Source organism: Perna viridis, chromosome 8, assembly GCF_037379345.1.
Source record: "Perna viridis isolate PV_CMFRI_1.1 ecotype Kerala chromosome 8, ASM3737934v1, whole genome shotgun sequence".
In the NCBI taxonomy this organism is placed as follows: Eukaryota; Metazoa; Mollusca; class Bivalvia; order Mytilida; family Mytilidae; genus Perna; species Perna viridis.
In genome coordinates, this window is record NC_142452.1 from 47,808,999 (window position 1) to 47,881,087 (window position 72,089).

General features: G+C 33.0%; 1 protein-coding gene across 2 annotated transcripts; it reads left to right on the forward strand.

Moving 5' to 3' along the window:
- The first annotated feature begins 4,452 nt into the window (after positions 1–4,452).
- LOC148610791 (uncharacterized) lies at positions 4,453–49,112 on the forward strand. 2 transcript variants are annotated; one of them, XM_088596151.1, is made up of 7 exons: positions 4,453–4,926; positions 38,020–38,089; positions 41,155–41,350; positions 42,944–43,146; positions 44,295–44,534; positions 45,709–45,930; positions 48,435–49,112. In XM_088596151.1, the coding sequence occupies exons 2-7, from the start codon at positions 38,023–38,025 to the stop codon at positions 48,788–48,790; spliced, it is 1,284 nt and encodes a 427-aa protein (XP_088452277.1). In that variant the 5' UTR covers positions 4,453–4,926; positions 38,020–38,022; the 3' UTR covers positions 48,791–49,112. The 2 variants fall into 2 exon arrangements, with proteins under 2 accessions (XP_088452277.1, XP_088452278.1); XM_088596152.1 differs by lacking the exon at positions 4,453–4,926 and adding an exon at positions 37,781–37,799.
- Positions 49,113–72,089: the final 22,977 nt, after the last annotated feature.

Consider the following 72,089-nt stretch of genomic DNA (forward strand, 5'->3'; position numbering starts at 1 on the left):
TTAAGTAAATTTAGCTCTGTGCACCAATTGTCATTGTGGTGTTTAGCAATAAACTGTCAAATGACATTCATAAGTGCCGGAAATAAAGATGGAAACATCTATATTTATCACAAATGTATATTTAAGTATTCAATATTTTCAGTATAGAGTAAATCGAGAGTAACATTTAAACTTCTCCGAACAGTTTTTGCTATAATTGGCTGGGGCAACGGTGCCGTAATTATGTTTTGCGTTTTTTTTTTTGTTTTTTTTTTTTGTTTTTTGTTTTTGGTTTTGTTTTGTTTTGTTTTGTTTTTTTTTGTTTTGTTTTTTTGTTTTGTTTTTGTTTTTTGTTTATTATTATTATTTTTTTCTAATCAAGTGTCAGATATGATGTTAGGGGTTTATCAAATTATAGTTTTACTGATTGAAATATTTTGCATTACTCATTTCCTAGCTCCTCGCTTCGCGCCAGAATAAATATTTAACCATTTTTCTAGCGCCACCTGGTGGATAGAACTACTTTGAGCCGCGTATGACTAAAATGCCTGCAAATAGTTCGTGAAAAAATTCTCCTTTCTGCATCAGAGGTTATGTTTTAGTGTAGCGGAAATTGCCGGATATAGTTCCGATTGTGTCGCTCAATTGAAGACATCATTTTGGATTGGTATAAGTAAGCTACGATCATTCTTAACAAATGTATAAAACTGCATCTAAAAATTCAGCATACTTACACTTGAGGACTTTCGTAAAAGCAAATTTATTGAAGGTTTCGAAAAAGTAAAAAGTACGAAACTTCTATGACATTTACAAAAACCTCTTCCAGTTTAAGATATCATGATAAAACCTTGCGTTCTAAACCGAACCGGGAACCTGTTCAACCGATAATTTTACAAAATTTAGAATTTCCTTAACTAGTATTCGGAATTTGCACAATCCGATTTTAAAACGATAAACTGATTGATTTTTTTTTCATTTTTTAAAGCTTCTCTCTACGCTCTCTACTCTCTAGGAGTTAGTGCTCTTTATTTTAAGTCATATCTGACTAGAATTCTTCGCGTCATCTCGTGAATGGAACTACTTTTATCTGCGTGACCGAGAAGTGCAACTTGATCGCAGTATTTTATAACTACAACTATTAAGGTGGTCTTCCGCTTCCCTGCTACAAAAAAAAAAAAAAAAAAAAAAAAAAAAAAAAACATTCACTTATGAAAATATCACGACGTCTAATTTATTGAAAAGAGAACCTAGTACTTTATGCTTCGGACTTCGCTTGCATTTAAGGTCAATGACTTCCTTATATCAAAATATGTAACGACTGTTAATTCGGAAAACAATAAATTAATTATCCCTTGATACCAACTATATATTACTTTTAGCGTTGCTTCGGGAAATGGAAGCTACCTCAATGTACAATGTAAAAGGTACATGTACGGTGCGTCAGCGACAATGGCGAACTAAAAATCTTTCTGTCGGAAGTGACGTGAGCAGTTAGGATGTGATTGTTTATCCTGGTTCCCGTTTCATGTATTAGCTACTAGCCATACACTGTCACGAGGTCCCGGTTATATTTGTATATTTGTTTTATATACTGAATTCTGCGATTGGGAACCAGTCTATGATTGGTTTAACTTTTAACACAGACGTAAAGCGTGCGTTATTGAACGCCTCGCAGATTTCCGTTGGCCGAAATATCGGCGATGTAACAATATCGCGAAGAAGTTATCAACGAAATCATACGTTATTGAGTACAGTCAAATATATATAGGCACAGCCTATCAAGTCTTTATTCATAAATTTACTGAAATCCTCATGAGAATTCTACAACAATATAATAATTATGTAGATCAAAATCATCGTTCTAATACAAGAGAAAAACTCCGTGTGCAATATAAGAAACAGTTAATTATCCGGAATATGTACGATCCGAATCGAAAACTACAAAATTCTTTGCGCCACCTAGTGATTTGAACGACTTTGATACTACAATTTCGGCATCTAGATCAAGAAGTAATTACGTGTATCTTTATTGCATTCGATGCTTTTTTTTATGTTAAGCATTGTTGACCAAGAAGTGCCAATTGATCGCCGTTATTTATAACTACACTTGTTATGGTGGAATTCCTCTTCTGCCCGGTACAAAAACTTTCACGTTCAGATTATTACTTGCAGAATTAATTTTAGCCCATAGTACATCAGATCCGTAATTACATATATTTAATTTCATTTTAACCCATTTGGGTTTCTCTTCTTTCAGGAGCATATCAATGTATTTGTATATATCTTTGACTGTAAAATCAATTTAAGGTTTATGGTTTATAAACGGTAACTATTCTCGCCGAAATATTCTATTTGGACTATCATATTTATCATATCAAAATAAAATCATACAAATTTAGAAAGTTTTTTTTTTTTTGTTACAAAGAGAAATAAAAGAATTTATTGTTCAATTTTGTAACGCAGTACACTGACATTAAAGATGTCACTATTAAATAAATCAAATATTCTCAAGATAGGTCAAATATTATGATATTATAACAATTTGGCATTTAATTTTTTGCTGTGTTTAAAATATGTGTCGCCATAATATAAAAAAGAACGCCCGTTTGGCTTATGTGCTTTTGACTTATGTAAACTTCTCACGTGGTCGCCAGGTTTGTGGAGAAAGTTTAACGCTCGATATTAAGAGATGAAAATTGGGTGAAACCTAGACATATGTAGGATTCGAACCAACAGCAGTATCGACCTTGTTACTACAAGGTCGATGAGTTAATCACTCCACCTTTAAAACAAATTTAGGACCAAGACTTGGAATGGCGGATGTTTCAGATTTACTGTTTTCAGATTAATTCTCCAGTGTAGAGGTAAAAATTAGTATTTCAAATCTATTACAGAAGAATACTCCGTAAACAAAGAATTCAATTGTTATGAGTAGTTCTTAGATGTACTGTGATTTTTGTTCATATCCTGTATACATGGAGCGGGAGATTGATTCCGACCACTTCGCAAAAGTATAAGCTCAGTTGTCAAGGATGTGTAGCAATTTACATGTAATATAGCACCACTCATTTTTTACGACGTTGTTTCCGACCTGTAATATTGAATTACTTTACAGAACGATGCGTGGTTGTGCGCTGAGTGCGATTGACATACATGTATTTTGTCATAGGCGCAACAGAAAACCTTCCTCCGTGCAGGAAGAATGAAAACTATGACCTACTTACAATGATATGTGTCACGTGATGTCGATGTTTCATTTCAGATATTGATATAAAGGCTAAAAACCACTAATTCCACTTCCCATAGGCTTCTATGCTAATTTCACAATATTCAATGGCTTCTCTGGACTTAACCGTAACTTTAACCTACATAGGACTGTATATCAGCATGATTCTACATATGTCAGCTCACAATCCTCAGAATGGCATGTGGGGTTAGCAGACTTGCAGTGCAGTACTGGTCAACGGAAGTGAAGTGTCTATAAATAGCATGGGAAATCCCAGTGTTTTCGCAAGATAGAGGTATATTTAGAAATTATTATGGAGATTAGGCTTCACATCACAAGAAGCAAAATGCACCTATAAAATGTTTAGAAATGTTTTTCCTTTCAGAAACTGTTTAAATTTTTTAAATGAGATGAGAACTTTTTTCACAGCACTATGAGGAACAGGGGTAATTTCTGCGTAGGACTATTTTTGAGTACGTTCCAAATGCTCATTGGTTGAATTGTTGGTCTGTAACCTAAATGCATAAGTCATGTGGTTTGTTATATACATATAGATTGCAAAGATTTACGGAACGCTCAATTTGTAAATAAATTCGATATTTCACACTGGTAAATAAATTCTGTAATTTCATTCACGGACATTCTCCTGCCAAAACGTCACAAAACGTCACGATACGAATATCAATCCGCCGTTCAAAAATTTACGTTGAAAGTTACAAAGAATAAAGGAGGAAATCTATATAATAAATAGGATAATCAATCGGTTATCGTGAATAACCAAAGTTTGACCACTTGTGCCACGAACGCATTGAAATTTAACTCGTGCGCGGTACACTTTTTCCATTGATTTACATCATGTACCTCAAAACACAAATAATGCCAGAGCTGTACCGGCTAGTTGCAAAGAAGACATGCTTTTTTGCTTGTAAACTCAGTAGATAAATTATATGCATCTAACGTATTTCGTAATTTACTGTTCTTATTTGTAATTAATATCTAAGGTACACACTTCATAGACCTTATACACTACCCCAAATCCTCTATGTACAGACGCAGATTCATAGAGGATTAAGGAAAACTTATTTTGAACTGTATTTTATCTTATAAAATTATATCCCAATAAATTGACTGGTCTCGCTTTGCTGGGCCTTTATAATTTACAACCCTAACCCTAACATGAAATCCTAAATCAATCATACCCAGAACACACTGAAGCCTTAATTGTAGTTTACCAGAAGCGTCAACCACAAAACAGCGCGATCAATGTGTATTTGAGTTAGTATGTCGACTTTCGTTATGTATCGTTGACACGGGGTCAATACCCAAAATATGGGTCTTCTTCAGACGTAATTGAATTTTGCATCACTATAAATGGGAAGTGACGGTGAAAGTAACAAGCTTCATTAATTAAAATCGATCCCAGTGTACATTACCAGCGAGATATTGAATAATTTTGTATTTACTTTAAAATTCGTCCGTTGTTTAATCGGCATCGAGTAATCAAAATTATTTGAATGAGATACAAAAGGACAACGCGATTTGACAGTTTCCATTAGATAAATCCAATAAACTGGCACTAGATGGACATTTAGGATGAAAACACTTCAAGTTATATACATTGGTATTTATTTCTATGCGCCATGGAGAAAAGAACTTTTTAGTTTGATGTCGAGTTAGCCGTCCATCTATCTTTAATAAAGGGTGAATAACTGTAATACAAGGTAAGTGTTGTAATTATCAAAGTAAAACCTGTCTTAATTGAAACTTTGATAAATTGACTCCCGCTTTTCACATATAAAAGGAGAGAATTATGTTTTTCAGTATTTCATTATAACTGTCTTTTAAATCTGTGTTAAACAATCGAACAAACAATTCCCTGGCGCTTAAGACAGGTGTCGTTATGATAAATATATGAATATTTTTGTTCGTGTTACATGTTTATAGTAAAACATTACGGACTTCTAAAAATATAGAGCAAAACTGATTGAAAGTGGATATGAACACAATCTGAAATTATATGCAAGGAATAGTAAAACAAATATCTAGGGTACTAGATACTCCGCAGACCTAATAACCGTTCTCACTCCACTATACTAGTACTTAAGAATATCTAACATCATCTCTTAAATTTATTTGGCTCATTTACATTTTTTAAAATTTCATTCAGTGTTAAACGTTGGTAAAAAAAAAAAAGCAAAATATGTAAATTTTAAGACATTTTAAGCACAATTTATCATATGTTTCATCGGAATAATTTCAATCAATATACAGCACCTTCCTCTACAAAACTTTTGATCACTTAGATGCTTTAAGTTTGATATCAGAATGTCACAAAATAAAACGTTTTAAACAGCGTTATTTCCCTTAGCTGTCGTGTACCCGCTTAAGCTTTACATTACACAAAGCGAAACATTTCACGGCACGAAAATGCATGTATTCCATTCTGTGATGTTGCTTCCGATCTATTGTGTACGAATTTCCATAAATATCGGTTACTAGTACTGATAGTGTGACAGATGTGAAGTCTTTAGGCTAGAAACCACTAATTCCACTTCCCATAGGCTTCTATGCTAATTTCACAACATTCAATGGCTTCTCTGGACTTAACCGTAACTTTAACCTGCAGAGGACTATATATCAGCATGATTCTACATATGTCAGCTCACAATCCTCAGAATGGCATGTGGGGTTAGCAGACTTGCAGTGCAGTACTGGTCACCGGAAGTGAAGGGTCTATAAATAGCATGGGAAATCTCAGTGTTTTCACAAGATAGGGGTATATTAAGAAACCATTATGGAGATTAGGCTTCACATCACAAGAAACAAAATGCTCCTATAAAATGTACAGACATGTTTTTCCTTTCAGAAACTGTTTAATTTTTTTAAATAAGATGAGAACTTTTTTCACAGCACTATGAGGAACTGGTAATTTCTGCGTAGGACTATTTTTGCGTACGTTCCAAATGCTCATTGGTTGAATTGGTGGTCTGTAACCTTTATACATGTAATTTGCGGGGAATATTGAATGGTGAAGTATTCCTATCACTATAAGGTTAAAGGTCAGGACAGAATTTACATTAGAAATATCTCATTAAGGAAAGTTAATGCCTCCTCATCGTATACATGTACCCTTTCCTTAAGGAAAGTTAATGCCTCCTCATCGTATACATGTACCCTTTCCTTAAGGAAAGTTAATGCCTCCTCATCGTATACATGTACCCTTTCCATATCACATTAAGGAAAGTTAATGCCTCCTCATCGTATACATGTACCCTTTCCATATCACATTAAGGAAAGTTAATGCCTCCTCATCGTATACATGTACCCTTTCCATATCACATTAAGGAAAGTTAATGCCTCCTCATCGTATACATGTACCCTTTCCATATCATCTGAACAATTTTTTTACATAAGTTCACCAGTGATTTTTTGTCAAGTTGTCAGAACATGTTCCAGAAGCAGTTTTACAACGGAAACAGATATTGGTCAAATTAAATATAACATAATTTGCAAATGATTGTGAATCGTTATATGATGTATGTTAAAAATTTCAGAATTCCACTTTCTACTGTAACACCTTTTGATGGATATTCTAATGTAAATTCAATATGTTTTGAAAAAGCATTGAAAATGGCTCTTTTTCGAGTAAAGACTACAACCTCTTATTTGTAAATACTATTATAAAAGCAGGAGGCTTAAGTTTGATAATAACATAAAATGGAGAATGTTGTTACACTGTATAGTATCTATGCGTTACTTGTTGTTGCCGGAAGTAGCAACGAAATTGAAAATTGATATTCAGTTTTGAATGCCTTCAACAGTAAAATTTCAGATCAAAAATAAAAACGAAACTGAGAGGCATTTGTTCCCTGGATAGACTATGTCATGCTTTTTTAATGACTTCGAAGTAAATTTTTCTCTCTTTCATCCACTTTCATCGTATCATGTCGTGTTTTGTTTGTTTGTTTGTTTGTTTGTTTGTTTGTTTTTATGTGTGTTTCATTTCATTTCGTTTTATAGTATAAAATAATTGCGATGATAAACAAAAGAGTCTAGAACAGACCTTTTGTATTGTAGCTTCAAAGACAACAGATATTTCTATTATAAATATTTAAGATGCATTTTATAGAAAATCAGAAATCTAATAAAGGAAGAGGTATAACATGCTCAATAAACGTTTGAGTCTTGTACATGAATTTATTTGCGCACGAAGCAGACCGTTGCCAAAATTCTAATACGCATGCACTCCATTTTTTTTTTATTTTTTATTTATTTATTTTTTTTTTGGAGGGGGGGGGACTCACATGCCCTTTATTCTTGAGCTAAGAGAAAAGAGGTAAGTTACCCTCAGCTTATTTCTCAAAACCTTAATTCATGCGTGAATGCTGATACACGGAGAATCCATAAAAAAAACACATTCGGAATAATTTTTATATAACTGTAACTACGGAAACGCAATCTTACTGACATTTCATATTAAAATATTTTAAATTATACGGCACGTCTGAAAAAAAAACGAATGAGGCTGTGTGCATATGCATAATTCTTGATTCAAATTAAAGTAACAAAAATCAACATCAAACAACAACAAAGAACAACAAAAAATTTCACTGGCTTACGTACGGTCCTGTCCCCCGGAACCCTCGGCTAGCGAAGATGGAAAATGCCCAAATAAAATAAAAAGAATATTAAATAAAAAAAAAATAATAAGACATGAACAAACACAATGTAGCTTAAACCATCTCATTTTTTTTTTTTTTTTTTTTGGAATTCCCATAAAAAATCTCTGGACCCATCACTGGGATTGACATATCAGAAACTGTTTTAGAGTAGAATTTTCCACAATTATCGTTAAGGGTAGAACTGATAGAATTTTTCGTTAATTTGTTAATAGCTGTTTTGAGTCTTCACAACCTTTATCAGAAAGCTCTTGAATCGTTGTCAGTTGAACGTTTCTCTAAATATCTTGCTGACAATTGAATAGATATTAGTACATATCCAATCTACATCGTTTGTCTATAAGATCAAAAATATGCATTCTTGTTTCGATTTACCGGTACAACATATATAATAAACCTTTTGGAATGCCCATTTTATTTTGAGACACGAGAACAATTGAAAAATAATACTGCCTTTTTACCAGAATTAACAATAGAAACTTTGCTTATTGGAAATGAAACCTTATCTGATGATTTAAACAAAGATATTTTAAATCAGTTCAATTATTCATCAAACAATCAAAGCGTTTGGACATATGATGATCACAGCAAGCCATTTTAACTTCATCCTGTTAATATTTCCCATATTTTCTCTCTTTTTTACTGTTTTTTCAGTTCAGATAACTATTGCCACACATATTGAAATGACAAGTTTATTACATATGATAACATATATACTGTCCTTGATTCAGTTTTGTCACAATTAGTTGTTTAATTTATTGCTGACGTATGTTCACAAAATATTTGTAATCGATTATGTGGAAAGGACCTTTGTAAGTTGGTGTAACTTATGTCCAATGCAATTGCCTGTAAATTTTAGCAATTAATTATGTTTCAACTCAACTTTAGACTAAACTAACATATAGAATTTGCAAATTACGTCCAACTGCGCTATCCGTGCTTCATGTGCTCCTGTGTGGTTAAAAAATGTGACATATCTATCAGCATTTCATCGAATTTATCTTTAATGCAAATTCGAAACTGTTCTGCTGTTAAGATGTGTTGTATTACTTTGATTTCTCTTCTTTTAATCAATACTCTGCTTTATTCGATCCAGCAATTACGCATATACTTGCATAAGAATTGAATAAAACAATTTGGTTATTTTTTGTTTTTGTGTTGTTGTATTGAGTGTCTTACGAAATGTAGTAAAAAATATGATATCCCACCATGGAAACAATTTAGAAACAGCGGAAATTAATGGTCCGGTTTTCATTTTCATAAATCGCAGTCGGTGATGGCATCGATATTTTTCAGTAATATGAACTTTATCAGAGGTTGTGATCGTTTTATTAAAATAATATTCGCACTTGACCTTAGGGAGTAAGTCGTGATCAAATACAGGCGAATTAAAATACATAAAAAATATAATTCTTTAATGTCATGTCGTACAGAAATTATAACCCCACTCAATGTATGAGTGGAATATTAAAGACGCCTTGTCCGACCGTATGTCATTCCGTTGGTCCAAAACTCGTTTTAATAGCATTTATTTATATTCCAAATGGATAGATTTATTTCAAAATCTGGTATGTTACTTTGTATAGAAGGTGCTTACGTTATGATCACGCCAAAGTACTTTCACCCCGCCGCATTTTTGCCCCTGTCCAAAGTCAGAATGTTGTGGCCTGAGTATACATGTACTGTTTCATTTTTACTCACAGTTTACTTCTTGCCGCTGGATGTGTATAATGTTTTTAAAGGGCAAGCTGAAGTCTGTCCTGTGGTGTGAGGGTTCCTTCGTCGTTCATTAAAAACCAATGGTGGGGGTGAGGGCCTTGAGCTAGCATTTTCATTCTGGTTGGACTGTTGTCTCTTTGACATATTCACCATTTCCATTCTCGTTATATATAGTGCATACATGCACGTTGTATATTGTAGGCGATTTTTGGTTGTTGTTGATAGAATGAAGATAAATCTAGCATGACAACGCGTGTGAATTCATGTTATTTGTTTTTGTAATAAATAAAAACTGTGGAAATAGCACAATGTTGTATATAGAGATAGAGATAGAGATGTCAAGTATATTTTACCACAGTCATAAAGACATTTTAGAAACGGCTATTAGGCCGTCTGATTTGTATTCTAAAATTAACAGCTCATTTTTTCGACGGGTAGACAGAGGACCTTAAAAGCACGAAATTTTGGACTAAAAATATATTATATATCTGTTTTTTTGCTACGCTATCTATCCTAGTTTTTTGTCCCTACCCCAATAATTGTATGGCCATTTTGTTCAAGCACCATTACAGTCTAGATTGTTTCCCCGTCAATAGAAAATGTTATCAAAAAATGAAATAATTTCCCAACCTACCTAAGCTATTTTTTCTCATGCTGGTAGCAGGAAACAAGACTATTTTTTGATTCGCCTTATGACTTTAATACGAGCGAAGCATCTACAATTCGTCAACTTTACAACCAATTCCCCTTTTAATGTAAAACTATTAATTTTGATAATGAAGGACTGTCAAATAACAGTAATGTCAATAATAAGTTTTAATATAATTCAAAATATTTCGCTCAAAACAGATTAGATTCGGTTGACATCATGATCATGGATTACTAAGATAAGTGTAGTTTTACTGTTGAAAATAGGAAGATATCGATTTAATGTAAAAAAAAAAAAAAAAAAATTCTAAATACGTTGTTATGTAATGGCGGAATTTTTTTCGATGATTAGCGTTGAATAACAAAAATACGTATTACAGAAGCAGGAACTGATCAGTGTATGATGTTTCAGAAAAAAAGGGGTTCCTGGCTATAATTGGCTTATTTAAGAACATATTTCAATAAAATGGTAGGAGTCTCAATTCCGGAGCCGGCTACTTCATATGGATCCAACAAATAAATCCCTGAACTATGGTTAGTTACAACATTGTATAGTATTTCATTCATTCGCTTCGATTTACGCTTTCTTTATTATGCCAATTTTTGCTTGAATCCATTATGCCGTTAGTTTCCTTTTCTGCCTTTTTTATTTCGTTTTTTTTAATCGACGGTTCGATATTTAGCTGCGATACCATCTGTGACAAGGTCATGCACGATGATGACTTTTGATTCGAGCGTAATGCTTTCATGACAAAAAAAACTATATAAAGCTGTGCGAGACAGAGACAGAACACATGCGCTTTACAAAAATGGCACAACCGAATAACGAGTTAAGCACGATAACGTCTTACCGATATTTGTTTGAAAATTCTTTAAAATTATATTGTTTCGAGAATAATCGATAATTTCTTATGTCTACTGTTTGATGTGACCTATATTTACATCTGACCGTGGCGTATCACTTGACGCCACAATCAGTTCCTTTGAATACAATCGGCAAACCTCGGGTGACTCCGCTACTCTACGGATTCGGCCGAAGTTACGACGAGTGCTTTGAATAATATTTAATCGTGAGAAAAAGAATCAAACACCCGCTGTTTTCATGCAAGATTGGAAAGTCTTAGGCACCCTTTGGTAACATTTTATAACTCTCTTACTCGACGAAGTCTCGTTAGGGAACGATTACATCTTACCCTCGGATATACGAGATTTCCCTATTTTGCACTCGTTCAGGTTTAAGATTCTTAATTTCTTTTTTGTAAGACACAAGAGGACACAAGGACCCTGACATGAGAGGATACACATGTATAAGGAGTAATCAAGGGAACAAATATTCGAGCAAAAATCAGAATATATAATTGGCCTGACATCTTCGTTCCGGTGGAGTTATTGTCTTTGACATATTTCCCATACCTATTCTCATTATATTCCAAGGATTAAGACTGGACGAGGTACATGTAAACAGACACATATTCTAAACGAAAGTATAAATAAAGTAAATGAGCAATTCGGACTCCACTAAAAACAGGGCTCATGGACCCGATAAACCGTATCAATAGAAACTGTCGAAAATGACGTATGTTATTACGGACGTGATTGTTTGAAGTAAATAAGGTATACTCATGGCGGATATTTCTAGGAATACACGATTAGGGAACGACCATTTGAATTTTTTTTTTTGGGAGGAGGGCTAGTAGGATAAAGGCAAGACGAAGATGCATCATGGCTAAAAAAAACATTCCGGGATGAAGTATTGGACAAAATAAAAAGCCTGGATGCAAGTGTTAGGGGGAAAGCCAGGATCTGGATTGAAAAAAAATTCAGGACAGACTAGAGTAAAAAAAATAAAAGTTAGGTCAGAAAAAACCTCATATTACAAAATAACATCAAAGGATTGTTTCCGACAACTTCAATCGCGACAACTTCAATCACGACAACTTTCTTTCCATTCAGCGAAAATAGTTTTAAAAAAGTATTACAGACCACTGACAGTGAACCAGTCCAACCATTCCCATGTTTTCTTGGGTACACGTATGATGCAATTAACACCTGACTGACGTTTCTTTACTGAAAAGTACATCGCACGCTGTTCTATTTCCATGGAGGACGATGTCGTCTGCTGAATATCTCATCTCAAAATGTGTATTCATTTCATGGAACATGGAAAATTTACATTTTGAAAGCATTCGGTAATTAATATCCTGTTTAGAAACAGCATGAAAATAGAATCTTTATATCAGTTAAAATACAAATATTGCTGATTAGATAGCAGCTTATTACCCAATACAAGTTCTGAAAGCAACATCGCGTTTTCTTGTTTGAAGTACACATTCTTTGTATTTTTATCCACCCCAATATCATACCTTATTTTCTATTAGATTAATTGACCGTGACTTGATATGCTGATGATTGTGCGTGATTTTTTGATTTGCAGAGTTTTACATTTTCAGAAATTCGCAGTAAAGATCTGTATATTCCAAGACATCGATTAAAAGTTGAAGATTGTAGCTTGTCACGATTTGGACATACTGACTAAACGATCATTGATCTGGTTATCGATATATTTATTTTTGGGGTTTTTTTTATATACATTTCCCTCAAATTGTTTCGATTCGTTTGTTTGTTTGTTTTTGTTTTTGTTTTTGTTTTTGTTGTTTTGTTTTGTTTTGTTTTGTTTTGTTTTTATTTTTATTTAACAAAACATGGTGCCCGTTAAACAAACCCTTCGACTTATGTCCCACTGGCTAAGCCAATTGATTATGGCACGGTTTATAGATCTTGTAAATTGAGGGACAATTGTCTTCCCCTTATCATTTTATATGTTCAATATGTGGTTACTACAAATAATGGGATGTTCGATAACGTGTTATAATAAACGAATGGACCCTGTTTTGTCCTAGACTGACGCGCTATCTTCTACATTTTGTAGCTCCAATAAGTAAAACCACAACCCGACTACAACAAATGTTCTGATATATACAGTAGCCGGCTAGTTTCCAATATGTATGACCCCGTTCTTGGTGAAAGTGCAGTGACTACCAAAGATCTTTTTCTTATTCCCGACTTTGATTTTGATACATATAGACAGGTTTACTGTCCGAATGGAGCAATGGACAGCAGTATAATTCAGTATCAAATATTTGACTTATTGTAGCTGTGGTAAGGACTTTGATACTTTCAAATATTTTTTTTAAACATTTAGCTACTTACTGTAGTGTAAATAGTTCAGTTTCAAAGAAAAATGTCAACTGTTCATCCTTTCCCAAACGAGACCATTGTCGTGGTTGTTGGATTATGTCCCTTTTATGTTTTATCTATTAATATAAAAAAAAATGTATAAGTGTTGAAGAATTTAAAAAACATAAAATTCCATTTGATAAACTAAGTATTTGATAAAGAAATATGCCATGGGGATTCTATTGGGATGGGAATTTTTCTATGAGAATGAGAAATTTTAAATAGGGAAGGGAGGGACTGAATATGATGTAATTAAGAAGTAATTTACGGAAACTCCATTTTATCTTTGTTTTACCAATTATGTCGCATTGTTTTACTCCAAGCGACAGCGAGGGTTAAATAACAAAATGAATTGCCAGTCCGTGGTTAAACAATGATAAAATGGAGTTTCCATTATTTATTTCAATGCTAATAGAACTAGTTTCTTCATATTTTGGAATGAGTTGCACTAAATTAAGTCACGTGTTTATCACTTTGTTTTACCATGACTGTAGTCTAAAGAGCTTTGGAGCACGTCATATTAGAAATAGGAGATTTATACCATTCAATAGCTGCACTATATTCGAGATTAACATGCTACGCTGCCTTCCTGGTGACCAACTTGCACATGTATTATATCTACCCACCTCTCCCTATTTCCAGTGGCAATCAAAATTTGTCGACCCCATTGTCCTTGTGTCCCATCCCTTTTTCATTTTACGTTCATTTTATCATCCATATCATGTTCATCGTCTGAATATAGCTGAAATATTGCTGCTCGGACGTTAAACCCCAACAAACAAACAAACAAACTAATATGCGTTTCTAAATCAAATTTTAAAATCAAATAACTTGTCCTTGTGGATTGCAATTCTTTTTGAATTGACAGATATGTACTATTATTTTGTAAAGCAGTATATTTCATCCATAGAAAAAAGGTAAAAACTTTTAACTTCTATACTCACAGCCGTCGAAGAGGGTCTCCAGTCTTACTACAAAACTTGTTACTCTTGTAGTGGTATTAGTTCAATTTGAATCCTGAAAAATTCGGGAGACCTTTTGGAGACCCTGAATTTAAGATTATTATCAGAATATAATAGCATTAAAAAACCTATGATTTTTCAAGACTGTATACTTCTATTCCTCGTACTCAGTTAAAACCCCGACTCAAAACATCATACATCGCTGTTTCTCCAAAAAAGATGGTACACCTAGATACGATTATACAGTTCTTGGCAGAGATTCCTCATACTTAGTAAAAAAATAGTTCCAATTCGTCTTCCAAATATACAGAAGAAGATGTTTTCAAAATGCTAGAATGTTTTATCGACAACATATTTGTTGTGTGGTGGACGCGTTTTTCAACAATCGGTTGGCATTCCAATGCGAACATCTTATGCTCCTCTACTTATTGACTTAGTCCTACACTCTTATGAGGCTAACTTCATGCCTGATTTGATCCGAAAGAAAGACCATCGTTTAGCTAAATCCTTTAATCTTAGTTTCCCTATATGGATGACCTACTGTCGTTAAACAGTCCTAGTTTCGGGGACTTGACAAATCGCATCTATCCCGAAGAGATAAAGGATACTACAGACACTGTGAAGTCAGCCTCATATCTTGACCTACACTTAGAGATCGATGGTGAAGGAAAACTAATGACCAAACTTTACGACAAACGTGATGACTTTTCATTCACAAATTTCCACTTTCCTTTCATCTGTGGCCACATCCCTTCAGCACCTGCGTAATGAGTTTTCATATCACTACTCATACGATATGCCAGAGCTTGCTGTAACTACACAGACTTTTTGTATTGCGCTAGACTCCTTACAGTTAGGCTTTTGGAACAGGTTTATGTTGTTTCAAAATTGAAGTCATCACTACAAAAGTGGATCGTTACAATGTATCTATCTGCACCATGAAAACTGATTTGTTCAAGTGTCATCGTTTTCCTTTCCTCTTTTGTCTACCCCGGACTTGACTTTTTATGAGCAACTCGGCGGGTGTTATAGAAAAGCAGAGAACACTTACCCTACCAGTGTACCTGGTCCATGCTCCCAGTTTTTAGTGGAGTCTGAGTTGCTCATTTGCTTTTGTTACTTTGTATGTATCATTTTAGTTACTTAATGTTCTTTGTTGTGTATGTCTGTTTTCCATGTTTGGTCTTCGTCTTTGGATTGCTTTCTTTTGATTTCCGCTAGAGCCTTGGTTATTCTTACTTATTTCATGTCACATTCAAATGCATCCTTTCATCACGTTGAATGTTGGTTTTTGATCTACTGCTACGATTGAAGAGAAATAAATTACACAGAAAGCACTAAAATTCATCGACAAAAAGGATATAACTTTTTTATTATGTTCAAAATTTGGTTGTTTTTTATGGAACTATAAAATCATTTTTTGAGCCATTCATATTCGATTTTTAAAAAAATCTCAGTACTATTGAACATACATAACATGAAAGCGCCTGTTCATGATAAGCTTTCAGGTGCAGGTTATGTCACGAAAACACAACAATGTAAATGGATTTTTCAATGCAAAAAATTGTTTGTTACATGTACATTAGTCAATGTAGAATATCATTTTACCCTCCCTAATGTTAATATTTATCCAACTTTACAGTCACATCTCCATAATGCAGTGTATGTATGTAACAGATATAACCTTCGCATAGACTTGTGTAATTGAGCATCAAAAGTCGTCTATTATTTTCCATTTTTTGTTGAATTAAATTCATAACACTGCAAATGGGGAGATTAGCAACGGTAGAAAAGTACTTATTCCATTAATGGGAAACTGATACGAGCATTTTATTGTAAATTATTGCTGAGTTAGAATTTGTTTTACTTAAATTGCATCCCTTATGCGTTTTGTAAATCAAATGTTAAAATCAAATAACTCTTCCTTGTATTTTTTAATATATTACCCTTATTTACGAAGTTTTTTGCAATACTGCAAATTGCTTCATGAAGCAAAAACTATGTTTTTTTTCCATTTGAATTGACATATTTGCAATATATCATATTGTATTTCCCCCATAGTTAACACGCAATATCTTCCCATATACCTTAAAGGTATGACATCATCAACTACAAAAACATTTTGAACAAGTTTTTAGGTTCTGCCATACAATGCAAGTGTTATTGCATGAATATTTGGGAATATTATCCCTAGTACGCTCGTGCAATGTGAAATTTACCTCGGGACAATATTTCAAACATTCATCTATTTGTCTGATAGTATTTTGAGGCACGTTTCTATTTGAATATCAGCTCTGTCAAATTGCACCATACTGTTAAAGATTTTAGAAGATTCTAGTTGATTTCATGCTAACTTTTTGTGGAGGAAATATATTGCTATACTATAATATAGGGTTATTGCATGAATATTGGTTAATATTGACCTGATATTGTATTGCCCGAAAATTTGTCAGACTCATCTTAAATCTAGAATCTTCTTGGTTCCTTTGATAAATGTACTTATACTTTATGTAGATACACTCGTTGTAACCCCTCCGCTCCCCCCCTAAAAAAAGGAAAACGGAAATTTTTACAATAAATACGGCCAATTAACAGTCACGTTCCAATAAAGCATACGGCCTTCTTTTGTCTTATATGCATTGCAGATATTCTTTATTCTCCTTCAACCGGAAAACGGAAATGTTTCTGCAAGTAGCAGGAAACTTCTCATATTTCCGGAGCTGTGCGATTCTAAAATGGATATTTTGTTTTGCGTATGCCATGTTTCTTTTCTGTTTTCTTTTCAATGTTTTCGGTTCTGTATGATCCACAAATTTTTATGAATCTTTTTAGTATTCATACCTTTCCTCCTCACACTCGATTTGGTTATTATTCAAATTGTAAAATAATCAAATTGTGAAAATCAAACTCCCAGTAACATGGCCTGTAATCAAGCAGGATCGCTTTGAAATAGACTATTTTCTATAGCTTTTACAAAGAATAAACTTTATCTTAACGGCATAAACATTCACATTGTTTTATTTCCGTTATTCCCTATCTAAAATTCCATTTCCCATTGAAACCCCATACTAGAGTTTTAAATGGTATACATTTTTGTATTTTCACATTCTCCACTGACATTAGATCTATACTCTTCAATTGTTAAACTATAATTTGTAATTTTGTATTATTTTGATATAAATATAAACTTTAAATCCGATGTCTTTATTTTCCTCATAATTATTATATGAATTTTAGTTGTTCATGTAGCAAATAATAAATTCATTTTTAAATTGCCTGTATTTTATAACTGGAAAAAAAGTTCGAAATAAGCTGGTCGCCCGTTTTGTAACATCTTTTCAAAGAACATTTACTTACTGAAAAGGCAGAGAACGCTTACCCTACCTTAGCACCTGGTTCATGCTCCAAAATTGTAGTGGAGTCCGAGTTGCTCGTTCCCTTTGTTTATTTTGTACGTGTAATTTTGTTGAGTTCGTCTTCTTTGTTGTATGTGTCTATTTTTCCTATCTAGTCGTTATTCTTTTGAATATATTCCAAGGATTACATTACTGCTCGAATCGTGGTTCCCTTTTTACCTTTTCACTTGAACAAACTGACTCCTCAACAAATAAGGTGTCATTAAAAAAAATAATGTATATATATAGAAGGGTCTGAAAAATTCCCAACGATGTTAGAACTGTCAAATTTGCGAAGCAAATTTTTGGTCGTTCCCTCCGCGGGACTCGAACTCGTTCCGCTGTGACATCTTTGACAACACCGCCTGCACTAAGTCCAGCGCCCAAGACCACTCGGCCAGCTAGGCTATGACAACACCGCCTGAACTAAATCCAGCGCCCTAGACCACTCGGCCAGCTAGGCTATATCTTAGTGCAGGCGGTGTTGTCATAGATGTCACAGCGGAACGAGTTCGAGTCCCGCGGAGGGAACAACCAAAAATTTGCTTCGCAAATTTGACAGTTCTAACATCGTTGGGAATTTTTCAGACCCTTCTATAAGTTTACGTTATCTTCCCTGTATCAATTTGATCCAATGGAGCAGTGTAGCGAATAGAGTCGTCACATTCTGAGACGTTATTTGTTAAACAAAAAAAAACAATAAAACTGATACTATTTGTACAACAACATTATGTCACGACAAGGTCTATAACACGTATTTATCAATTAAGCCATCTCCGAGCAACAAATTCTTTTAAGAAGACATCTTGGTCTTGGAACAATACTTCTACATTGATATTTTAGCTGTTGAAAAGGACACATTGCAATATGCTTTGCTCAAATAGACAAATCTGTAATGTTGTATATACACATATTAGTCACACAATGAAAACTATTATTGTTAATTTTATGGTGTTTTCCGTGAAGGGGTACAAGCACGTGAAATGTAGTTCTGGTTCTATCAATATATGTTGCCACAAATGTACCAGACGAACCGGAAGTAGAATTAGTCGATGCGAACGTAAGTACTGGATAATGGAAAACGAATCTGGTTCGCTAGTTTATGGTTCTGGTTCTATTAACAATATTTGTCACAAATGTACTTGACGAACTGGAAGTAGAAAAAGTCAGTGCATACATTGAAAATTAACCTGGTTCTACAATGTTAAGCCAATTTGATAGATTCCCGACAAACAATTTGTTTAAACAATGGATTCATACTTAATGTATATTGAGTGGTAGAAATCTTTTTATTTTTTCCTTGAACCTGGAAATGTGACATCGTTGAGCATGCTGCACACATTTATAATGGGTTTCGAGCATGAGAGAAATAACGTCTTACATTATACCCAATAAATAGATGTTTATAGAATATATCAAATCGCTATATTTTCAAATCACGGCGATTTAAACCATTTTACAAACAGCTTTAACTTCAGCAATTCAACCATATCACGTAAGTGAAATATGGTGATGCGATAACAATGAGATAAGCAACATGATATATCTTATTAAATTTAGATCGATCAATCGTTCCATCCAGTCACAGCATGTAGGATCTAACAACACTGCACTAGAGTTTCTGTTCAGATAACCTTTTTAAACTCCTTGGTGTGACTCAATAATGATTTCAAAATCATAAATATGAAATCTGAATGGCTGATGAGAATGGTCACCAGAACAGAAAGTAGAGTTTGTAAACCATAAATACAGTGACAAGATGGAGCAGTTGATAGGTTTAATTTTGATAGGTCTAAGATTAATATATACATATTATATATATCAACCAAACCCTAAACTAACCCGATAAATAGTGAAACCATGTCATTAGGTCTCTTTTAAGTGTTCACATATTTCATATTTCATGACTTGTGTTATAATTGATGATTAAAGGACATCAAGGGAACTGGAATTAGAATTTTAGTTAAACAAACACAATTGGAGGACAACGACCAGACAAAAAACACAAAGTAGGGACAACTACTAAACAAAAAACATAATCTATGGGGAACGACCGGAATGAGAAAACAATCCATGGACAATGACCAGAGAAATAACACAATCCAGGCACAACGAGTAGACAAAGAATACAATGCAGAGACAATTACAAGACAAAGAACACAATCCATGGACAACGACCGGACAGAGAAAACAATCCAGGGGCAACAACTAGACAAAGAACACAATCCATGGACAACGACCAGACAGAGAAAACAATCAAGGGGCAATGACCAGACAAAGAACACAGTTCAGGGACAACGAAATGACAAAGAGTAGATTGCAGGGGCAATGTCCAAACAAAAAAAAACCAAAATCCATGGTCAATGACTAGAGAAATAACACCAACCAGGGACAACGACCAGACAAAGAATAGAATGCAGGGATAATGACAAGACATTAAACACAATCCAAGGACAACGACCAGACAAAAAAAACAATGCAGGGACAATGACCAGGCAAATAACACAATCCATGAACAACGACTGGACAGAGAAAACAATGCAGGGACCACGACCAGACAAAGAACACAATACAGGGACAACGACCGGACAGAGGAAACAATCCAGAGGCAACGACCAGACAAATGTAACGGGAGAGCATGATTTGACTCCCAAAATTATACTCCGCTACCGAGGATCGAACCCTAGACCGCTCGGGGACAACCCACCGACAAAGCGATTCGGCTGAAGAATTAATCCTTTAGCCAAGTCAATTTTCTGGCTATTTAAATCTCACTACCTACTACAAGGCAGGTAGACCGTCCTGCCACACACACACAGTATAATCCATGGACAACGACCGGGCAGAGAAAATAATCCAGGGGTTACGACCATACAAAGAACACAGTCCAGGGACAACGAAATGACAAAGAGTAGATTCTAGAGACAACGTCCAGACAAAAAAAAATCCAGAGACAATGACAGAGAAAAAAACACAATCCAGGGACAGCGACCAGACAAAGAATACAATGCAAGGACAATGTCAAGACAAAGAACACAATCCAGGGACAACGACCAGACAAAGAATACAATGCAGGGACAATGACCAGACATAGAACACAATCCGTGGGACAAATATCAAACAAAGAACACAATTTGGATACAACGACCAGACAAAAACCACAATCCAGTGACAAATACCAGAAAGAGAACACAATCTAGCGACAACGACCTGACAAAGAACAAAATCCAGGGACAAATCCCAATCAGAGAACACAATTCAGGAGACAATTACCGAACAAAGAACGAAATCCATGGACCAGCTAAAGAAAATACACATTCAAATCAATGATCATGAAGTACCTAAGATAACACGTATATACATTCTTATACAACGTTAAAAAGCTAATTCATTTTAATGGTAATTCAAGTGTTATTCAAACTTGGATGCCGACACTACTTGATGAATTTTACAATTAAAGTTTTTCTAACATCTATCAAAACGAGGCTTCTTTGTGAATGTTCACGATTGATTAGATTAACACTGTGCAGAAATCATAGACAGATTACTTTATCAAGAATAAGCCATTATGATCTGTTGCTCTTGTACCATTTAGTCTTATTTTAAATTAACTGTTGCAACCTGAAATAATTCATTTTAGCTGTCTAGAAGCGCTTGATTATGTCTGAGTAGAAAACTCGAATTAATTCTGAATTAAAAATTCTATTTTACTTCATCTTTTTTTATGCATTTTTACGCTTAACCCATGCAGGGATTTTAGTGATCAATTATAATTGTTTATTCTAAACATGTAGAGGTTTATGAAGGGATTTCGGGACGAATGTCTGAACTACGCCAGTCGGTTTGATTCGATACCCGTTCGTCCTACAGTTTGCTAAGTTTGTTTAGTAACTCATCATCTGAATTGGAACTTTCTCATTAAAGACTTAAAGTCTTTTAGATCTTTAAGGAGAAAATCAATAATTAATAAATAAAAAAGGCATGGCTGTCAATTCTACCCATGCATCTTGTTTGGGTAAATAAATTATACGCCGAAACGTTAACTGTACAATTTACAGTAGATGATCGCATTCATTGCTATTTGGCAACCACATCAATCACCGAAACGACGACCTGTCAATCAAAGCAAGATAAACTTCGAATTCTTTGAAATGTAAATTTTAAATTTCTTTTGACCAAAGCAGTCGTCAAATGCATTGGAATTCAATAATATTTTCTTTTGATACTAAATAATTTAAAAACAATAGTTTGTTATTTCAAACTTATGGAAACAGAATAAATAATGATTTATATGTATTGTCGTTGGGAATTTATCTGCAAAATGTGTGTATCTATAAATGTAAAGATGAATAATTTATACCTAAACGTAATGTTATATGATAATTTCCAACTCACTAACAATATTATATATGTACTTAGTATGAATATACAACTATTTTTATTCTCTGTCAATACCGGATGTTTTAGAGACTTATTTGTGAGATTTGTTTTAAATTTTCAAACTTAGTTATCACAGTGTACGATCCGTGAAATTAAATCAAACTAGTAAAGTTTTGGGTCAATACATTTTGATTTGGTTTTAAGTAGATATATTAGCGTTTAAAAGACTTCAAAACAAATTCACGAAAGACCGACAGTGCCTTCACATCTTTCACAGTTACCGATTGATGCGAGACGGTTCTCAGTTCCAAGTTGACATTTTCCACTTCCAAGTTGACATTTCGCGGTTCCAAGTTAGAAGTAAGAGACGTTAACTTTGAACTGAGAACTATTGTACAAATTCCATTTATATATAAAATCCGCTTTGTCTGATTTTGACCTGCTATTTTATAGAATTCATTTTTAGATACATAATTGCACTTTCGTTAACATGTCATTAGTCCATGCCACCGGGACTTACCAGTATCACATCTTCTTTCAGTTCCTGTATATGGAGTTTATATATCACAACTCATAAATTTTAGCAGAGCCAGCCAATGTAATGAGAATTTTTTGTACGTCCAATTCATCTTTGATGCGTAAACTATCCATCATTTTACTTTTTCGTTTGACTTTGAAGAATTGTCAGTGTTCAGTTACCGTTGATTTTGTTGCTTGATGTCGTGGCCTTCTAAGGCTTACTTAAGGAAGTAGATCTAGGGTAAGGAACACAACTCTTGCAAATCATTGGAATGTTTGTATTCAGCATTTTTCAACAATCTTATGTAAGCATCAAAGTAACTTGGATTCATTTCATTCTGTTTCATATGAAAGCTTGATAGACTTAGATAAAAATAAATATATATACAAAAATATCACTGACTTCAAGGGTTATGTCCCTTACCCTAGGTTTGTTCCCTTAAATGCGTTTTTTCAATTATCGAAGACCTTTTGGTGATCAAGGGAACCACAATTCTAGCGGAAATCAAAAGGATGTAGTCCAAGACAAAGACCAGACATGGAAGAGTAATCAAGGGAACCAAGGTTATAGCGGTAATCAAAGGAATGTAACCCAGGGAAAAAGACCACACATGGAAAACAGACATACACAACAAAGAACAAAGTAACTAAAATCATGATTTCACGAGTTCATGATGACGATCATAAAACTTTTGCCGAAACTATGCAGACTTTTTGTATCGCGCTAGAACTCTAACAAATAGGCTTCTGGAACAGGGTTATGTTGCTACAAGATTGAAGTCATCACTACAGAAGTTTTATTGTCGTCATTATGAACTCGTGGATCGTTATGGTGTATCCATCAGCAACATGAAAACTGATTTATTCAACGCGTCATAGTTTTCCTTTCTTCGTTTGTCTACCCCGAACTTGACTTTTTATGAGCAACTCGGCGGATGTTTCTACAAAAGCAGAGGACGCTTACCCTACCGGTGCACCTGGTCCATGCTCCCAGTTTTTAGTGGAGTCTGAGTCGCTCATTTACTTTTGTTACTTTGTATGTATGATTTTAGTTACTTTATTTTCTTTGTTGTGTATGTCTATTTTCCATGTCTGGTCTTTGTCACTGGATTACGTTTTTTTGATTACCGCAATAACCTTGGTTCCCTTGATTACTCTTTCAAACAATCACTTCCTAACTGCATACAAAACGTCACTTCCGACAGAATGATTTTGAAATATTCATGTTTCAGAGTATCTACATATATAAGACGTCGCTGACGCTACGTCCATATTCCATGTATTTTCGGGTTTTTCAGGGGTTTTTTTGTTTTGTTTTGTTTTTTGTTTTGTTTTGTTTCGTTTTTTTTTTTTTTTTTTTTTTTTGTTTTTTTTTTTGTTTATTTTTTTTGTTTTTGTTTTTCGTTTTTGTTTTTGCCTAGTCTTCCCTGGATCAAAATATCCCGTTCTTCCATTCTAATCCTATCCCGAATCCATTACTTTCTTCCAGTATGTATGTCTACATGTTTTATTCGTATGTTCTTATATGACATGCTTCAAAGCTATTCATAGGTAAAAAAGTGATAAACACATGACTAACATTTCGTGCAACTCATAGAACTACTCCAATTCGAATCGAAATAAATCACGGAAACTCAATGTTATCATTGTTTTACCGCGGGCTGACCATTTATTTAAGCCCTCGCTATCGCTCGGAGTAAAACAATGGCCTGCTCGTGGTACAACAATACTAAAGTGAAGTTTCCGTGATTTATTTCTTAATTTGTATTTCATTATAGTTTTCTTTTACTTTTTATACCAGTTGCAACTGTGCTAAATATATGACATGCTAGAGTTCATTCTTTGTTGTGTCATGTGGTTAACCAATTACAGAAAAGTAACTTTCAGTGAAATTTTGCCATTCTGTATTATTGTGAATATGGGACTGACTTCAATTTGTAATTATTAAGATTTACATAATGAAATATCTGACAGTATTGATGTGAAATACATGTATATCTCAAAATCTAATAGATTTTAGAGTAATTGTACTCCAAGTAATTCACGTGTAAATGTATTGAATTTAGGTAAAGATTTTACAATATTAAATAGAACATTCAAGCAAACAATTAAACAGAGTAAAACAGACAAATGATCATTAATAAGTTTTTTTATTAAAAAAGTAAAGGAAAAAAACAATCAAAAATACACAAAATAAAGAAAACAAAGAATAAACACAAAACAAAAAAAGTGCATTATAATTTTTTATTGTTATTGTCTCTGCGTCTTACAATAATTCTGAATAATCTACAGTTTGATTATAGGCCATTACAATAACTTATATAGATGCACCCAGACAAAAATAACATTTCCAAGCCTAATCACCTAATGCAATTACTGGTACATTAACGCTGTCTTACTCTTTCGTTTACCCCAGATTTCACATTTCTAGCAACTCTTCGAATGTTTCTTTAAAAGCACAGGACGCTTCCCCAACGGTGCACTTGGTCTTACGTGTTATTTTGATTATTTCTCGTTCTTTGCTGTGTACGTTTATCTTCCCTGTCTAGTCGTCATATTTAGGTAATATCATTTTGACTACCGAGGGAATCCTTGTTCCCTTCATATCCCGACATCCATCAAACGTCAAACTGAAGTTTATTAAGGATTTAGTTTGTCATTAGTTGGTCAAAATAAGGTTTCGTATCATTTTATATAGAATAACTCTTGGCAATGAATACATTTCATGTCACTGCAAAAACAGTCTTATAAAACTAAATTATAATCAATGCTTGTTTTTTCAATGCCTTTTAAAGTGAAAATTCTCGATTACAAAACAACCTTAATTAAGTACAGATCCATGTAAGAATTGGTCAGGTTGTGTTGCACCTCTCATTTTGTTGTCAAAGTTTAAGTTGATGATAAACACTCAATATACGAAAGCACGTTCGACTAGACAGGGAAAGCAGACACACACAAGTAATCAAATATAATAAATAGAACAACACCGGTAGTTTAAGCATCTTCTGCTTTTCTCAGAACACCCACCGAGTTGCTCATAAAATGTCAAGACCGGGGTAGACGAAAGAGGAGAAGAAAACTTTGACACGGTAAAGAAATCGGTTCTCGTGGTGCAGATGGATACACCGTATATGTAACTATCCAGAAGTTAATGATTGCGACCATAAAACCTCTCTGTAGTGATGACTTCAATGTTGTAGCAAAAAAAAAAAACCTTACACAGTTAGAAAATATTTTCTTACCGTCCAGGGACTACTGTATGACGTTTTTACCATGGTTGGTTTAAAAAAGGAACAATCATAATCACTTTCATTTGATCTATTTTTACTTGACCGCGCATGCGTCTTTTGTTCAGCTATATTTTATTTGTACATTGCTCAGCCATAACTTATCACAATACAACAAATTTATTATCATGCTTTTTTTTCGTAGTTTTTAACAGAAGGTTGGATTTGATATTTAAAATAAAAATCAATTGCTATTAAAGTGCTCATGTATTACGCCAGTCAATTTACAAACACAACAATTTTAGAATAATAACATTTTATATTCCAATGTGCAAAAAATCTGCAAAATATCTATTCAACTTTTCCTTTCAATTTAATGATAATTTTATGGGATGGATTTGGAATCTGATCCAGCAAGTCGATAATTCAGTTTTAATTCAAATTGGGTCGTTTTATCGGTTATTAAGACCGTATATGTTTGATGTAAATTAGTACCAAAACATATCTAAATAATTGATATACTTAATTTGGTGAATCTCATTTATTTTCAATTTGGATGTTTAAGGACACCATTAGGTTTTTAATGAAGGTTTTGCATTTTTCGAAAATGCTAACATTTGCATTGTTATTAGACTTGAGATTAAATCATATCAGTTGATGTATCTAGACGATTCTTACCATAAGCATGTGATCCTTCCTACCATTTAACTCTATATGGTTTTGTTGTTTTTTTTTAGGTTCTTTGCTTCCCAATGTTCCTAGAATTTTAATTTTTGTTTTGTTTTGTTTTGTTTTTTTGGTTTGGTGTTTGGGTTATCCGTAATTTGGCTTCCGTATACCGAATTTGGTTTAGTTTTACTTTGAACCTGTTTTAACTTGTCCTTGGGAATGATCAAAAAACAAGACTTAACGACAATATGTTCTGTATTCTATATATCACAAATAGGTGTCAAATGATGCAGTAGTATCAAAAATTAAATTTCCTTTTTCGTCTATCCCAGACTTGACTTTTTATGAGCAAGTCGCCGGGTGTTTCTAGAAAAGCAGAGGACGCTTACCTTAACGGTTCACCTGGTCCTTGCTCCCAGTTTTGAATGGAGTCCGAGTTGCTCCTTTGCGTTTCTTACTTTGTGTGTATTATTTTAGTTACTTAATGGTCTTTGTTTTGTATGTATGTTTTCCATGTTTGGTCTTTGTTCCTGGATTACTTCCTTTTGATTTCCGCGAGAATCTTCCCTTATTTATTCTTGCAATAGGGACACACTTTTCAATAGTACCACACATTGAAAACGTCAATAACACCACACGCGTGAAATTATAGTAGCATCACACGTTTAAAACGTCAATAGTGCATATTTGTCTAAAAAATCAATAGCGCCACATATTTTAACCGTCAATGACGCCCTACCTTTAAACCGTCAATTGCACCACACTTGTAAATCGTCAGAGGCCTCATACTTTTAAAGCGTTAATAGCGCACATATTTAAACTGTCAAGGGCGCCACACCCTTATTTTTTTAACTCCACCCCCTCCACAAAAAAAAATGAAGACTAATACGTTAGTTGATGTCGGATGCATGTATGTCGGTTATTTATTTTGTTTCAAACTTTATGCATTAGTCATAATGAACAAAATAAAAAAGCTATTTCGGTCAAGCTTCAAATCAAAATATACATGCGCTTCCAATCTCTTCTGATGCATGGTAAATTTTTATATAAATGAATTAGTTGTTGCATCTCTAAAAGTTAATTGGTTGGTTAGAGAATGGTTAGTCTTATTTAAAACTTAATAGTTTTAATTCTGATAAATCAAAAGTAAAAAAAAATAGTCAATTAGAAATACATTAAGATGAAAGACTATTAACGACAATTTCATAATTATTCTTCTAATAATGAATTGTAAATTGGTTATATTCTAATAAATTATTTGAAAATGGATTATAAATTTTCGATAGTGCTTGTGGTACTTCTTCCAGGGTTAATTATACATTTATTCAGTAATTTAAAGTAAACATTTATTGAGAATCGTGTAAACCTCTGCGATAAAGATATTTTTCCAGTGGCGACATCGGTATTATGGTCGGTACAGTTGTATTTACTCGCTCTTCACGGCTCCAATGAATAACAATAACTGAACCCGAGAACACTTATGTAATGATTGTAACACTTTAAATTATTTTGATTGAGATTTTGTTTCAAAGTGAATAAACGAATTGGAAAACGTAGACTTTATAGTCATGGTGCATTCGTCAAATTGATGAAAAAAAAGGTAACTGTGCATTAATCAAATTTTAATCAGAGGATAAAATGATAAAAAGCAAAACAGCAATTTTAGAAAAAAATTTAATAACATTTGTTGGTGGTTACAATTGAAAAAAAATTTCCTATGCTGTGTCAGCAATGACATATTAACTGGTTTTGGTTTGAGTCGTTTTTGAAGATCCTGGTTTTCAACGAACGTAAATTCCATCTTTGGAAAATAAAGCTGAGCTAATTGTTAATGCACTGGAAATTCCCGAAGTTTCTTTATTTAAGACTTTAAATACTTACACCTAAAAACCCAACTGAACTCAGTACTCTATCAATTATTCAGACAAAAAATCGCTAAAGGATTACAATACGTTCGGAAAATGATTAACAAAAATAAAAATCACCTCCGATGTCGTCGTTGTCATGGACAATTAAGTTTGTAAATCTTGTTTTAGTTTCATTTTCCATACTGGAAACTTCGTTATATATCATATTGAAGTATAAATACCGATCTATATTTAATTATTTACTTTCAAAAATATAACGCTTTTATATACTAGTAGTCTTTGAACCTGTCAGTTTTATGTAGTGCTCAATCTTGTCAGTTTATCTAGATAGTCCTTAATCTTGTCAGTTTATATAGATAACCCTCAATCTTGTCAGTTTACATAGATAGTTCTCGGTCCTGGCAGTTTTAAATAGTCCTTAATCCTGTCAGTTTATTCTTGACCAGTTTAATGAAGTTCTTTACCTCCATCCGTTTCCAATAATCTGTAGTCTTAGTTCGTTTTATGTAGTCATATATCAATCAAATTCAAGCAGTTCATATTTATCAGTTTCAAAAAGAAACAAATTTTCTAACGTTTCACAAGATCTTTGATCTCTATCATTTTTGCATGATCCTTCATCTTTAAATCGTAACAAGTTTAATAAAATCTTATATTTACCTGAATTCCATCGTAGTAATAAATTTGGAATTTGTGTTATACTTCACATGAAGATGATTTAAACAAAATAGATTAAATTTCATGATAGAACCAATTAGTTACGTAACTTATATTTTTATTCATTTTCAAGGAGAGATATATCGGATACATTCATTAATTCAAATGATATTTTCAAACATCCTGTATGCTCATTTTTAATGTTAAAATTGCATGTTACCATGCAATGATTCTAGGCAGATATTCGATGGCTTGTTCATCCATATTCGAAATCTTTCAAAGCCCATTTTGAAGTGTTTACTTTGAAAAGTATAATTCTTTGATCATTAGATTTCAGTCTTAATTAGACGTTTATATAGTATAGGAAATCCAATCAAATTTTCATTACTTGTTAGAATTGAAAAGATATTATTTGACCTCAGAAGCAGCGAGTTTACATCATTATGTATTATTGATTGTGATCAGAAGCAGCCGTCTTCTATGGAACTATTCCCATGACTCGAAACATGAACTTTATGAGAAATCTATGTTTGTTACAGATTGTTATTTTTATTTAATCACGATATGTATTGTACCATTTCTGGTCGGACTTCTGTCCGATTTTTCTTCTTTGTTTCTGTGTACACGATAATGAATTCACTTGCCTTATCAATCTTGTAGAACAAACATATTTAGGCGTTAGTTGATATTGTGATCATATATTGAAAAAGAGTCGTTTTCCCTTAACTGTCGCATTGGATTTTCTTTAATAACTCACTTTGACTGTCAGATCCAGAACAATGCTAACTTTGTTATAGAATTTTGTAGAAAGAGATAAACACTAACTTATCGACGGCATCAAATGGTTTTAAAAATCATCATTAAGAAATAAATAGCATTCCGAGGAAAACCCCTTACCTTTGCTGCTGGTTTTATCCAACACAATAAAATAAGTCCAAAGTTTGAATTGCGGCCCCATTTACTTATTATAATATTTTTGTCTTACTTTTTGTCCAGACATTTGCACAACAGTTGTGCTCTTTTTGACAGTTTATATACAGACAAGCGCTAATCCAGGTGGAAATATTACATGAGTTATATAAAATTATATAAGTGTTTAATCCGTTATTGCGCACCAGTTTTTTAATGCATCCCTCAAACCTTAATGTAACTCGGGTTTGACTTTTATTTGCAGCACGTCGGGTGCACTTGGTCTATACTCTCAATTTTCATGGGAGTCCGAGTTGCTCATTTATTTTGTTTCTCCGTATTTTTAATCTTGGTTATTTTATGTTCTTTATTAAGTGTGTTATGAATTAAAGCAACAGATATGTTATATGAGTTGCTCATTTACTTTTGATACTTTGTATGTACGAATTTAGTTAGTTTGTGTTCTTTGTTGTATTTGTCTGTTTGCTTTGTCTGATCTTTGTCCCTGGATTACATTCTTTTGATTTCCGCTAGAATATTGGTTCCCTTGATTATTCTTTATTTAGTTTCATGAATTAATTACGTTTTTGTTTATTTCTAAACATAAAAGATCTACAAAGGGGATATGAATAAGTAACCAGCACGTTACGAATGTTATTGTTAGTACTCATGCACATGTAGAGTGAAGTTTGTTACTACGATTGATAGCCTTAAAGTGGTATCACTTGTGTTCTATGTATTTTATCAGAAAGGGTATTTTGGAAATAACAAATATGATAAAAAAGTAATATTTATATTGTGATATCAATAATAGCTTGAAAGTTATATTTCGCGAGGTGGAGTTCACAAAATTACAGACATTCAAAATTCTAAACGGTATGGCGATCAGAAGACGGCCCCTATGTCTTGAAGAGGTAAAGTTTGTATGTACAGAGTTACAAATGAATTACCTTAATGTATTACTTTAACTTTGAATACTGCTTACTTCCATATTGTTTTACAAATAATGTTACGTACAAATGTAGATAAAGTTTCACTACAACGGATTAATCTCCGAAGAAATTTCAAACAAGAACGAGCCATGTGTGATTCGAGTTTCATTGGATACCCCAAAAAGTAGAATTGTTTAATTGTCGATGGCACTTTCGATTATTTACACGATTTTGCATTAAATTATCATAAAACTTTTTTTAATCAATCTCTTTTTAAACAGAGAAACAGAGACTAAATATACATGTCGGCAATACATAAATGAAATACTGTGGAGCATCTAATTAGAATTGGAATTGGAACTTTGGAAGATTCATCGTTCCTGAAGTTGTATGATTTTGTTAATTTTAGTGGTAGATGAATGTATGGTTTTCTCAAAAACGCAGATCTAAATGCAGAGAAGACTCGTTACGTAAAAATATATTATCTATAGAAGGCAAAAGCAACGTTTGTATTGTGGGTTTTAATCACATTTCTATAGGCAGTGTCTGAATTTTATATAGACTGGTACTTTAGTGTCAGTAATTATAAAAGTCTTTATAAATGTCTACCGCGGACTTGACTTTTTTATGAGCAACTCGGCAGATGTTTCTAGAACAGCAGAGGACACTTATCCAACCAGTGCACCTGGTCCCTGCTTCCAGTTTTTAGTGGAGTCCGAGTTGCTCATTTGCTTTTGTTAATTTGTATGTATGATTTTCTTTACTTTATGTTGTGTGTGTCTGTTTTCATGTCTGGTCTTTGTCTCTGGATTGCGTTCTTTTGATTGCCACCATAATCTTGGTTCCCTTGATTATTATTCTACTCCTTGAATCACATCTCTATAGGCAGTGTATGAATTTTATATGGAGTGGTACTTAAGTGTCAGTCCTTATAAAAGTCAGACAGGAGGTGATTCATGCATGTCTATACAGAACCTAATTCTCCTTTGTTTCTTTTTTTTTTTATCAGAAACAGTTACATATCTTATAACCAGTCCCAGCTTTCATTTGATTGTTGCATTTTTTACGATAAAATTATATAATAATATAAAATGAATTTTGCACTTTGCAAGTGGTATCATTTTTAAAATGGTTGATTTATGTGATTAACAGGATGGACATAGTAACATTCAACATGTAGATGAAAAGCATTGTTAAAAGAATTTTTGTGGTGTTTTTTCTGCACTATAACGACTTCTATAATTTGCACTGTTTGAATTTTATATGGACTTGTACTTAAATGGTTTTCAATGTGGGTTATATAATAATGAATATTGTTTATTTCGTGTTAAAAATAATAATAAATTATGATTCTCAAAACGGTTTAATGGAAACCCGAGAACTCTTTCATCTTATTTCCCTTTGCACATTTATTGTATCTTTTTTCGTCTTTCTTTTCCAAAATTGTTGATAATTTCTTCATCAAAAGTTACATTTTGTTCTTTTATTATCGTCTGATATTTTATTTTGGCCGGAATAATGAAAGTATGGATAACGAAACTGAAATGATAAGAATTAGTTGCGATTTGAAAGGACGGTATTTTTGACGGAAGTGTGGTATTTATGTTCGTATACCCAAGTATAACCAAAATATGCCACAAATGATCAACATACACAATGTAGAGAACCAAATAAAAAGATTACACATAAAAAGGGAAGATAAGGGAAACATGATGTCGCCCAAAAAAACGGGAAGTGACATCAGGTGGTTCGAAAGGATAATCATGTCCCTGCTAGTGGCACCTGCCATTATGCAAGTGAGAAAAAGTCGGTAATAATCTAACAATAATAATGCAATTCCGCGCAATGTTACAAACTCTATTAACATTAGGGTGTAATCATTCATTTCGAAGTAAGTATCATGTTGTAAGCGTAGTAGGTAACTTGTAAATAGTGGATAAATATCCGAAATTGACAAAAAATAGATTAAGGTAACGAAAAATCAACATACGCCATTATTATTTTTATTTTAATTATTTGTCTAATGTAAGTAATGAAAAAAGTAGAATTGTATATGAAGAATAATTAAAATTACTCAGAAATCATGTTAACATTTAACAGGCTGTCTCTTAGAAAATCATCGTCCAAGAGGGATTTCAGCAATTACTAATAATTAATTGTGCTTTGGGAAGGACCTCATGTTGAACTAAAAACTGCAAATATTTTTTCCGTAAAATCCAAGATGGCCGAGATATGGCCGCCGTTTTATTTTCTGAGAATTTCCTAGGAAAATGGCAATTTTTAGGTAATAACATTCAAAATTAAGAACTATTTATTTACAAAAGTTTTAATATATGATCAATGAACCTAATTGAACTTAACTCAACAGGCAGATTGTTATAATCAGTGACCAAAAAAACTATAAAAAGGTTTTAAAAGTCAGCATCATATCTTCACCTACCTCTTTGAGATCAATGGTAAAGTAAACCTATTAACTAAATTATAAGACAAACGCGATCACTTTTCCTTCCGTGTTGTGAACTTTCCTTTCATATGCGGCAATATCCCTTCACTCCCTACGTATAGAGATTTCATATCGCAACTCACAAGTTATGCCAGAGCTTGCGGTAACTAAACAGAACTTTGTACCGCTCTCGACTACTTACATTAAGGCTTCTGGAATAGGGTCATGCTGCTACAAGGTTGAAGTCATCACTACAGAAGTTTTATGGTCGTCATCATGAACTCATGGTTCGTTATGGTGTATTCATCTGTACCATGAAAACTGATTTGTTCAACATGTTTTTCAACAAGGAAAACTATGACCCGTTGAATAAATCAGTTTTCAAGGTACAGATGGATACACCATAACGATCCACGAGTTCATGATGACGACCATATAACTTCTGTAGTGATGACTTCAATCTTGTAGCAACATAACCCTGTTCCAGAAGCCTATTTGTTAGAGTTCTAGCGCGATACAAAAAGTCTGCGTAGTTTCGGCAAGCTCTGGCATAATGTATGAGTTGTAATAAGAAAACTCCATACGCAGATGCCGAAGGGATGTTGCAACAGATGAATGGAAAGTTGACAATTCTGAATGAAAAGTCATCACGTTTGTGGTAAAGTTTTGTCGATAGTTTTCCTTTACCATCGATTTCTAAGTGTAGGTCAAGATATGAAGCTGACTTCACAGTGTCTGTAGTATCCTTTATCGCACGTTCTTTTGGGTTGATGCGATGTATCAAATGCCCAAAATTAGGATTGTTTAAAGATAATACGTCATCTATATAGCGGAAACTGAGATTGAAGGATCTAGCCAAACGATATTCTTCTTTTCTGATCAGATCAGATATAAAGATAGGAATATGTCAAATATAATCTGAAAAAAACGATGCTTAACAGATTTTCACGAAAAATACCTTGTTTTAAAGGCATGGACAGTTATGAAAATTTAAATCCTAGCTCGACATTTACATTAAGATAATTTAAAGCAACAGCGATCTTTTAAAAGTAACTATGGTTAATTTTAAGCGTTACGTCGAGTTTGGCATGGTTCCGAGTTACCCATATCAAAACCCCACAGTATTCATTCACTTGGCAGGGTGCCAATTTTTTCAATTAAATATTAAAACTAACTTTTTTTAAACTTAAAGGAATGTTGTTATTACACTTTTTAAAACAAATTATTTTGTATTTAACACTTTCATTTTATATCAATGAAAGGAGTTCGAATTAAATCATGAGAAATGGAGTAAAAAATATGTAAATACTTAAAAATGACTGTTACTATAAATAAAACAATGTTTGGCAAGAATAATTAGCATTTTTGGGGACTCTTCAATTACTACCTTCCAACCTTAATATGAATTTTGAGTTAATGCAAAAATGACTTTTGAACAAAAAATTAGTTTTTACACGGTTTTCTCAAAGACAGCCTCTTTATAACTAATTGATGTGTTATGTATATTATAATTACAGTTATATTTTATTTCCAACTGTCTGTACTACCAAATAAAATTAGCCATAAATGGCCTTCAAATCTGAAAATAGATCGTTGTGCAATGAATTTTATCCAAATAGTAATTATTTACTCTTGTTTAGACATCTTTTGAACTCGGGTGTGAACCAACGATAAAAAATCAATAAGACGTGATAGCATCTAGACAAAAATTTTAATTGTTCAGAATTGATCTCGACTAATAGATTTCCATTTATTTAGCACTTCTCGCCCGATTAATGTAAACATAATCGTCAAGTTTTGTTTTGACTATCTTTTGAATACAACACGACTTGCCAAGCCCGATGGCTCATCCACAACGTGTCAAATTTCAATGAAATCAAAAAATTAATTAACTGATATAATCATTGTAATGCATATTAAATCAGCTCTAAATTATTATCATTGGAAGTCCATAGACTGTTTTGTTACGCATGAATTTGAGCTTTGTGGTTATAAATGGACAATGATGGGAATAGAGAACTAATACATGTGTTTCATGCTGATAAAGATGTCACAAAAGTGCTGTAGTTAATATTTATACCAGAAATTGCCCTACAAATATAAATGAGTTTTGTTTTTACTTGCTTGGACAATAATAACTTATTATTGGATATTGTTTACGTGATATGAACACCTTTCTAATAAAAAAAAGATTGACTTTCTACATTTAATAACAGCGTTGTAGTCAGACTCGTAAATTATTTCTCTAGATATCAAGTAGCGGATTTACGCAATCTTAAATATCAAAATAGTAGATTTTGTCTGATTACCAATCAGACAACCATCCCCAAATACCAAGTAACAAATAATTTTAACAGGTCACAATATGATTTTCAATGATGAGGAAATACATACCATAAAATAAGCAGTAAAAATTCCAAATCCAATGAAATGAAACTATTCACAAAAGACGAAATTCGACATACTTTATACAGTAAAAACGCAACACGAAAAACAAAAAAAACATAAATAAACAACAACGAGAACCACTTGATTACAGATTTTTTTTTGTTGTGACAGGCACATAAATTATGGGACGAGGTTAATTATTACTTTGTTTGTTAGCGCTAAATCTTCCCAAACCTTGGACATTGTTGGAAAAATACTACAAAAAAGCTGAGCTATAAAAATCTGTCGAATTTGGATTTAACACTTGAGATCGATATAGAAAACAAAAATCTTAACAAATAGGTCAAAAACGATAGGCTGTACGTATCAAGATCGAAAGAGTACTCACTTTTTCTGTAAGCTAGTTCAAAATAAAGAAACAACATACAGGGCACCCCAAGTTCACTCAAACAAGAAAATCGTTCAGTTGCCAGGAACGGCAACATGAATATATCAATTCTTCTTGTTAGTTTTTACAGATGTATGCGTATACAAAGCATTACCATTCTACTGCAACCCATTTGTGTTTCTTCAAATATATTTGGTGTGCATTTTTCGGAAACAATACAGTACGTGTGCGCACTTTGCAAGTCGGGAGTGCATCTTGAAATATCTGAATGCACGTCATTCTAAATACTGAATTGCGTAGAACTACTGAATAAACATACAGAAGGCATATAAGGAACTGAATACAACTGACTTTTTTTAATTGTTTTAGCTTATAAATACATCTGAATTACTGAATATATTTTAAATACTGAATAATCCATACCGAGTCAATACATTTAAGGAACATGAATACACAACAACACAGAATTGTACTAGACATTGGAATACCTTGCAAATTCTTAATAATACACTTTTACTATTTTACACTTGAAATACTCTTATTCATACAGTATATAAAGTAGGTGCTGTTTTAGACAATGAGTATTTTTTTTGTTGTTGTTGTTTTTGTTTTTATGTTTTGTTCTTTTTCTTGTTTTTTGTTTTTTTTTTTGGTTTTGTTTTTTGTTTTAGTTTTTTGTTTGTTTGTTTGTTTTTTGTTTTTTGTTGTTTTATTAAAGTCTTAGACAATTGTGGTCTGAAGCAAGTAGTATATTCTGAATGATTTTTATTTGAATTCATACGTGTCGTTAAATCGATATTGGAACACATATCCTAGGTTGAGAAAAATACTACATAAAATACACCATTTGTAATATGAAAGAAGTCTTGTCACAAAGGGTGAATACATGCAATAGTCTGGGCAAGATCGGTTTATTTTTTACAAACTAACTTGGTACTATGATGCCTTTAACGTCAATCGGTCCGCAGTCGGCAATTTAAATAATTACAAAATAAGGCTTTACTTTAATCAATTAGAAATTATTTCATCAGGATTGTTTTTAATTTTTGACCAAGCTATGTTCGCAAACCCAACTTTGAGGCAACATTGGCACTTATTAATAAATCTGCATCAAAGTTAATTATTTAGCATAAACTGGACACAAATTAAGACATTCCTTAAATAATGTAATGTACGTGATATCGGTGACAATTCACGCTAAAAGGTCAGCTATTATAAAACTGTAAGCGGCTTCCCTTCCTGACAACTTGTGCAAAAAGCTGGTCATTTAACGGAATGGATGTCAACAGTTTGCTTGTCTCCTCGAAAATAGATAATTTTAATGCAGTTGAATTGAAGTTACGTAAATCAAATTCATGCATTTACATAAATCTAATTAAATGCTCAGTTTGACTAAGAAATATCATAACTGTATCGTTTAGTAAAAAAAAACAGAGGGAATCCAATGTTTCATAAATGACGCAAATTATTGGAAAATTCTCATAGGCATAGTGATTAAAACAAAGTGATTAAACGGTAGATTTTGACACTCGTTACAGACAGGATTTCGTTTATCATTGCACTACTTTTTTCCTGTGCGTTAATTTTGTATTTTCGTTCCTTTCTTTTCTAGTATCCTAAAACTGTATCATTTTAGAGCTCGTAAAAAGCTCTTTTTCCTTGTTTAATGTTTCGATTAACAATCGAAGCATTTCATTTTTTTAAACAATCTTGATGTGCAAAGTAACGGCAAAACATGCAAATTATTTGAATGATTAAGAGAACTAGAATATTTTTTTATTATTATTGGTTTAGGTGATGCTACTAAAGACTCTGGGATTGTCATGGATAGTTTGTGTGCTACAGATTTGTGAACAAGCCGAATGTAAGTTGTTAAATTTATATTTTTAATAATTAGAAAACATTCGTTTCTTGAATTTGTGATAATTATTTCAAGTGCAGAACGGTAAACTTTAACCTACTTTACAATACAAATTTATTTGTACGTGCTTTTGTGTAAACTGAATTGATGACATTAAATCTATGAATAAGGCCTCTAAAAATTCAAAATATAGTTTTCCGTTAACTCTTATTTAGAGTGGTTTACGTTTAAATCATTTTCATCGTTTGTCTACCCCGGACTTGACTTTTTATGAGCAACTCGGCGGGTGTTTTAGAAAAGCAGAGGACGCTTACCCAACGGTGCACATGGTCCATGATCCCAGTTTTTAGTGGAGCCTGAGTTGCTCATTTGCTTTCGTTACTTTGTATGTATGATTTTAGTTACTTAATGTTCTTTGTTGTGTATGTCTGTTTTCCATGTTTGATCTTGGTCCCTGGATTACATTCTTTTGATTACCCTATAACCTTGGTTCCCTTGATTACTCTTTGAATAGCAAAATGTACCTTTGTTCTGTTATTTGAATCCAATAAAAAATAAAAATAATAAAAACAAAAATAAAAATAATACTGATATATGAATTGATGGTTAAAAAGTGATTGGAAATAGGTCATAATACCATCACTCGGAACCAAACAAATGCAAATGACCGATAAATATAAAATCAATATTCGATCATTTTTACCTGAGTTGTATATGTTCGTACAAGTTACCGACAGTTTTTTTATTCTGAAGGTAATGGAACGAGGCTTGGAAATGATGCCATATAAGAAACATTTTCGAACAAGCGCAAATATTTTATTTATATTTCAGAAATATTTTTATTTGGAAATCTGCTTGTAAAGTAATGGGGAAAATGTATCTTCACTATTTTTTTTTCAACGGATGAGTAAAACACATTTTTTTGCATGATTTGGAACATTTTTTTTCAAAAATATCCTAGCCCCTCACTTATAAAATGGTCGGTGTCTAATACAGTGTTCTTGCCAAATGTCTAGAAAGCAAACACTGCCGAATGAACAAATAGGCAAATATCATGATGACTGTATATATACCGCCGTGCAGTGGTGTGGTACTTGAAACTAATTCCTAACGAATACGTCAAAAACGTTACTTTTACTTAACTCATATATGGTAGCAAAACTATTCAATACGGTAAAGGTATTTGAGTAAGTGAAACTTCAGATGATGACAATATTCTGCCTGTTACGCAACATCTGGCCAATCGAGGGGATTCTCGTTAGTAACAAGATTTGAATACTCGAAAAAAGTACATGTAAACGAATACATTTCGTTAGATTAAAGATTCAAAAATAATCTGTTCTGGCATATATGACAATCATTTTAGTGAGAAAAGAATAATACATTTAAAGCAAAAACAATCTTTGCATTCAGTTAGGCTCTTATGAAAAGTCATACACATGTAATTAAAAATCAATAACCTTTAATGCAAAATGAGCTTTTGTAAAATGCACAAGGCCATGCAGAAATTCGAAATGTTTGATATATATGCGAATATGCATCTTGCAAAACTCTTTTATATACGCTAAGCGATAGTGTTGATCAGACTTTATTGATTTTTACCGATAGCTACTGATTAGCTCGTGAAGTCACTAAGTCGGTTTGGTACTGATACAAGTACTGCATACTTAATTTTAAACAAAGAATGTTTTTAATCACCGAAACATGCTGTCTTGTCAAGCTTATGATTGCAAAAATGATAAAAGAGAAATATTCAAACAGCTTTTTGACCGGCAACACGAACCCTGTTCAAACAAAGCTATGAATGTTTCCTCAGAAATATCAGTTTCTAGCTGCACCATCGTTCGTCAATGTTGTCTGACATCTGCTTACATGTTGTACCAAAATTTTGTTCTGTGTATTTTGGATGGAATTTATAGAGGGAAAGTCTTAAATATAACTACGCGTAAAGATAACATATAAATGTTTAACATGGAAGGCTAAGTTCTGTTCACTTGCTTAATCTTGGCGTTTTACCATATTTTCGATCATGTTCAGGTTATTGACTTCTTCCACTTGATATTAATCTTAATCTATGTTTTTTTTTTCAAGTAGTAGCAGTAGAAGTAAAAAACTGATTAAGGCAAACATTTTTGTCTTCTTTTTGTTTGCTTTTTAAAAAGCAGAAGACGCTTATCCTACCTATGCACCTGGTCCATGCTACCAGTGTTTTTTTATGGATTTCAAGTTGCTCATTTACTTTTGTTACTTTGTATGTATTATTTTAGTTACTTTATGTTCTTTGTTCTGTATGTCTTTTTTTCATATCTGGTCTTTGTCCCTGGATAACATTGTTTTGATTACCGCTAGAATCTTGGTTTCCTTGATTACTCTAAGGATGTAGACCTAGGATAAAGGAGATTACTCTTGGAAACCAGTGATATGTTTGTATCATATTCAATTTCACCAAAGCCTTTCAAGCTTTCATATGACACAGAATGAAATCAATCCTATGTACTTTGATGCTTACATGAAGTTGGTGTAAAATATGCTTAATACAAACATTCAAATGATTTGTAAGAGTTGTGTCCCTTGTCTTTGATCTACCGCCTTCATACAGTTCTTGTATCATTAATACTTCCCATTCTATGGTATATGGGAATTGGGGATGTTGTATGGGAGATGTGGATTGGAAATATGAGGATGAGAGTTTTATTTTTAAAGTGTTCTTTTATATAAAACACAAAAATAACAATCATGTATTCTCTTACTTTTTGTCTGTTTTCCATGTCTGGTCTTTGTACCTGGATTACATTCTTTTGATTACCGCTATAACCTTGGTTCCCTTGATTACTCTTTGAACAGTATATTGAATTTAATCAAAAATAACATTTTAAATGTTATGGGGTGTAAAAATATATTATTGTATTTGATAATGACAAAAATAATTAAAGACAAATGCTATGGAAATTCTATGGAGGATAGGGATATTTATGGGGAATAGGGTTTGGGACAATAGGAAATGGTGGATGATGTGAATGTTAATTTTATACCGTTCAAGAATTGTACTTGTACTGATTACATTTTAGATAAGAACCACCTGTGCAGATACCACTACCATTATACCGCCACGACATGGGCTGGTGCACGAGAGATATGTGAAAAAACGAACAGGACACTACTAATCGTTGATAGTAATGACGAAATGAGCAACATTACCAATGTAGTTATTCCTCAGGTAACAGAAATTGCTGCTGGGAAAACATCCTATATTTCGGATATCAGGTAAACAAATTGATCATTTTATAAATTGAATGAACAGTAAAATGAAAAAAAATCTTAAGCTGATAGACTTGTAACAGTAATCAGGAGTCATTGATTACTAATTGGCTTTAAAATGCCTATTTGGTACTCGCGTCAGTTGTAGTTAAGAACAGTGTAGGTAAGAGTACGTATTGTTATTTCATACGAGTTCTTATTTGAACGTATCAGTCAGATTTGATCACTTGGGCTTAGAATTAGGATTTGATCATATTTACAATTCAAGATGACTTTACATATTGTTTTAATAGTTGTCACGTTCCATTTATGTTGACATTGTCAAATTGACATTATGAAATGTATGACAGTTATGATTACCAATGAAACGATTGCTGCAGAATTATTCTTAGAGATGTGATATCGCTTCTATTGGACATATAGTCTGTCCTTTTATCATGGAGATTTTTGACCACATTTTCTATCTCACTCTACACATAAATTTATCAACCAATCATGCTACTCAATCTTTTGCAACAGCTTACTTATGTCTTCATTTTGAGGCACTGCTTTAAAGTATTTAATGGTTTGTTATTCGGCATCTTCCATGGCGTAAAAAAATGAAGAGCAATCCTAATTTCGGGGATTTGATACATCGCATCTACCCAAAAGAACTTGAGATAAAGGATACTACAGACACTGTGAAGTCAGCTTCATATCTTGACCTACACTTAGAAATCGATGGTAAAGGAAAACTATTGACAAAACTTTACGAAAAACGTGATGACTTTTCATTCAGAATTGTCAACTTTCCTTTCATCTGTGGCAACATCCCTTCGGCTCCTGCGTACGGAGTATTCATATCACAACTCATACGTTATGCCAGAGCTTGCCGAAACTACGCGGACTTTTTGTATCGTGCTAGAACTCTAACAAATAGGCTTCTGGAACAGGGTTATGTTGCTACAGGAGTGAAGTCATCATTACAGATGTTTTATGGTCGTTATCATGAACTCGTGGATCGTTATGGTGTATCCATCTGCACCATGAAAACTGATTTATTCAACGGGTCATAGTTTTCCTTCCCTCGTTTGTCTACCCCGGACTTGACTTTTTATGAGCAACTCGGCGGGAGTTTCTAGAAAAGCAGAGGACGCTTACCCTACCGGTGCACCTGGTCCATGCTCCCAGTGTTTAGTGGAGTCCGAGTTGCTCATTTACTTTTGTTACTTTGTATGTATGATTTTAGTTACTTTATGTTCTTTGTTGTGTATGTCTGTTTTCCATGTCTGGTCTTTGTCCCTGGATTACATTGTTTTGATTACCGCTATAACCTTGGTTCCCTTGATTACTCTTTATGACGTCACCTAGTGTTATGGGAGACAATAATACAAAAATCATTCGCAACGGCGAATGTTTTCATTCAATTATTAGTATCTCATTGTTCACAGTATGATATCGCATAATATCAAACCGTTCAAGAGATAGATTAGGTGACCAAAGTCATATAAAACTATATTGCAACAATTTGGAGTTTGATTTTTTGTTTTTATTTCAGATACGATATTTCGTATGAGGATCTGTACCTTATAAAAAATATAACAACCTGTTTTTTTACAGTTCATTATTGTGGATTGGCTTACATCAAGAGACGAACCCTGTTCGGCTGCTGCTGGATAACTGCACCCAGTACACAATGCAACTCGGCGTTTGGAACCCTGGGTCTATGGAAGGTTGTGTCATACTGAATACAACAGACCAAACATACGTGTTAAATAACTGTGATGACACTCAGTCTTTTATTTGCGAGGATAATACAGAAGGTTTGTTTTTTTTGCGTATTATATTTTCTTTAATTCAGCCATTTCATTTAATTTATCAAAGGAGATATACTTATAAAACATGCCCCTCTGATTTCATGCTCTTGTCAACAGTCATGAGATGTTGGTCATTCATGTGTCTATGTGTCGTAAAATTACCTTTTAGTTTGAATTTTTAACATTGCCATCATCGTTATGATGACGTGAATTTTATTACTTTTGTTGTTGTGGCCTTTCAGAGCCTTCTGTTGAAAGCCTCTTGGTGATCTAAGAAAGTATTTACTATATTGTAATTAAGTTATACGCCAGTGCATTTGTTACGCTTCACCATATTTATCCGTGTGTTTTTTTTTCTATAGAAATTATGAAATACAGATTTTTCTATCATTTTTATTATTTTGTTTTTATTCAATTGCAATATTTTGCACTTTTTCTCTTGTGATTTTTGTTTGCATAATCATTTTTAAGCTAAAAGGATTTCTTGTTTAACAGCAAAACGTCACCAATAGTTTGAGACTTTTATTTTATAAAAAATAATTCCATTTACTGTATTAAGCAGGAAAAATATATGGCAACTAAACCTTAGGCAAGTAAATGCATTTTGCAAAGCCCCTATGCAAAAATTCTCTTTGATATTAATTAATTTCTTGCGAATAATACATGATTTCTGAAACTTGCTTAGGTAAATATTTCAATAAATTTCTTTTCAGTAAAACGTAATAAAAATGAAGAAAATGAAGAAATTGAATGCTCTAAGTTTGATATTGAAAGTGGATTTAAAACCCCATGGTTATGATAAAAAAAAGTTGTCAATTTTTTTCAGACAAGCAACCACAAGTTTTATACCTTTTATAAATTTATTTAAACTGTTGGACGGCAAAGTTCAGAGTCGTGAAAAGTGAAGAAAATAATTCTGGACAAAACTAACTGAATTATTAGTTTAATAATAATTTCAATTTTAAAATAAGAGAATCATGGACTACTGTATTACCTGTATGTACTTGGAGGTTAACAGTTGAAATCGGCTCTTTTGTTCATTTAGTATGAGTTTGTCTGCGTTATGTCATTTAAGTCTAGTTTACAAAGAACATCACTCTTGGTTTCAATGGTTTTACGAGAACAAACGAAACTCAACTTTGTGTTTCTTTTAGATGATGGTGATTGCTTCGATGTAATTAACATCCCGGATGCAGTAGCACCTATTGATATAGGTCATGATGACACTGTGGACATTATTACTGGAGACACAAGTTGTGAAAAAATTTGCATGGATGACCCAGAATGTGCAGCTTTTCAATCAGAAATATCCACAACTAAATGTTACAAACATTTTTATGGAAGTAATTTGGGCCTTAAAAATGGACGACCACCAACTCAAGTATACATGAAAAGTATGTGTCATAAATAAATAAAAAAATCGTAGAAACTACTGCAGAGTTTTCATTCACGACATTAATACTAACTAGTATTTCGCATGGCATTAATGATGCATATTGGTTGAATCTTGTAAATTAACAAAAGTATGAAAAAAGGATTGCATGATATTTTACCGTTATCAACAAAACAGATCTTCAATTTCTTGTCTAAAATCTTTGGCATTAGGTTTTATTGAAACGTTTAATCTATGATATTTTCTCCCATACTATATATGTCCATTTTAAATATTCATCAAATCCTGCTAATGGTTAAACAAGGGTTTTCATGACATGTTTTACGTTTTTTTTTCTATAAATTTGGTCAATTTTCGTCTACTATGATAGCTTCACTTCATACATTTTTGGGGCTTTTACAGCTTGCTTTATGGTATGGGTTTTGCCCATCATTGAAGACCATATTGTGTCTTTTAAAGTCTATAAAAGTTTAATTTTTCGTTGCTTGGCTTTTTGCGAATGCAAAACCCAGAGAAATTATTTTTATTTCTTATTTGGAATCAGTTACAGACCACATAACAAGTCATAGTTTTTCAATTTGGTGTTGCGCTTGAGATAAAATTAATTTAGACTGTATATGAAATTAGCACTTTGCAAGATTGATTTTTCGTGATTTTGTTCGATTTTATTGACTTTCAAGGGATATCAATGTAGGATTTCTCAAAATAATATCTGAATTTAAAAAAGAAGACTGTTACGTAAAAATATAGCATATGTAGATTTTAAAAAAAACCGTTTCTTGGTGGGTTTTTCTTCACCATCAATCACTGCAATATCGACAGTTTCTCAATTTTTTTATGGACTGTTATTCAATTATCGTTATATTGTTCGAAATCTTTTCATACATGATTAGATCAATTCTTTCGAATAGGTTAAGTAGATTTCTTGGATTTATCACGTGTTAATGACATTTGCTTACTATATCTAGTGCATTAGAATCCGAAACTTCACTTATAAGAGTACAGTCACATAAGCGTGTTAATCTAACACGATTTTTCGGCATAAGGTCAATATTTGTCAATTTACTGTTATAGTTACCACACACATTTACAAACATTGCTTATGTATAAAACGGCATATTAAAAATGGCTGCCTTTAATCACAATATTCATCATTGTCCATTTATGTTTGGCAGATTTATTCATCCGGAGTGATACACCTTTAACTATTGCACCAGTGATATCCGACTACTATTGTCCTGAGCCTTCGTCCTCAAGTGTTGTCCTCTCATCCACAGTATACAGTAGTGACATACCATCGACATCACCCTCTGCAATGACTGTGTATCATTTTTCTTCAAATAACATTGAATCATCGACGGTGGTGGAGTCGTCAAGTGGCATTTTACCCACAACTGGTAATTAATTGAGGTTTCTGTAAACCTTTATTGTCACTAATTTCCTAGTTTTCACATGATAATTTCCCTTGTTATTCAAGAAAGAGTAATCAAGGGAGCCAAGGTTCAAGCGGTAATCAAAAGAATGTAATCCAGGGACAAAGACCAGACATGGAAAACAGACATACACAACAAAGAACAAAAAGTAACTAAAACCATATACACAAAACAACAAAAGCAAATGGGCAAATCGAACTCCACAACAAACTGGGAGCATGGACCAGGTGCACCGGTAGGGTAAGCGTCCTCTAAGAAAAGTGTGAATTAGTCTACAATCAAAATACGAAAACTACTTATATAAACCTTTGACGCCTTCATCTTAAAATCTGTAAAATTATCTTTCTAAACCGCTCTTTGCATGATTTTATTAGGTCGCTGTTACAATTTAAGCGGTTGATTAGTCTGAGACAGTCTCCCGCCTTGTGCATATAAATGTAACAACATTTTTCAAAATGTTTGATATTAAAAAAAATAGATGGGTATATGCGTATATAGAATACAAATATTTGTAATAGGAACTGTAATGTCAAATATATATTTTACAATGTACTGGTTATTTCACCAAAGAATGAATAGAACATTACTGAAAACTAAAACTAAGTTTGCCTTAAAAAATTAAGTATGTTCAATAATATTAGGTGTAGTTGTTTTATGGAGTCTGAAAGATGAAGGAAGTAGACTTATGTTAAGGGCATGACTCTTGCGTATCATTGGTACGTGTGTTTAAACCATTTTAGATGAATTTCAACTAAGCATATAAGTAACTTAAATTGATTTTATTCTGCTTCAAATGAATGTTTGGCATGCTAGGATGAAACTGAATATGATACACACATGTAGATGATTTACAGAGTTATGCTTCTTATCATAGGTCTAACTCCTAAAGGTGGATAAAAATTTACACAATTCGGAATATTGAATCATCTTATTTGGTGTTCCATACTTATTGTGTAAATATACAGAGTAAGATTTCTTCTCATTCTTTACAGTTCAGTTTATTAGATTTTTTAGATATACAAACATATTTTTCAAAGATTTAAAGACCTTTCAATATGTTCAGGTTTTTGCAGGGAAGCTGTACAATCGTTTTTTTTTGCGAGGCGATCCGGAATTTGACTCTAATAAAATTGCATTTAGGTCAAATAATAACACAAGAAGCATTCCAAAATGCATTTGATTTATTGCTAAGTTTTCAGTTGGAAAATTCGCCATTTAAGTTACATTCTCTCAGCGACATATCACTTTCGGACGATAAATTTGTATTTTCATCATTCTTCACCCCGCTAATCAATGGCGAATGTTATTCGGATTAGGTGTTATATAGTTCAAGCTTTCCTTTGCAATATTATACAGTACCTGAACCGATCCTCGCAACAAAAATTGCGATCTGTCATCGATCAACGATCAGTTTCCGATCAGACATCGATCCGTCAAACCGATCCATTAAATCGGTGATCGCATCACGTGACCACAGAGCGGTCATTGTATTCCGTTGTTTCGTTTGTGAATATTTACACATATTTACATAATGATATTTTTTTTATTTTCCATTTGTATTATTTTTAACAAAATACAATTTGTATATTTAATATTTTTAATTTAAGGGAAATTCAATATAGATGTATATTTGATTCGTTCCAATGGAAACTCATTTTACATAACAAAACTGCGATCAGATTAGTCACCATTCATCGGTCATCGATCCGTCATATAGTTTCCCGGATCGGTTCAAGGACTGTACTTTACAAGGGATAGCACTCACCAATATAAATGCAATGTATTATATTAGATAGCACAACTCAAGCTGTGGCTAAGCCACACCGAGAGCAACCAGCTCGACAGAATATGCACGTGCAAGTTACCTGGTTGCAGAATTATGAGAACAATTATTATATAAAAACTACTACTACGGGTAGTTGTAATGTCCGAATAAATTGAAGCTCTGGATATAAACACATTATTCGCAGAAATCATCTCGTGAGTTTAGATAAGCGGGAATATGTTGAAAAACTCAATGACATGATCAAAGAGATAAGTTATCAGTGTATCCAACTGCAGAAACATGATAATATTAAAAACACCTACGAATTACGCTTATGTAAAAATATAACGATATAAGTTCTGATCCACTCACTCTAGAATAAAAACTCTTTCGAAAAGTGACGTTTTTAAAAAAAATATATATACAAATATGTGTTCCATTTAAGGTTGGAAGGTAATAGAATTCTATAGAACATATCCCACTTCTTGCGTTCTCTATATAAATATATACACTTAACAACCAGTCATTTTTGCTCAAACACCCTTTTATAGGTACATCAAAAATACAAAAAGGGCAATAAGGATGAACTTACACTATTTCGAAAGAAAAATATGGAGTTATCTTCCTTTGTCTTAAAATTATTTTGGTTGTTAAACCAGAGGTTAAATTCAGGTCAAATTATTTTGATTTAACCTTTTTACAGTATCAAGTTCAGGCTTAGTGACAACTAGTGACGTGGATGCTGGTTCAACCTCCTCCTCCTGTTACTGCCCTTGTACGCTTTCGCTAGCAAGTAGTACTATCACAACCGAAGAACTTCAGGCAAAGATTGAACAAATGCAGACAGAACTGACTGTGAACAGGAAGGAAACATCGTCGTATAAAAGAAAACTAACTAGCGCACCTGACGATCGCGTTTCAGCCAAGAGCATCGGATACGTTGGTGTAGTAATATTAACAGTCGTAACGGGACTTCTTGTTTGCATAGATTTACCGACAATTATGAAAGACTCCTTAGCATTTTTCAAGAGATGTCATAGTTACTGTTGTAAAAAGTGATACTTTACCGGAAGTCGTCATGCTGAACTTTTTTTTTATAAAATCATCTTTTGTCAATACTAAAAACGAAATTTTCCGAAATAGACGTAACTCGAAATAAGTTTATCGAACTATTATTATAACAACTGCAAGGAAGACATATATGGAATGTATCAACTAATGTGGCATTGATTTAACGTGACGATCGGTGACATCAAATGAATTTATATGAAAGTGGAGTGAGTTATGTTGATATGAAATGTTTACTGTTCTTTTTTGGTGCAAGTTTTTATTATTATTTACAAGAACAAACCTATCAGAATAAAATATTGTTTTAAACGTTGTTAAGATCAGGTATTATACATAATGGTAGGCAAGGTATATGTGTCTTTTGTACGAACGACGCTTGACGTGAAACAAGAAGCTTGATCACGCAACTCGACTTATAAAATGGCAGCTGTATGTTGTTGGTTGTGTGGAAGACGGTCAAGAAACAATTTTTCTCAGCAACTATAAATTACAGCCACTATATATGTTATACGCAACTTTAGTATGGGGTAACATATTGTGGGGTGCAGTTGCAGGTCTGTCGCGCGTCTACGGCCTGTTACCGGTGCATTTTGCGGAAACCGGTCATTTCTGTATTTAAATCTTTTTTTATTTTGTTATTATTTAATGAAATTTGATTTTTTTGATGATTTGAAAAGGAAGTATATCACAAAAGATAAAACTCAAGTCACCAGGGGATTTTCAGAGATGTATACTGTACGGATCTAGTTATGAAATTGTACACATCACAAATAGTTTCAATGTGTCGCCTAGACGAATCAAAATGATATGCTTTAATATTACGTTCATATTTATGAAATAAAAATATACTAATCTGCTATATAAAAGTATAATGCCAATAGACAAACCTGAGATGATGTAGAAAACTAACTGAAACAAGCCAAATTCCTATGGTCACAGTGATGATAACGGGGGCAAATTTTAGAAAATCTCCTTTTACCATTTGAGTAAATAGGCTTTTGTCAAGTTTTTGCTTTAAATAGCAACATTTAATAAATTTTCAAAAATGTTTAGGAAGAGAGGCGACAAAATCATATGTGTAATTTTTATGTTTGAAATGTTTCCCTACCCATGATTTCTTTTTATTCAAAACACAAACTTCTTTTTGTTTTGTTCATAAAATCGGTATGTTTAAATGAAAATCAAAGTACAAGCAGTCCTTATAGTTATAGTTATAGTCTAAAAAGAAAAAAAAATGTTTAAGCTGCTCAATTGAAATGTAATTGGAATTGATGTAATATTTTACAGGAAAGGGAGTTAAGTTACCTCAAATTTTCTTTCTTGAAATATGAAATAATGTCCAATAAGTGTCATGTACATACAATTCTAGGCAATTGTATTTACCAGATTCTGTATTCATTGTTGTGAAACATTGCCAACATTAAGACTCAATTATCTCGAAATCAATATGGTAAGATTTGAACGAGCTGCAGTTGTCGCACTTTGTATTTCTACTATATTACACTATGTAATTGACTGAAAGTATCCGCTCCGGAATATTCAATTCAGCCGAATATGTATCCGAATTTAGGATGTCCTTTGTTATGACATATAATGTGTACTCAATTGTTCAATGGTAGACGAAGTCGGCATAGTTCATGTGATGTTTAAAAATAAATGATCGGTAGGTGTAATCAAGGGAACCAATATTCTAGTGGATACCAAACGAATGCTATCCAGGTACTAAGACCAAACATGAAAGAGTAATCAAGGGAACCAAGATTCTAGCGAAAATCAAAAGAATGTATAATCCAGTGACAAATACCAGACATGGAAAACAGACACACAAAAAAAAAACAAAGAACATAGAATAACCAAAATAATAATGCGATGTTACGGCAAGCTCTAGCATAACGTATGATATGAAAACTCCATACGCAGGTGCTGAAGAGATGTTACCACAGGTGAGTGGACAATTCAGAATGAAAAGTCATCATGTTTATCGTAAAATTTGGTCAGTAGTTTTCACCTACCATCGATCTTTAAGTGTAGGTCAAGATATGTATTTATCCTGAAGTATCTGTGACGTATGTACTTTTTTACTTGTTATATAGGAAAAAAGTGCGGGAAAATTTTCCCGCTATTTTTCCATGGTACATTTCAACTAATTTGACCTATCAATATCAAATGAAGGTAAATTTTACTAACACTTTTTGATGGATATCTCTGGAATTATAAGGTCTAAATACTTGGATAATGCAATGATTTTTTTAATATGCCACACCTTATATATATATAAAATATGTAAAAAATATGTAAAATTTTCCTTCAGGGTCTGGCCAAGTGGTCTAGGGCGCTGGACTTAGTGCAGACGGTGTTGCCATAGATGTCACAGCGGTACGAGTTCGAGTCCCGCGGAGGGAACGACCAAACATTTGCTTTGCAAATTTGACAGTTCTAACATCGTTGGGAATTTTTCAGACCCTTCTATAAGTTTACGTTAACTTCCCTGTATCAATTTGATCCGGTGGAGCAGTGTAGCGAATAAAGTCGTCACATTCTGAGACGTTGTATATATATATATATATATATATATATTGCCTGATTCTTAGACAGAGAAATAATTAAATCCACATTACGGTAGTCAAAATACATAAAAAGTATAGCGATTGAAGCACTGAGAGCCGTTTGACAGGAATCCCTCTTTGGTATTTTGTATACCCTAAAGAAAACAATGGTACAAAATTAAAAAATTTGGTACCTTCTTCACTAAAAATTGAAAGTTTATAACTTTTGAAATGTGTATCTTTGATAAAATATTTAAATATAGAAGCGTCAAAGAGTAATCAAGGGAACCAAGGTTACAGCGGTAATCAAAAGAATGTAATCCAGGGACAAAGACCAGACATGGAAAACAGACATACACAACAAAGAACATAAAGTAACTAAAATCATACATACAAAGTAACAAAAGCTAATGAGCAACTCGGACTCCACTAAAAACTAGGAGCAAGGACCAGGTGCACCGGTAGGGTAAGCGTCCACTGCTTTTCTAGAAACACCCGCCGAGTTGCTCATAAAAAGTCAAGTCCGGGGTAGACAAACGAGGAAAGGAAAACTATGACCCGTTGAATAAATCAGTTTTCATGGTGCAGATGGATACACCATAACGATCCACGAGTTCATGATGACGACCATAAAACTTCTGTAATGATGACTTCAATCTTGTACAACATAACCCTGTTCCAGAAGCCTATTTGTCAGAGTTCTAGCGCGATACAAAAAGTCTGCGTAGTTTTGGCAAGCTCTGGCATAACGTATGAGTTGTGATATGAACACTCCATACGGAGGAGCCGAAGGAATGTTGCCACAGATGAAAGGAAAGTTGACAATTCTGAATGAAAAGTCATCACTTTTGTCGTAAAGTTTGGTCAATAGTTTTCCTTTACCATCGATTTTTAAGTGTAGGTCAAGATATGAGGCTGACTTCACAGTGTCTGTAGTATCTTTTATCTCAAGTTGTTTTGGATAGATGCGATGTATCAAATTCCCGAAATTAAGATTGTTTATAAAGATAACACGTCATCTATATAGCGGAAACTGAGATATGCCATATAAACCAACTATATACCTAGGGTTCTTTAGAATTTCTGACTGATAGATTACACACCCTATAACGTATAAACCACAAAGTTAGACATGTACAACAGACAGGGACAGTACACATAGCATACAATTCGCATACAAAGGTAGATAACTCTGAATGTCTCTTGTTACTTAAAAGAAAATATAAATCATTCTGTATAGTCAGTTCAATTGAAATTAACTATTTATCTCTAACTATATCAGACTAGTATTAAATGTACAATATAAACATTTCATATCATTGATCAATTCATAGGTAACTCACATAGACAATTACAATTAAATCTCAGGACGATCAAAAACCGGAGATGATACAAACAAAAGACACAAGTTAACGAACATAAACAAATTGAACTTAGCATATAATGGAACAGACCTTAACTGACTTCCTCTAAGTAAGTCTTTATTCTCTAAATGGACAAACTAAATTCATATGAATATCATTGACCAGAACATAACATAATAATTCGGGTTGAAGACCACCTTCAAAATTAAAACAATATAGATATAAATATTTGATTTCTGTCATCAACTGAGTAAAACAAGGTCCAACCATTGGAGTGAAATGCCTTATCAAAAAAGTGATGAAAGATTTCTACTCAATGTATAGTTTGGTTATGGAATCACTTGATGGAAACAATAAAACAAAATTAACAAAATCAAAATCAAAAAAAAATATACCATTTTTATTTGGTTTACATGTAGGTCAAGGACAGGAGTAAAATATTGAGAAGTTAATTTTAGTTTCAACGCCGCTATTAAATGCAGTTAACGTTTGATAAAAGCAACATCTTTCTATTACAAAAATAAAACAAACTACAATATGAACCTGATTCAAATGATGAGGGTTACAACAAAATTACCGAACACTAATTCGTTTCATAATTAAGTCAAGTCCAAAATTAATCTGGCAAAATAGAAATTACATTACCGGAGCACTGGTAATGCAATGGTCCTGACTTACTAAAGACATTTCAAACAGAATGATGGGTTATGTATTAGTTTTACAGCGCCTTAAACCACCTCTTCCATTAGGTCGTGAATATACCAGTGGTGATTAAAAAGCATTTGCTTGCTATTGTAATAATCGGTAAATCAGCGGTCATGTCAGCACAAAGAACAATTTACAAAAATCAATCATTACTCACTGTTTAAGAAGAAAGTGAGTATTTCATAAACTAAGGATTTTCTTACTTAAAAAGAATTAGGTAAGAGGACTTTTAAGACGCATTTTTTCTTACTCCTAATTCAGTAGTCTGTTACGGAGTCATTTAGGGCGTTCAATGAAATAAGAGTAGTTAGTACTTGCTCTAGCGTAGCGAATCAATTGTGAAATATAAGCACCATATGCAGGAGATGAAGGTATATTGCTGCACAGGTTAGGAAAATTATGATATAAAATTAGTTGTCTCTTTTATCACCAATCTAAGATGTAAGTCCCCTGTATCTCAAGCCCTGGTGGATATATTGAAGGTAACCATTTACCAAAAGAAGTGTTGTTGATGAACAATACATCATCAATATATAAGAAAGATTTAGCATCTTTTATTTATTTTTATTCCTTATGAAGAACTCCAGTCTCGTATGAATATAAAAACGAATCGGTAAAGAGAGGAACACAGTTTGTGCCCATTGGAGTGCCAACTTATTGTTGAAAAAAAGCTCCTCAAAATGTTACAAATATGTTATCAACGAGGAAATCAGGCATATAACAAACCTGCTTTTCTGTGTAGCACACATTGCCCTTCTGCGATGTTTTAGAAATATATATGGATTTGTAACCAAGAACAATATAATTTTTGAAACAGAAACGATTTGTGAATGAGTCCTTTCAAACGAGATATCAATTTATCATGTGGTAACGATGTGTAAAGAGTTGAGAAGTCAAAAGTTTGGACAGAACTAATTATCGAAAAGCTGCGGGATTTTAGGTTTTTGCAGTAGCTCTTTAGAATTTTTAAGTATCAACATATGATTAATGCTACTATGAGATAAGGTGGTATTGCAAAAACCTTGCTGTCAATCCTTCACTGCGGACAATATCTTTGTAAGATGAATTGACACCTTCATCGTGGAGCAAGATGGAGATCCTGCTATATACCTTTCTTTGTATGGATTCTTAGGAAGTTTATGAAGTTAGGTAAGATTGAACTCATCACTACAGAAGTTTTATGGTCGTCATCATGAACTCGTGGATCGTTATGGTGTATCCATCTGCACCATGAAAACTGATTTATTCAACGGGTCATAGTTTTCCTTTCCTCGTTTGTCTACCCCGGACTTGACTTTTTATGAGCAACTCGGCGGGTGTTTCTAGAAAAGCATAGGACGCTTACCCTACCGGTGCACCTGGTCCATGCTCCCAGTTTTTAGAGGAGTCCGAGTTGCTGATTTGTTTTGATTTTTTGTTTATTTTATTTATTTTTTATTTATTTATTTTTTGTTTTGGTTTTTTTGCGTTTTGTTTTGTTCTACTGCATTTTTAAAGGGTTTCATGCATTATACTCTAGGACAATTTATTTATAGAAGTCATTTCAGGGTACTATTTAATATTCGGTTGCCTTGCCGATAAATTTGTATCCCAATACTTTTTAATGTTCATAAGACCAAATAATGTAAACCTTTGAACTTCTTTTGTCTTGCTGATTATTTTTTTATAATGCTTTTGTGCGTTTGTAGTATTCAAATATTAATCTTTATGCGTTTAAATCAAAAGTCATTATGCTCTAATCATTAAATTTAATAAAACCAATTGAAAGGATAGAATGACATTTAATTATGTCGGAAATATAGCACATGTTCCGTTAAAAAAATTTAGGCATCAATAATGGGATAATGCACGTACATCAAAATCAAAATACACGGCCTAAATGTGATATCATGAAACAAAGACGATCTCAGTGCAGATTGTAGTAAACAGAGCAAAATACAATTATTTATAAGTTCTTTTCAGGAAGAGAAAACAGAAAAAAAGAAATAACAGGAGTTTGCTCTAAATTTATGTCGATGGCAATATACATAAAAGACCTAAATTTTAACACATGTAACAATATATATATATAAGTCTAAAGGATTGTACAACGATACCGATAAAGATGTTAACACACTATAATAAAGTATATAATGGGCACAATTTTCAGTCAACAAATGACCTTCTTCAGTGCCTTAAATAAACTGAGTGTGTATGAAAGTAAATGGTCTGTGAACACATTTCACTACCTAATCAGGTTAATACCTGTGACGTATAAAAATTTTTTACCGACAGTTACAAAGATCTTGAACATTGTGCTATAGACACATGTTGTGTGTAGGTCTTGAATACTGAACTATAAAAATAAAAATATTTACAAATACTGTTATAAGAAACTACACAAATTAGGAAGAACTTAATGTTTTTTGTTAATTCCGTGTGGGTGTAAAACACGGAATTCTTTTATCCAAAGTCCCTCCCGCTTAACTCTCTGTAGATCGCTGTAGATCGTGTTTTGTTCCACGATGAAGATTTTCGTTTTGTTGAAATCATCGAGGCAGTGGTTAGGTAATCTGAAGTGTTGACTGACTGGGAGTAAAGGCTTTTTTGTTAGGTCACTCCTGTGTCCGTTCAAGCGCTTGTAAAAAGGCTGTTTAGATTCACCAACATATTGAAGGCCACAAATGGGACAGTGGAGCAAATATGTTACATTAGCACTCTTGCAGTGCACGTTGCAAAATATTTTGTAGCGCTTCCCCGTGACTGTGCTGGTGAATGATGACGAGTGGTGCATTTGGTTGCAACATTTACACCTTTTGTCACCACAGGAGCGACTCTCGCCTGGAGTCAAGTTGGGCTTAGATATTTCCGCCCTCACAAGTTGACTACGCAAACTGTCTGGCTGTCTGAAAGCAATCATAGATGGTTCGGGAAAGACTTTGGATAATGTTGAGTTTCTCTCGACAGAGGCCCAGTGCTCACGAATGGTGTTGTGGCTGTTTTTAAGGCAGGGGTGGCATGTTAGAACACAAGGGGTTCTTTTACATTTTTTCTTTGCCTTGTATTGTAACAGACTACTTCTTGGGATATTGTGAATTTTTTGGAACCCTTCTTTGATGGTCTTGTATCTATATCCCCTTCTTCTTAAATTGTTCTTCAGTTGACCTAGACGTTTCTTTAAGGATTCGTCATTTGAACAAATGCGTCTTAGCCTAAGAGCTTGACTGAATGGTATACTCTTAGTCAGGTGAGATGGATGACAGCTCTTAGGCATAAGATATTGATGTGTGTCAGTTGGTTTTGAGTATAGGTCCGTGGAGAGCTCTCCCCCCTTCCCGATAAGGTGCTGGAGGTACCGAGGAACGAGATGCTAGTAGCAGATGTTTCGTGAGTGAACTTAATTGAAAGATGTTGATTGTTGGCACGGGCGATAAAATTGTTTAGTTCTTCTTCGTCATGTGTCCACTTTATATCCGCGTCGTCAATAAACCTATACCAGGACAGAGGCTTTTCTATAGAGAATTCAAGTAGTTCTTTTTCAAATTTTCCCATGAAAATGTTGGCATAAGACGGAGCCATTTTGGTACCCATAGCTGTGCCATTTATTTGTAAGTAATGGTCTCCATTAAAAGTAAAATTGTTCTTTTTTAAAACCATTGTGAGTAAAGTGACTAGGCAGTCAGTAGGTGCAACTTTGACCTCCCGAGAGTCACATACTTCTCTGCAAGCCTCGATACCATCAGAGTGAGGAATGTTTGTATGAAGAGATGTAACGTCCATAGTGACCAGAGTGGTGTTTGGTGGAAGGGGATTCATAGCCTGCATCTTCTGTAAGTAATCAGTCGTATCTTTTATAAATGATGGATGTTTTTCAACATGTGGACGTAGATGAAAGTCCACGAATTCCGAAATTTTCTCTGTTGGATGCCCGTTAGCAGAGACTATAGGTCTACCTGGGTTGTTAACTTTATGAATTTTGGGGAGTAGGTGGAATCGACCAGGCTTAGGATTTTAAGGTTTGAGATATTCAAGAGATTCAATGTCAATGTGGTTATTATCGTACATTTTGTTAAACTCAGTGTTTATTTCGTCCGCACTTATATAATTATTTTTGTTTGTGCTGCATCGACATGACTGGACGATCCGATACCCATTACGTTTGCTGGTTGGCAGATTCCTTTAGACTTTATATATATATATATATATATATATATATATATATATATATATATATATATATATATATATATATATATATATATATATATATATATATATATATATATATATATATATATATATATATATATATGAATCAAATTGAATTATTATAGAGCACGTCATTACCTGTTATACGAAGGATTTGTTGTATATCCTTGGTATTTTTTCACATGTTGATATATTAATGTATTTATGGTTATATCGGACAATACACAGCAGCCGATCTCCATTGTTTTTACATGCTTTTGCCCAGAGATCGACGTTATAATTTTCTGATTTTTCAATATTTTTATGACGTCAGTATGAATATTACGTCACTCGGTGCCACTTTTTCTGATGCTACAAAACATTCAAGTCTGTTTTCCTGATTTTCTCGATAGTATTTACGGTTTCAGAATGTCGCAAACTCATCTTACCTCCGCAGTCGCGATGGTAATTATTATTCATTATTTACGCGATTTATAGATTAGATATTCCTTCGTGTTGAATATTAGCGCTGGTTGAGTACTTTATTCATACATGTTCGGTGGTAACACCAAGCACCGTTTCTGGTGCACTTTAGACTAAAACTTTACGATTGCTAAGTTCATTGTAGAAAATGCTGTTTAAAGTTTAACACGAACGGCATACCTAATGAATTGAATATTTTATGGATTATGTTATTGATCGTAATTAAATTTCGGAACTTTTAATTTTTTGCGCCAACAAACCAAGCTTAATTCTTGGCACCACATTTCGTTGCACCAAGCTAAGAGCTGGTGTTGCATCTTTCCGTTTTAAGCACCAAATCTGGTACATACTATTAATTGTGTGTTGCTGTGTTCGGTCCATGAAATGATAAAGTAATTACAAAATATACCTTATGTATTCACACTTGTTATATATTGTGGAAAGTTGTTTCCATTACTAATGATAAATAAACAGGGTGTGAACTTGTAATTGTCTTGGATATGATAGCCTTATTCAGTAACATAAATATATGGAGACCGTATTTATGTACACATGATATCCTAGCTAAGTGCCTATAGAACCCACAAATAATACATTCGGCACATACACTAGTAACTAGAGTAAAATATGATGTGCAGTCACCCTGGTAGTGTTTATGCGCTAATGGGAGATACACACTAGCCAGCAGTGGCGCGACAACGTCACTATTTATTGCTGCTAAAATGTTTTCATTAGCCGATAGTTTGTTGGTATATTTTAGCCAATATCAATCTTAAGTAAGCGTATTCCTTCATTTAAGATACTATATCAGGGATTACTTAAAAGTTCAATCCTTACTGTGCGATCAATTCTTCATATTGTTCTTACACCTGCATGGATTTGATATAACCTGATAGAAAGCTATTGTAGTTCTGATAAAAATTTGAATTGGACCGACCTCGTACATATAAACAACATACAAACAGGAATCATTATATTTAATACGTGGCAATCTGTCATTCCAATTTTAGTGGTGAATAGTAGTAACTGAAGCAATCGGTCATTTGAAAACACTTGAACAAATTATATCGGTTTACTCCTTATTAAGCCATAAATGTACAGTAACATTTTCTGTGTATACTGTAAGGATCAATCTAAAAGACTCTGCCACAAATATATTTAAAACCATTTATACAAATAATGCTACTTGTGTATTGTAGATTCAGATATAAAAGGTTTTGTTTTTTCATTGTGCAGTTTTGTCTGTAAATTACTTCAAAGGGTGGTTTTAGAATGTATTCTAAGTAAGACATCATTTACATTTGACGAGACATCTATAAAGCGGTACAATATGATTCAACTGGCTGTGTAAATGGGTGTGAATATTGTATTGCAAGCCTTCGATTTAAGAGATTTAAGACCACGCCATTCATATCCTTTGAATAAAGGAAAGTTTCATGATTTAAATGATATATAAAAATGAAACAAAGCATAAAAAGAAATGGAGACGATCGTAAATATCTTAATGCATAGCTAACCTTCCTCTCTAGCGCTAAACAACTGATCTTGAACGTGATATATTTCAATATATCAATTAACAATGGAAGAATTAACAACAACCGTTATCAGTAATATGATGCAATGATTATGAAGTGGAATAATCAAGACAATTTGGTCAGGAAGGCTATGTCTGCAACTTTATCTTCCTACTGAAAAATATTCTATACATGAAAAAATATGTGGATGATGCTTTAAACTAAACATGAATAGATTTAAGAAAAATAAACGAAAAAACAATATTGGAAATAGATTGTATTTAATGCAGCTGGTATTTGAAGCAACGGATGGCCAATCATTGTTTAATCGATCCACCTTCCACTTAGAAGAATTTCTATTAACAAAACGAAATTACCAAAACGTTGAAAGCTATTCTGCATGATTTCAGAGGTTATAATTAATTGAGAAGTTAAACATTTGCTTGAAATTTTACGATTTTATTTTTAACGTTTAAGAATTTTTATTTGATATTATTTGAAAATTGTTCAGAAAAAAAAATAGCACAAACTGTGAATAAAATACGAATTTTAAGACAAATCTGTGTGTAAATGAATCTTACACCATTCCTTACATCAAATATTGCTATTATAATGTGACTTCGGCAGCTGTATCGCCAAAAAAAGACATATTTGGTAATATATATGACGCCAAATTCATTTCTTATAATAAAGTTAACTTCGAAATATTCAGTTTTATCTGTACAACGCAGTAATTGCATCAAATAATGTTGCTATAGTTTAAACATGCTCTACGTAATAACATTTATAGAACTTAAAATCATTAAATTATTACAATTTAGTGGGGATTAAATAACCGTAAAAATATGGCATTGATTTAATTAAGGAGGCAGGCTTAGGAGAAGGGACATAACATTTGCAAACAATTTTATGTATTAGCAAGTTTTGGTGAAAAAATGTATACTTGATATATATGGGGTTGGAATTGATAATAGATACAGTTAAATGTAATGTTTCTGTTTTAACAGAATATCAGAAACACCATCCTTAATGTTATACACATTTCCTTAAATACAATTTACTTGAGTTATATAATTGATATAAGCGGTTTGAATGAAGCATATCATCAAATGAAAATGGAAGAGTAATTAAGGGAACCAAGGTTATAGAGGTAATCAAAAGAATGTAATCCAGGGACAAAGACCAGACATGGAAAACAGACATTCTCAACAAAGAACATAAAGTAACTAATATCATACATACAAAGTAACAAAAGTAAATGAGCAACTCGGACTCCACTAAAAACTGGGAGCATGGACCAGGAGCACCGGTAGGGTAACCGTCCTCTGCTTTTCTATAAACACCCGCCGAGTTGCTCATAAAAAGTCAAGTCCGGGGTAGATGTCTTCAGTCAGGTAAATATTACAAAATAACGGCTTATATCTTGAAATATCATAACTACAAACGTATATAAAACTTATATATTGCAAACAGAAAACAGGGAGACATGTAGTATCTGAATGGTATTGTTGTTGTTATTTAGAGAATGCAGTTTGTTTTCATTTGACCACTGTATAATTCATAAACCACACATTTGAATTTTTGAACGTATACCGCACTTACACGATACCACAACTGTCACATATGTAGACGAGTTAGAAACACAGCAAACTCTTTCAAGATAATCTGGCAACAGATGCTATTATTTGTATAACTTAAATGGGCAATCATTATGCTGTCAAATAATAATCGTCGTACACAGATGTTTGGTAACTCTTTATAAATCATGGCATTAAAGAAGGGCACTCTGTTTTCTGTCACAAGTACATGCTATTATAAATCAAATTTGATAAAAAAATATGATCAAGTTATGTTGATGATCTTCGTTTCTTTTAAAGTGAGTATTTAGGAAAGGTGCAATTTTGAAAACCAAACGTAGTTTTTCAGACAATATTTTTTTAGTGTTAACTTTAAGCTAATATCCACCAATTGCATCAAACTCATGCATCTTTATTGACAGCAATGGGTTCAGATGTATAGATTTTGTAACATTTATCAAGCATTTAAGATAGGGATTTCAAATTTCACCGTTTCGTTATGGGATCAGATATACTTGTATTATTTAAAAGCAGTTGAAAAACGTTATTAGTGAAAACAATATTTTTCAACAAGAATTGAACTAGATAAATCGTTATGGGCTTTTGAAACAACATACTATCTTTCCATTTTATAGTTATGCCATCTGTTTTGTTTCTTTGCACGCATGCTTTGAAAAAGATACAAGTAAAAACGGAGGCGTGATGAACTGGCTTTTTTTCGATTTAATAGAATAGGAAAGAGTGGGGTTTTACATGTTATAGAATAACAAAGCAGGAAAAACTAACTAACAATTAAACTAAATATGTGGATACTTATTTCCTTTGTTCGATTAGACTAAGAGTGTCAACGTATCATTTACTTTTTATTCTTTGATACCGAACAGTTTGTTTTTTTTTTCAAAGCTTATAGGGTGTTTGTTTGAAAGACAGTTTAAGTAGATCCTTAGATCAAGGCTTGTTTGGAACTCTTTTGGGTCTGGTTTCGGAGAGCTTTTTATGGATGGACCATCTTCAAATTATTTACACTTAAATTACGACGGGTGTCGCTGGTGGAGTAGAACATGCTTACCCTTTTGCAGCTCCTGACATCATTTCCATTGTATGGGGGATATCATATAGCTAGTGATGAAGTTTTTATGTTACGCTTTTTTAACCATATCTTCAGATTGAAAGTAATCTATTACATTTTGTTTGTTATCTTTTGTTTTTAAATTGTTCTCTTCAGATTTCAGATTTAAGCCTGTTACTTTGCCTTTAAAGCATTTAGACCATGTTGAGCAGTCCATTTTTGACACTTCTGTACATTTTCATGCCGATATTTACACAAATTGAAACATAAGATGCTAAAAACAGTTTTCCATGAGACTTAACGCAAAAAACACAACCCATGTGTCAAAATCAGACTTTAGGTCATTTAAATAACTAATGCCTGTGGTTTGTCAATTGTTTTGATATTTTACAGAATTAGTATACAAGTTTGTATCAAGACTTCTTATTCTTTGATTTGACATCCATATATGGCAAATTATACAAGTACAATATAGTAATCAGAGTAGAGTGTTAAAAGATACGTATATACTTATTGATAACTTATTCAAACACTACACAATTCTCAATCATAGTTTTTAGTATCATCCCCGTCACTTTCATCACTGTTCTCACGTTTACTGCCCTCACTGTCAGAACTAAACTTAATAAAAAAAAACTAATTGTCTCATCTTGGACAGTATCTTTTTCCCAAAACATAGGTTCCACTTTATTTTCTACATGCTCACATGCTTTTTTAAGAGACAAACTTTATCCTGTCACAAATAAATCTAGCATGATTAAGTGGGCCAAAAATGGTAAAGGGCCACCAGAAACATGTTTTTAGATTTAACTCTTTTTTTACAAATTCGATTACAAAATGCAAGCATATAATGGAATTGTAACAAAACAAAGATAAAGTTTATTTACTTTCATTTTTAAAACATTTCTCCATTTATAACAACAGTGTTTAACGAAGAAGTACTTCATGTCTCCCAAAAATACCAACAAAGGAACTACCAAAAGAAATAATGGAAATCCAGCACTGCCTTCCAAGTACAAGAGATAATATTTTATTTATTATATTATATTTTGAGTCGTTTACATCTTCCTTTATAACGATAAAATTCCATGCAATATGTTTTTAGCATATATTTTGTCATGATATAAATTTTCTATTTACAAATGTACTTATGCATAAAAATGTTTTAACGAAATTGGGGCAATCAGCTTTGTTGTGATTCAGCATGTGGGATTCAAAAAGGGGTAGGGAAATCGCGAATGGTTGGTGGTATATGGTGTAAATTGGAAGCTTTTTACCTTTTTCATGAGCTATAACACATATTTGCCATTTCCCCTGTTATTATAGAAATTTCTTAACCTACACTTCATTTTCAGGAGCTCTTTAAAACATATTTGCCAATTTCGCTGCTATTATAGAAATTTCTGAACCTACACTTTAAAGGAAACTCGAAACAGTTAACTGTAAAATCACAATGTGCACATTTAACTTTCACATACAAAAATTAACGTCAGAGCATCGACATAAAATTATTAAACTGTCTGTGCATAACATATGGATATTTTATAATAAAACATGGTATAATCTAAAGTTTTTTTGTGTGTTATTCTGACGATGCAAATTTTCAAGTATATGTGATTTTTTGTGTTGTTATTGCTGGATATCAGAATAGACGTATGTAGGAAAGCTTTTTGTCATCCTAATGGGCCATGGAGTTTGAAGGTTACATGATATACAGCCTATGCTAGGAAGTGTAGAATACTTTGGATAGTAGCCTATGACCTTGAATTTTGACCTCAAGGTCAAATTTCTGCTTACTCGGTGAAAACCGCGTGTCCGGGCAGTCGTATTTTGTTTTTTTTCTTTCGGTGTGGGCTTTTTATATTTTTCATATCGGTGGATCACCTGGTGGGATATGTTGCGTACCATGTATAGTGGCCTATGACACTTAACTTCGACTTCTAGGTCAAATTCTATTATTATTGGTGACACCCTAGTGTCTTGGATGTATTTGTATTTGTCTTTCAATTATGGCGTTAGATATTTTCTGCGTAGGTAGATGACCTAAAGACATTGTTTCGCGTACCATGTATAGTGGCCTATGAACTTTGAACTAAAATATATATGACTTCAATGCCAGAGCGGGGCATAAAGAGATGAATTTTCTCCCAGTCAGACGGAATGCTGATAATCTAATAAAACTTACCTCTTACATTGCGTTCGTCAAGTTGCTGCAAAATATGTTATACAGTTGACTGATGCAAGTTTTCAGACAAAAAATAAAATTTTATTCCCAGTTACAATCAATCATATGGTAAGTCAAAGTGTAAACAAATCTTGTCATAAAATCTCATTCAAATTATTATCTAAAATAAAGACATAGCATTGATCTTTTCATTTTTAGTAATTAGATGTACTTGTATTACTTATATAAAATGCATTGACATTTCATCGCATAACTTTCTAATTCCAGTTATTCTATATTACCTTTAAACTTTTCTGAGTCCCCTGACACACAAAATATCTGCAATTCGTCTTTACTAAATATTCACATTTGTGTTTGTGTGTGTGTTTTTGTTTTTGTTTTTTATGTTTTTGTTTTGTTTTTGTTTTTGTTTTTGTTTTTTTTTATTTTCTTGAAAGATTCATTATTATTCAATTTGCCTGATTTCTAAAGATTCCAGCACTGAATAAAACAAGTTTAATACATTTATAAACATAAGAAAATTGAATATATCTGAATAAAATACAAGGTATAACAAGTCCAGCTGCATTACATTGAAAGAGTAATCAAGGGAACCAAGGTTATAACGGTAATCAAAAGAATGTAATCCAGGGACAAGGACCAGGCATGAAAAACAGACATACACAACAAAGAACATAAAGTAACTAAAATCATACATACAAAGTAACAAAAGCAAATGAGCAACTCGGACTCCACTAAAAACTGGGAGCATGGACCAGGTTAACCAGTAGGATAAGTGTCCTCTGCATTTCTAGAAACACCCGCCGAGGTGCTCATAAAAAGCCAAATCCAGGGTAGACAAACGCGGAAAGGAAAACTATGACCCGTTGAATAAATCAGTTTTCATGGTGCAGATGGATACACCATAACGATCCACGAGTTCATGATGACAACAATAAAACTTCTGTAATGATGACTTCAATCTTGTAGCAACATAACCCTGTTACAGAAGCCTATTTGTTAGCGTTCTAGCGCGATACAAAAAGTCTGCGTAGTTTTGGCAGGCCCTGGCATAACGTATGAGTTGTGATATGAACACTCCATACGCAGGTGCTGAAGGGATGTTGCCAATATGAAAGGAAAGTTGACAATTTTGAATGAAAAAAAACATCACGTTTGTCGTAAAGTTTGGTAAATAATTTTCCTTTACCATCGATTTCTAAGTGTAGGTCAAGATATGAGGCTGACTTCAAAGTGTCTGTAGTATTCCATATCTCAAGTTGTTTTGGATAGATGCGATGTATAAAATCCCCGAAATTAAGATTGTTTAAAGATAATGCGTCATCTATATAGCGGAAACTGAGATTAAAGGATCTAGCGAAACGATATTCTTTCTTCCGCATCAGATCAGCTGTAAAGTCAGCCTATAAGAGTGAGGGGAAAGGTCAGCAAGTAAAGGAGCACAATTTGTTCCCATCGGAATGCCGACCGTTGGTTGAAAAACACGCCCACCACACTGGACAAATATGTTGTCGATTAAAAATTCCAGCATTTTCTAAACATCTTCCTCTGTATATTTGGAAGATGATTTGCAATTATTTCTTACAAAGTATGAGGAATCTCTATCAAGAACTATATATTTGTATCTAGGAGTACCATCTTTTTTTAGAAAAACAACGATGTATTATGTTTTTAAGTCGGGATTTTAACTGAGTATGGGGAATAGAATTATACAGTGTTGAAAAAGGTTTTAATTTTATTATATTCAGATACTAGTCTTGAACTGATTGTCTCCAAAGATCTTTTGAATTTTTCAGGATCCACATTGAATTGATACCACTACGGGAGTAACAAGTATTGTTGTAGGACTGTAGACCCTCTTTGACAGTTTTGAGTATAAAAGTTAAAAGTTTTGAAAGAGTTTTGGTGGTACATTTTGCAGATCCAGCTATGAAATGTTGTTTGTGTGGATTCTTGTGGAGTTTAGGAATCCAGTACATAGATGGTAAATCACATCGTCCGTGGTAGAGAGACCAAAAGAGGAATGCCGTTGCATTGATTTGAATAAGTGTTTATTTTATTATATTTTTGTTTTGGTATATCGCGCCATATTAGGGATGGTTATAGATATTAAGAGGATTGTTTACCTATTTTAACTTATTTTTATTTTAGCAAGGCTCAAGTGATCATTCTGGTAGCGATGAAGAATACTTTATTTTGTTTTTTTAAGTTCGACGTTAGTAAAAATTGATTTTCACCTTTTAATTACGGTACTAGAAACTCAATGGTTGAGATCAACATTTGTCAAAATAGTTTAAAATTCGATTTTGTGAAACCTATCAAGCCGTAGGTCCATGGTAGAACAGCCAAAAGTCGTTTTCCTGTAAAAATGCTACAAATCGTTCTAGAGTAGAATTTTCAAAAACGACTTGTTCAAAACGGTTTTATGGTGAAATCGTGGGTCAGAAATTAAACTTTTAAATTCTATTTTCATATTTGAATAGAAGATCTAACAACCAGCTCAGTGTATTTTCAAAATATTGTTCAAAAAATCAATTCCAGGAGTAACCGTCATACATGGTACTCCTGGAATTGATTTTGAGGAATTGAGTTCAAAGCTCTTTAGACCTCAGCTATGGTAAAAAGAACGTTAAACTCATGACCAACATACCGTGTAACACATAGGTTGAGTCTATTCAAAAGTATCAAGAAGCTAGTCACATTAGAATTGGAATAAATGACGGAAACTCTATTTTATCATAGCTTTACCACGGGCTGGTCGTTTATGTGGGACGTTTTACCCTCAGCGATTTCTTAAATATAACACTTTCAATGAGATTTCCAATTGTTATGACTACATTTTATATGTTCTGCTTGTTAAAGTTTTTTCTGTTTCAATGGGGACCCTTCTTCTTCTTCTGATTACAGTCCTTGGATCGATCCGCGCAACTTTTTAACGGATCGATAACCGATGATTGTTGAACGGTCTGATCGCAGTTTTGTTTTATACTAGACGTATGATCATTTCGTGTAAACTTCGGAATTTTTATTGAAACGAATTAAAGAAATGTCATATTTAATTTACTTCGACATTTGAATATAAAATCAGCATTTTATTTTTCTTAAGGAGATAGCAAATTTAAGAGAAAAATTACAAATACAATGTCAAAATTCATATTACGATCATTTAGTAATTTTCTGTAAAAAGTGAAAACCGAAACAAAACAGTCCTTAAAATATATTAACAGCCACCCAGATGATAGTTATATTGACAAATTTAGCATTTCAGTCATTAATTTCATACCCTCATGGAAATTAAAAGTGCTCGCACTCATACATTTTGCAAGAATATGACATTTTTGAAGAATTTTGATTCAAGCTGTGTCGTAGTCCCTATGTGATAGTTATATCAATAAATTTACCATTTTAGTCAATGATGTTATACCATCAAACATATGAACAGTGTGCGCACTCTTACATTTTTTAAGAATATGACAGATTTGAAGAATTTTTACTCAAATTAATGTGTCACAGCCACCACATGATAGTTATATTGAAAATTTTAGCATTTTAGTCAAAGATTTATACCCTCAACATATTAAAAGTGTGTGTGTGCACTCATCCTGTATGAAAATATACGCCCGTAAATAAGACGTAATCCAGGCGTCAAACAATTTTGTATGTAATCTAGTATTATATGACCAAGCGTAAACCAGGCGTCAAGTAGCCGGAATTTGGGTCGAAATATGTAAATTTGGTACGCCTTAAAAATGACGCCTTCATGTAAATTACACCTGAAAGAAATGACGTCTAAAATTACGCCTGTAAAAATGAATGATAAATTATTACGCCTCCGGTAACGACTTCTTAAATATTACGCCTGTAGCAATGACTCTTTAATGTGATTGGTGTTCTTCTGCACAGACCATTTGATCAAGGGATTGGGTTCTGAACCTAAACAAATTTTATATCTGAAATTTGTTCTGAATGATCAAACTGAATGCATAATTATTTTTCAAGCCCAGGTGCTTGACAGCATTCCTAAAAACCCTCAAGCATCGCATGCAGGAAAGGAAATACATGAACAAAATGGCTTCAGCTATATGAATATATACAAGCATATAAATTTCAGATTATTACAATAATTTCTTACTTTTTTATTTATAAAAATATAAAATCAAATAATAGTTAACACTTGCTGCATTATAGAATTTGTTTGTTTACAATCAATGTATTTTGTCTTGACTTTAATGACAGTCAAATGTGGCATATTTAAAGATTAGGCTTTCAAAGTTTATATTAAGTCATTTTTTTCCTGTAAAGTTTCAACAAAATTCCATGGCTTCCACTTTTCCCGTAAAGTCAGCAAATTTCCATAGCTTAATCTTTTCCTATAAAGTTTCAAACGAAATTTCATATAATGGTTTTTGGAGGAGTGTAAAATGGGAAATATGAAATTTGGGTTATCTCCCTTTGCAAGCTGTCAATGACAAAACTCATGTTTTATGCACGTCTACTTGTAGCAGCTATGTGTGTGGCACTGATATATCGCACATCTAAATACATTAAAACTGTAAACACCTGAAATTGAAAGTATAATAAATAGGACACAAAATTCACGCCATTATTCTATCATCGATCCCGCGTAACATATAGGTATATGGACACTACTTCTCCCTGTTGGTGCTTTACTCTATCAGCACACTATCATTTCAGACTTTGACGTTATTACAATTATTATTAGAATAAATTTTAAAGAAAAGAATTATTGTTCTGATATACTAAAGACCCTGCATGATTTTGCAGACTATGAAATGTATATATACATTAAAAAAAATACTTTCCAGAAGAAAAAAAATAACCATTTTGAGACTTTCCGATTTTTTAAAGACAGTGTCATTCTACCCAAGACGAAACGACACGCATTCAACTATTAAAGTACTGAAGAAAAAAAACCCAAAGTTCTTTTTCATGTAGCATATAATTAAACACGAATAGGCTAATGAAATAGAAATTCATGAAAATTGACAAGTTTGAACACTTCCAAATAATTACGCGGTCAGCACGAAAACCACGATTGATGTTTATGTGGTTTTTTTTTTTAAAGAATATTGATTCGACCCTCTGATTATTAAATTGGTATACAACTACTAGTTTAATAATTATAGTTTTTTCGTTTTTTTTTTTTTTTTTGTTACCATGGCAACACCATACATATCGATTCACTTTTTTAGCATGATATTTTGTACATTAACAGATCTGCCCTTGTCGTGATTTACTATCTAGTTATTTTTCAGTGGTATTAAAGGGAGCAAATCTAGATTTTCAAATAAATCACATCGTCTAAATATAGCTGAAATAATGCTGCATGGACGTTAAACCCCAACAATCAATCAATTAATCAATCAAAAAATTACAAAATTAAGACATATATCAGAGGACATATATATTGGGTCGGCTTGAGGCGAACTTTAAAAATGGGGATACCAGAGGGGGTTCCAGGCTATTATTTGCTCATTTTTGAAAATATATATTTACACAAATTTAAAAAAAAAATAGAACATAAGAAAAGGGAATCAGGGGTCGGAACCTCCTCTTTATCCACCACTTATAGATCCAATAAGAAATTTTTAAATAAACAGTTTTTAGAAATATTCAAAACTGGGGATTCCGATCCAGAAAATTATAAGTGGGGAGTATACTATTACTTGCTAATTTGTGCGCCTATGGCCGTTGTTCGTACTCCATTGAATAATTAGCGTATTCGGCTAGAATAATGCCCTATAATCGCCATTTTCGTCCGAAAGAACAACTTTCTTCTGTTTTTAATTTGGATATTCGCGGAAAGACGAAATGTGTCCCGTATTAAAAATGAAACCACCAAACTAATTGTAGGGGCAAAGAACTTAGATTTGAAATCAGTATTAAAAATAAAAAAAATAAAACCACCAAACTAACTGTAGAAGCAACGAATTTAGATTTAAAATTAAGGGTGACCATTCTATGAATAAATACATGTTATTTGCTAAAATTTATGATTATTCAGCAAAATAACCCCAAAGACGCATTGTTTTGAAATATTAGCTATTTTTTTACTGAGGCTTACAGGATTGTCGCACTTCAAATTTTGGTCCGAAATACGAGACAAATTTTAATTTCATGAATTTTCCGAATGTTATTTTTCTCAATTTCAGTAAAACTTATATTTTATCCTTTTTCGATGTATACATGTAAGATTAAAGCATCGCCACTTTTTGTACAAAGTTGTCCCACTAGCTATACAGGTAAAAACGACATTTCCCCCTTATACTTTAGTTTGCGTTGGTGATAATCCTGACGTTCTGTTACCCTTTCAAGTACAAACTTCGCGCGTAAGGTCTGCTCGTTTTTGCACAATTTACGAAATTTCAAACACAATAGCCTTTAATTAATTTGTGTCATTATACTCTACAGCATGGATTTAAATCATTTGTTCTGTAGATCTTTTGACATGCATGCCGGTAAGAAAAGTTCAGCTATAATTAAGCAACAGAGATGTACATACAAGTACATGTTTATTGCCGATAGAAGAAATCGTTTCGTTAGTTTTCATTGACAAACATGTATGGGCGGGAGTAATTAATCGGTTTATAATTTTAGAATATAAACCTTACTGATATACAGATTTAAAAAGAGGGTTACAAAATATATTTTGTCAAATTTTGCCCCAAAAACGCCAGAAATCAAAATAAAATTGATCAAAATAAGGACAGGGTAATGGGAGGGGGTTTGACCATAAACATTGCTGGTCTTGCTTTTGTTATTCAGACTTTTTAATGAAGAAATGTTAGAATAAATATAAAAAATCTTTTTCAATTTGAAGATAGCAAGTTGTATTTTTTCTTTACTCAAATATATATCTTGTTCGACATCTATTTTGCTCTTGGAGAAACGCGCAATTATCAGCTATTTCTTTAAAAAGATCATGTAGAAATTTCAAAACGTACGTATATAAGCCACTGACACTCACATATTTTTCTGAGACAAAAAGGCTAATGTGAGCAATATGTTAAGGTTTATATATACAGTACAACAGCATAAGAAAAAACATAATGAGAAAAATATAATTGAATTTTTTAAATTGAATCAGTTTGCACGAGGTAATAAATTTGTTAACCGTTGAACACTAAAATGTATAATATACACATCAAAAGTGAGACAAATGGAGAGCATGTGCGAAAAAAAAATGTATAATATACACATCAAAAGTGAGACAAATGGAGAGCATGTGCGAAAAAAAAAATGTCTAATATACACATCAAAAGTGAGACAAATGGAGAGCATGTGCGAAAAAAAAATGTCTAATATACACATCAAAAGTGAGACAAATGGAGAGCATGTGCGAAAAAAAAATGTGTAATATACACATCAAAAGTGAGACAAATGGAGAGCATGTGCGAAAAAAAAATTGTATAATATACACATCAAAAATGAGACAAATGGAGAGCATGTGCGAAAAAAAAAATTGTATAATATACACATCAAAAGTGAGACAAATGGAGAGCATGTGCGAAAAAAAAATGTATAATATACACATCAAAAGTGAGACAAATGGAGAGCATGTGCGAAAAAAAAATGTATAATATACACATCAAAAGTGAGACAAATGGAGAGCATGTGCGAAAAAAAAATGTATAATATACACATCAAAAGTGAGACAAA

Bases quoted from the DNA above. Each gene is read 5' to 3' on its own strand.
- LOC148610791 (XM_088596151.1), top strand. From the start codon at position 38,023: ATGCTACTAAAGACTCTGGGATTGTCATGGATAGTTTGTGTGCTACAG. The intron at 43,147-44,294 runs GTTTGTTTTTTT...TGTTTCTTTTAG, and splicing joins TTGCGAGGATAATACAGAAG to ATGATGGTGATTGCTTCGAT. The intron at 44,535-45,708 runs GTATGTGTCATA...TATGTTTGGCAG, and splicing joins AACTCAAGTATACATGAAAA to ATTTATTCATCCGGAGTGAT.